General features: G+C 38.9%; 1 protein-coding gene, 2 non-coding genes and 1 pseudogene across 3 annotated transcripts; 3 read left to right on the top strand and 1 right to left on the bottom strand.

The window, feature by feature from the left end:
* Positions 1–5,906: 5,906 nt before the first annotated feature.
* TRNAM-CAU (transfer RNA methionine (anticodon CAU)) lies at positions 5,907–5,991 on the top strand. Its single transcript is given in 2 exon segments — positions 5,907–5,944; positions 5,956–5,991. It is a non-coding gene; the product is annotated as a tRNA-Met (tRNA).
* A 78-nt stretch (positions 5,992–6,069) lies between these two features.
* Positions 6,070–6,143, top strand: TRNAI-AAU (transfer RNA isoleucine (anticodon AAU)). Its single transcript has one exon. It is a non-coding gene; the product is annotated as a tRNA-Ile (tRNA).
* A 32,130-nt stretch (positions 6,144–38,273) lies between these two features.
* LOC145163424 (uncharacterized) lies at positions 38,274–38,829 on the top strand. Its single transcript, XM_079082263.1, has 2 exons — positions 38,274–38,357; positions 38,407–38,829. The coding sequence occupies exons 1-2, from the start codon at positions 38,274–38,276 to the stop codon at positions 38,827–38,829; spliced, it is 507 nt and encodes a 168-aa protein (XP_078938389.1).
* Positions 38,830–41,960: 3,131 nt separating this feature from the next.
* LOC145165507 (abscisic acid receptor PYR1 pseudogene) lies at positions 41,961–43,011 on the bottom strand (annotated as a pseudogene).
* Between the last annotated feature and the right edge of the window lie 29,078 nt (positions 43,012–72,089).

The raw sequence follows: 72,089 nt of genomic DNA, 5'->3' as shown, positions 1-72,089 counted from the left end.
GTAATGGACAAAGTTGGAAACTTTATCCGTAAAGACATCATTTAAGACCAAATCTAAGAATTGGGAGCTTTGGATTATTGTACTAAGTTGTTTTTAAAGTTTGAGTTTGGCCTTGGCACGACGCGCTTCTAAGTAAAGTTGGTCAGTGTGTAACACCTGGTTCCTGGTACGTATTTAATTCAAGTATTTTGGTATTGTACTCTGGGACTCGGCGAGTTGGAGGCCCAACTCGTCGAGTAGACTTGACATTATGCGGGGGTTTTAGTGATCTACTCGACGAGTCGGGGGACCGACTCGACGAGTAGGAGCTGTCTGGACAAAACCCTAATATTTGGGTTTGCACCCTATTTAAACAACTTATAACACCAAAAACCAGCCTCCATTAGTGAGTGTTCTTGAGCTTGTTGGTACCTTTTTGTGTGTTTTTGAAGTTGGAAAGGAGGAAGGAAGCTTGGGAGTTCAAGTAGAAGCAAGAAGATCCAGAGGTTTTGCTCCATTCTCAGCTCAATCAAGGTAAAAAACTGGAACCTTGACCATCTATCTCTTAGATTTTAATTTGGGGCTATTTCTACCCTTTTTATGAGTTTAGAGAAGCTAAAATCGGATTTTTGGGGGTGTGCTTGGAGTTGCACTCCAGATCTGGAGCTATTGGGGGTCCTTATGGCATAAAGGTGCCAACTTTGTTGCCATAAGCACCCCATGCATCTTGTAGACATCTTTTTATGGTTTTTTGAGTAAAAAACCCCATGCATGGACGTCAAGATTGGGACTTTACGTATGAAATGGACCTTAGGAGGTCAGATCTATGGTTTTGATGCATTAAGACCCATTATAATTGACTGGATAGTTTTGATCATAGAGGTACTCGACGAGTCTCTTGGGTGACTCAGCGAGTCGGGTCTCTTCTTCCCCCAATGTCTTCTGGAAGTGGTTCTGGTTGAGTGGAGGGGACACTCAACCAGTTAGGGGGTTTGTGTTGGACTGGAAGATCAAAGGACTCGACGAGTTCAAGACAATGACCCAACTACATGAAGATGGACTCGACGAGTTCAAGGAGAACTCGGCAAGTCATAGACTGAACACCTTCATATGGATGAAGATGAACTCGACGAGTTCAATGACGAACTCGGCGAGTCGGTTGAAGATAGTCCGATGTGTTGTTGAAGGCAAACTCGTCGAGCTCTTGCTAGACTCGACGAGTAGGGACGGGATTATGACATTCTGTGAATATGGGGACTCGGTGAGTTGGTGGACCAACTCGGCGAGTCGAGTCAACCAGATGTTGACTTTGACCAGATGATTGACCATTGACCAAGGTGTTGACCTTGACCTTGTCTTGGACTTGAGTTAACCCATATAAGGGTTGTGAGGATGAATTGATAAGTTAGAAAAGTTGTTGTTTAGGGACTGAGGATTCGAGGAGAGTTGGTTTTCATACCGGGATCAGTGCAGACACTACACGACTTTGAGGTGAGTCTTCTCCTCGTAGGAGTGGGTCTACGGCCACAATGCCAACCCACACGTAAGAGTGTTGGATAGATGATTGTCTTTGTGATAATTATCTAGTGTTGATATGAGATATCTTTATTGTGCCTGATATGATTATTGTGCTTTGATATGTTTACTGTGCTTGATATGTGCTAGCAGTAGTAGGGATGAAATAGTCCCCAGTTACCGGTTGAAAGATACCGAAAGGGAGGGTAGCTCCCAGTTACCGGTTGGAAGATACCGAATGGGAGGTTAGTTCCCGATTACCGGTTGAAAGATACCGAGCAGGAGCCGAGCTCCTGGCTATACCCGACAGTTACTTGTTGAAAGATACCGAAGATCATGCATTATTTGGTATGGGTATGATGGGGGAACTCACTAAGCTTTGTGCTTACGACTTTTAGTTTTGGTTTCAGGTACCTCTTCATCTAAGGGGAAGGAGTCGGCGGGGTAGCAGCGCATCACACATTCACACATGATATTCCGCATTTGAGAAACTTGGGATTGTACTCTGATATTATACTATTTGCTAAACTGGTTTTGAGACTTGTGATTTGTGACTTAATGTTTGAAAGGATTTCAATTATGTTTTCCGTTAGCTATTTTTACAAGTAATATACTTTAAAACAAAAAAAATTGGGTCTCGATTTTGGGATGTTACACGGTGTCTGTTTTCGACTAAATGACTCGACTTTTTTGTCTTTTTGCGGACACAGGGCTCCTAGAAGGAAGCGTGGTGCGCCCGTTGACGAGCATGTTAACATGTTGACTTTTGATTACGTTTGACCTCGGGTCAAACTTTAGGGTTTTGGGTCCTCGATTGAGGTTTGACTTTATTTAATGTTTAAGTGGTTTCTGAGACCAGCTTTCACATTTCTCAAGGAGTTGTGGTGTTATCAATCTTATTAGCGAGGTGAGTTTTCTCACTATACTATTTACTATAGTAAGTGTCCTAGTGTGCTAGGGTGCAATTAGACTATGGTATGTTGTTAGGTAGGTAGACTTGTAGACAGTTACATGTGATGCTGAGCTGTCTGTTTATCTATTTTATATATATGTCAACATATGTGGTGGTGGGGTGAGGCGTTCCAGCCTTGTGCGGAATGTCAAATGTGGGCGAACCAACTTTATGCTGAAGGCCAATATGTGAGTTGACGATAAGACCAACATTAAATGTTGTGAGTCTAGACACTCACAAGGGGCGAGTTGATGAAAGTAACAACTAGAGTGTTGTGAGCCCAAACACTCGATGTTGTTTAGGCGGATCGGTTCAAGCACCGAGAGTTGTTTTTGCATGCTTGTACGTTTATTGTTGTATGTGGTATTTTGAGAAATTCACTAAGCTTTGACTTACAGTTGTGTATTAAATGTTCTGGGTACTTCTAAGGATCGTGGGAATGCAAAGACGTGAATGTACACATTCACCAACAACTTTCATGTTAGAGATTCTACATTGTTATGATACTCTGATTTTTGTGTTTATGTTTTTGGAACAATGGTTTTATGAATGATTGGTTATATGAAAATGACTTTTATCTTATTTTAAAAATTAAAAAATTTACTGTTAAAATTGGGACGTTGCAAAACTGTAAGACCAATAATATTAATCAACATCATTTTGAAGTTGTCATTTTTAACATGGTTTTGATATGCAAATTTAAGAATTTAAGGTGCGATCTAGTGAACTAAGTACCAAATTGCTAGAAAACATAGCGGTTTTAAGTCATTGTGATTCATTTTTTAAGTTTGATAAATCAAAGTTTATGAAGTTAAGTGAGATGTACAAAAATGATTATATTGCTTCAAAATTTGTTTATCTTGATGGTCAACTTGATATCTATTATCATTATTTGCTACATGATGAAAATTTGTTAAACCAAAGGGAATTGCACATCTTTGTTGTTTGATGGTGAAAATTAGGAAACAACATTCTTTTCCTTTGGTATATAGATTATTAAAGTTAACTTTGGTTTTGTCCGGTACAACTAAAAAGATGTTTTTCTACAATGAAACTCTTGTATACAAATTTGCAGTGATAATTTTTTCAATGATAGTTTGATTCGCAGTGTAGAAAATTAAACACTTATGGATGTTAGAATTGAAAATGTGATGAGACGCTTTTAGAAAATAAAAGAAAGAAGATGTAAACTTTAAAATGTAATATGGATATTAGTTTATCACTTTGTCACTTTCTTATATTTATTTAAATTGCAAATTTATAATTTATAATTTTATTATATATCACGAGAAAAAGTAAATGAAACACTCGTCATTTTTTTTAAATCAATTAAAATTCATTCTTAATCGTTTTAAATTCGTCATTTACGAAAATGAGGTCTTATAGTCCTTGTTCACAAAAGATTATTAGTTTTGGAAGTACTTTAGATGATGGTTAATCAATCATAATATCTAAACAACAATTCATATAACCACACTACACTGTAACCTCTTCCTATAAATTTTCATCCAAAGACAAAAAAAAAAAAAAAAAAAAAAAAAAAAAATCAATTCAAAAATTTTGTACCGATGGAATCAAGTTTTAATCGTTCTAGTAATATCGTCATCATTATTTATACATCTAGCATCATAAGTTGTAACCTTACATATATATCTTTAAATTCATATATGGAAAACATATGCAAAGATCATAGGAAGAACATGCTCAACATTATACCCCAATGAATAAAATGTTCCAAACTTATAAGAAAACCATGTTTGATATCATAGGAAGAACATGCTCGTAATTTTGCCCTAACTTTTTCATAAAAGCAGCTTCAAAATTTACAATGAAGTTCAAACATTCAGATCCTTTTAGAGAAAAAAAAATCGAACTTTTTGTTGATTGTACAACTAAATTTAAAAATCATAAAGTTGTTCGAAAATCTGTATATGATTTGGCTTTCTATCAAAATTTATTTAGGTAATTATATTACTTTTTCAATAAAGTAATTTAGAGGTTTTTATATATTTTTTCATTTTGATCGTTTTCATAGCTAATATTCTTATCTTGTTTATTTGATAGATTACTATTAAAATATAATATAGACCAATTTTAAGTTAAGTTCAACTTAAATAAGTTGAAATTAGCCCATATTCTTATACTGTTAAATAATAAAATATACAATAAAATGATTTAGATCATAATCACATGACAAATTGACAATTACATTTCCAAAGACTTTGAACCATTTCGTTGGTTCTTGGGGTTGGCTGCAAATTATATTGCTATGCATGTAAATTGTAGCCCAGTTAAGAAGAGCCCAAGTTAGTCCATACTCCAAACATACCTTTGGGCTAACAAAAGTATAAAACTAATCACGAAATTTTTCATCATTTACACACGACCTTTGCCATCGTTCGTGTGTAACGAGACTATGGCTAACACTTGATCAATTATTAATGATGTTAATAATGATTTTAATGCGTAATTTTACACTGTCAACAAGACATACATTAATTTAATAAATATATACATATACATGACGAAACTTTTGGTTCTAATCAATCATTTTCACCATTACAAAAACAATAAAACATATTTACACAGATTTTATACCATTTTCAAATACTTCTTTTTTTCTCTTTCTTTTCACGTAGTATTCATTATTCGTCTTGTATCTTCCAAACTCCAATCCCTTCTCATCCCACAGCTTCTCATTAACCTCGGTTTCTTAATCTCCTTTCGTTTAGAGCTTCTTTCTTTACGCAAAACTTGATTTGCAATTTGATCATTCTTTATTTTCTTTGATGATCCACGAACCAACTTTGATGAACCAGGGCGACGAGGGTCTTGTTCAACCACACATCCTTCTGTAACATCATTGTATGAAATGGTTCTTGGAACGCTTTGACAACCGAGACATATAAGATTGATCATGATTCTATGGTTTTATGGACAAATCTTTTGGGGTGTTTGGGAGGGAAGATATGGAAATATGAGAAGAAGGGTGAAAAGAGATGTCTTGTTTTGTACATTTGTTGTTTCAAGAATCAAGATTGTTGTTGGTAGATGATGATGATGGATGAATATTGGAAGATGGGAAAGATGAAGAATATGAAAGGGTAAGTTCCTAACCAAATGAATTTAGATAAAATTTTGTAATTGACGACGCCATTTTTTTGTACCTAATTTTGGTTTGTGATTCTTGAATTACGTTACGCCACACAAAATTTAGTAACGTATCTCTTTACCATTGAGTATTGGAAATTATCTAATGAATGTGTACAAATGTTATAGCTTGTAGTACAAGCTTGATGAATTTCCATTTTCTATTAGGTCACTCACTCCATTATCATATCTTATTGTTGTTTCAGTATTAATGTCCTTGAATCTTGACACAAGAAAAAAAAGGGTTTAAATCCAGTTAATGAAACTATTTCAAGTTACTTCTAAATTAGAAACAACACAAAAACATAAAGGGGTGGTGGCGCAGTTGGCTAGCGCGTAGGTCTCATAGCTACTGAGTGATCCTGAGGTCGAGAGTTCGAGCCTCTCTCACCCCATTCTTTTTATATTTTATTTTTTTTCGTTTATCCCTAACTACAAAGATATGTAATATCTAAATAAGCAAAAGACAGATCGGCCCATTAGCTCAGTTGGTTAGAGCGTCGTGCTAATAACGCGAAGGTCGCAGGTTCGAAACCTGCATGGGCCAATTTTTATAAATTTGATCAGAATTAATCTTTTCTTAAACTGTTTTCACTATTTTACCCCAGGCCAATATACTACTAGTACTACCCAACTAAACTAAGAGCCCAACATTATGTTATGGGCGATATTTGTTTACTGGGGAGAGTGGATGAAGGTGTGGTAGCTGTTTTTTTAAGAAAAGAAAGATGAAGAATGAGTTTTAAGGTGAGTGGTATAGGGTCGATGGGGGTGAGCCGAGAGATAGCTGTTGGGTTAACTTTGGAAACCCATCATCGATCTTGGTTCACATTAGGTCAAGTATTACCCAACACCCCATTAAGTCTAATTAATGTCAAGTTGGCTCTTGATCTAAAACTCTTGTGTTGTTTTTTTGCTTGGTCAAGTACATTAGCGTTTTGTTGTTGATGTTTACGATTACAAAGCAAACTTACAATGTATAAAACTAATTTTACAACCCAAATGATTTACAAATATTTTTACAATCATAAACAATAAAGAACATCTAATGATCATTTTAATGGTCTATTTTTTCATTCAACCTGATGATCATTTTAATGGTCTATTTTATTAAATTATGCAAGTAACTTAATAAGACAAAAAAATTTCTAAAAAAAAATTGTTTGTAAACTATTCAAACTGTAAAATAAAATGTAACAATCGGATGATAGTTGTTGTTGTAGGCGAACTCTGCAAGGGGTAGGTAGGAATCCCAACTCCCATTGAAATCGATGACACAAGCCCTCAGCATGGCCTCGAGGGTCTGTATGGTCCGTTCACTCTAGCCGTCGGTTTGTGGATGATAAGTTGTGCTAAAGTGCAGCCGTGTGCCCAGTTCCTCGTGGAACTTCTGCCAGAAGCTGTGACAACCCGTAAAATTCTACTTGTAAAGTCAATCCAATCAATCAAAAGTCAGACTTATTTCTATTACCTTTATGTTGTGTTAAGGGTGTGTTTAAGAGTTTCTAAGCCTAGTACACTTAAGGATTGAATGTTGAGAAGTGTTAGCTTAGCATTAGAGGAATGCAATCAAACCAGAAAACCCATCAAAGGGTGTTCACGGCCGTGAACCCAAGTGTGGCCGTGAACCCCTCTCCATATACGTACCTTTCTTTCATTTATTCCTCATTTCTTCCATCCTTGGTCGTCAACCTCTCAAATTCTCTCAAGTATCATCCAACAAAGGCTCTCATTTCACCCCAAAAACGTAAGTGTCTAATCTCTTATTGTTGTTCCTTGAAAGCCCTTACCTTTCCATCTTGATTCATCATCTTTTCATCACTTTTCCTCAAGAATCTTCAAGTTTAGGGCCGTGAACCCTTCATGTGTTCATCATTTTGTTCGTGAACTCCCATTGGGCCTTGAACCATCATAATTTGGGCCGTGAACTTCAAGTGGGTTGTGAACCATTCTTCAATATTGGGTCGTGAACCTCCATAGGGCCGTGAACCCTCCTTCAACCTACTAACTTGCTTCTAGCACTCCTTTGTTGACTTATTCTTTCACCCTAGGTTGTTTCCCAATCACCTTTGTAGTTAGATTCACTAATTACATGCCAATATGTATCATTATATGTCATTTAGGACTCGTTTGTGCCTCGGGACTTCATTCGTGGAACTTATCATCCTTACTCGAATCTTTAATTGAATCACCCACATAAGGTGAGTTCATACCCCTATAATCTATCTTTTAAATGTTTTTAAATGCTTTTAGGGGGGGGGGGGGGAATACAAGTTGAACACAATGTTATTGTGATAATATTTACCTGTGATAACCACCACATTAAAGGATTCTTATGCTTTTGTAAGTGATCAAATCAATTCAAAAACTCTTTTCAAAGATGTTAGTTTGTTGTTTATAAAACTTCATTCTTAAAGTACATGCTTAACTCAATTATGTCTTTTCTACAGGCCAGTAACAGTTCAAACAAACATAATAGTAAACTATAATAGGTATAGTTTAGAGGGTTAGTACTTACTATTTCTAGAACATTTTACCTTAATTTAACTAAATGGTTTTAAGGTAGTTAGTACTTCAGTAGTTGTTTTATACAACACTACTGTACATCTTCATTTTCATTACACTCATATAGTGATATTCTCACAGCGAGTAATCTAAACTATTTTCTAATAAAGATAGTTATAAACTTGGGAAAACATACATTCTTACGAGAGAACAAACAAACAAAACAGTCGGGTCTTGGTACATTCAGTTAGAAGGGGGCCTATAATGCTAACTTTATGATTCCTTGGTGGATACATTAGGGATATATATTAATCGGATTCGACAGGCAGTAGGATGTGTGCTTTCCGCTTCATTTCTTGTTCCTTGTTTGGTTGTGGCCTTAGAGCAGATTCACACAATCTACTATCTATTCGATCTTATATATATATATATATATATATATATATATATATATATATATATATATATATATATCATGTATACACCAAGTAATCATAGGGAGTAACATGTATGGTTCAGGTCATAGCATACAAATTTAGTATATCGCTTTCTAGTACAAAAACATACTTTTTGGATAGAACATTAAGTAGGTTAAACAAGAAACTTATCTGTAAAAGGTTTGATACGCTTTATTAAACCCGTATAACTTAAAGGACCTTAAATGATTAATTCTATAATACCTTAGCTTATACATCATGGTTATATATAATTAATATCCGATAGGCAGTAGAATGTGTGCTTTCCGCCTTACTTCTTGTTCCTTGTTTGGTTGTGGGCTTCGGGTAGATTCACACATTTAACTGTCTGTTCGATATTAGATTATATATAACTAGTATAAACTAAGTGATTATAGAAGGAACTATTGTGGTTACGATTTTTACTAAAGGAAATGTATGATTTTCTTAAGGAATGTTTTCTTCAAATATAAAAGAACTATTACAGTTAACTCCGTGAGTACCAAATGAATACGTCAGGGTTATATACAATGAAGATCTAACAAACAATGGGATGTGTGACTTCCGCCTCATTTCGTGTTCCTTGTTTGGTTGTCGGCTTAGGGCAGATTCACACAATCGATTTTCTGTTTACTATGGGTTTTATATAACTTGTATCCGTTTAGTACTCATAGAAGGAATTGTAGAGTCATTTTTACTTATCATTCATCACATCAGAAAATATAGGATTTTCTGGAAAACAGGCGAACTTTTCTAAAAGAACTTATAGTATACTCTTTCAAACTAAAATACTTATGAACTCACCATCTTAAATTCTGATCTACTCTTTCAAAATAACTTGTATTCTCAGGAAACTAGTAGACAGGTACGCGCTCAGGGATTCAGAAGATGGAGCGTAGTAGCTTCATGTCTTGTTTTGTAAATTACTTTGGAGTCAATGTTTTGTGATTCTAATACATTGTAAACACTTTAATGTTAACGCAATGGTTGTTTGTTACTTTGATTACTATGATGCATGTGTTGCGATACTACATATGACGTCCTCCGCCCCCGAACGTTTCCGCCGTTCCGGTTTGGGGGTGTGAAAGATTGGTATCAGAGCATTGTTTATAGTGAACTAAGTATATGAACCTATAAAAGATATACAACTATAAATACAATAGGGCCGAAGTGCTCTGACTAAAAGTATACTTTTAAAATATAACAATATTCTTATAAAAGTATACATACCTGCATACATATATACATACTAGAACAAGTATCACAAGAAGAACAAAACATAAGTATTTAAAGGTTGGACACTGCGGTCAAACCTGGACAGTTATGTAATCATATCTGGGATCAATATAGCCTGATTAACTATATTTATTTGAGATATGACCAACATGTGTTTGGGAGTGATGTGGTGTTGCAACAGTCTTAAAATTTACCTAACTCTATACACAAAGGATTTCTAGATCATAACATAAAGTTAAAATACTATAGGAGTATTTTCTGATACTATAAGATAACAACAAGTTTAAAACCTACCAAGTTCATTACATTAAAATACTATAGGAGTATTTAATGATACTATAAGATAACAACAAGTTTTAAACCTATCAAGTTCATTACATTAAAATACTATAGGAGTATTTTAGGTACTATAAATAACTTATGTGAAAATTTCAAAGACCCTTACGGGTAGGTCTATAATTTTGGAATGTATACTCCCAAGGTTTTATATAATTGATATTTTATAGACTTAGAATTTGTGATCTATGCTCTACTTCCTGTTCCTTGTTTGGTTGTGGTTTTAGAGTAGGATCACTTATTCGAATGTCTATTTAATCTTAAAATTATATTCAACTTGTGTACACTGCACAATTATAGGAGGACCCGGTAAGGATCACCCCATAATGTTTCACTTAATCTCATAGATTCTTTAGACACTTCCATTCTCGCACGACAAACCCAGAAAGATGTAACCACTCCATCATAGCAGTCAACAGAGGAGTCAAGGAGAAACAAAAAGAGGTTCATGAGGAGTTTTTCCAAGGAGGGATCAGCCGAAGAAACCAAAACGTCTTATGTGTCACACTAATAAATAATAACCTTGAATGTGTAAGTCCCTAATCTGCTTGTGTATCAATCAGATCCGTTTGATGGTGCGCAATCCCAATCAAACGGATGATGTCAGATCAAATAGAAGAGAAGGAGAAGAAGAAGATGATGAATCTTGTATGTGTTGATAATATGAATTAAGTTCCTTACACAAGATTCACACACTCAAACTCCTTTCTCTCTCTCTTGGCCGTACACTCCCTTTTATGTTCATCAAATCCCTCCTCAACCACCTAACACCTATATATATACTTGGGGAATATGGGCCATAAATGGGTTTACGGCCGTAAATGGGTTTACGGCCGTAAATACAACTGCAAAAATATATTACACGTCCAAAAACTATTAATGCCTAGAAAAGTAAAGTATAAACCATATTTTTGACCACCAATCTCCCCTTGGTTTATAGCTTTCTTTTCTTAATTGACCCAACAAGCTCCCCCTAAAAAGTAGTTGGCTTTTCTTGTCAATCTTCATCGAGAGCTTGGCTTCAGCATTAATCTTCAAATTCTTCACAACTTCAAGATGAACTTGATGAATCTTCAATGAATGACTTCATCTTAAGCAGTTGGGCTTTTCTTCAGAATTTGACATTGAACGCACATTGGGTGAGGAGGCTTCTTGTACTGATTCTTGAAAGATAGTGCTTTCAGCTTGAGAATCTTTAGAGAGAACATCAGAGAGAAACAAATCTTCTGGATCACTTCAGCAGGTTCAAGATAGCAGCAGACTGATTGAGGAGGCTTCAATGCAATCCGTCACATAATCTTCAATTTCAGCTTCACCTTGCTTTTGGGGTTGAAAGATTGAATGTCGAAAGAATAATCTTCATTTCTTGCTCCTTCGAATGAGAATTCTTCGATGATCACGGATGGAACTTTGGCTCAGAAATCTTGATACAGTCTCCATGAATCTCATCTACACCTGAATTCACTTTTCAAGACAAAACAAAACTAAAAGAAAACTTAGCACAAAATATTTTTTTGGGTTTTTCATATTTTCTGAAAAAGAAATAAAATAGAAATATTTTTAATTAATTTTTTTTTATTTTTTTTTTGATTTTTTTTGTTTGGTTTTCAAAATTTTTAATTCTCCCCTAATATTTAAATTAGAAGAAAACTATGAACAAATTTAACAAAAATAAAAATGATATCTAACTTTAAGAGTGATTTGGGATCAAAGTTTTTAGACAGCCTTTATCTGTTTATCAGTACCTCTCCCTTCATGAATAGATCTGGTCAATCGCCGATATTGTGGTCCACTTAAACACGAGAGATTGTGACAAAATTAGGACATACTATAAGTGACAAGACAATGTGATCCTAAGTTCCTAGATAATATTCCTTAAGGACCATTCAGCTGACGACGACCAAAGATATTGTTGTCCACCTAAATTGAGCAGCGAGATCTATAGACAACCTAGTGATTGTTCAATTTTAAATGTACTAGAACATGTTTCCCGCTTCCTAACATACCCCAATAATCAGGAACTTCCAAAGTACTCCTTACTTTAGGTGAGCAGACAATTATTATGATAGAAGTCAGATTTAGAGTGCATATGCTATACACCCAGGTCGGATCTCTTCCAATCTCGCAGAGGGTGAAACATATGACTAACCAGATTCAGAGGGATTTAGAAGTAGAATGGTGCATATGCTGTGTACCAGGTCAGATGTATTTCAGTCATGCAAAGGAGACAACATATGACTAACAGACAGAAAGAATTGCATAGATAGAAGATGCATAGAAATAGAATTGCATATGTTGCAGTCTAGGTCGGATGTATTTCAATCACGCAGAGGAGGCAACATATGACTAACAGAAAGAAAGCAAGAAAATAATTTCCTACAGACCTACTTTATCAGAATTCCTCAGTCGCCCCATCAATACCGGAATTAAGGACAAAGTCTGTACATCGAGGAAGAGTTAAACCACGGTTCTAGATACAGATTATTTTAGTGTGACCGGTAGATTATCATGTATATCTCCCTGCTCAACCTATCTGGGCGTCGTATTGTCAGGCTAAATGGATCTATCTAGGTCAAGATTTTTCAAGTCTCTAGATTCCTTAAGTTCATTAATGCCTAGTCAAGTCCATTTTAATCTTTCGTGCCTACCAGCGCATCGAACACAGAGCCTAGACAATTCAGATTCAGTCCCTTACACAGATTCAAATTGCATGTTATCACACGATTATATCACTTCCCATCACATCACCTGCAAACACATTCCATAACCAACATATTTTTGGATTTTCTGATTTTCTAATGTTTTTGGATTTTTTTTTCAAAATTTTCTAATTTTTGTTTTGTTTTTATTTTTCCCCCTAAATTTGTGCATAGGAGAGAAACGAAAGTAAATGCACAAATTTAAACTATCCTAAAACAAAAATTAGTCTTTAAAGCGAATCAGCTGAAGAAAAACTCAGGAGTATCGAGAAGAAAACTCAAACCGTAAGTCGCCGATTGAAATTGCATCCAGAAGGTCTGAGAGCAGCACGCATAATCTCAGAACAGATCCGAAAATTCTTCACATCGTTAGACACTAACCCCATGAGTGATCCCTTCCTTTCTTCCCTTCCCGCAAAGGACACATACTCTCAAATAATGTTCTGAGTGTTGTACAGTTGAGAGATGCCTCCTATCATGTGCCTGGAACAGCCACTACCAACAAACCGAAGTCTGATGATATGCCTCCATAGCTGCTCCAGCACAGAGCGGGATCAGTTGGTCTTTGGAACCCAGTCCATTTTGAAACTGGGTCGACCTTTGTCATCTTTGCAAGTAACATTCTCCCACGACATGTCCTGTTTATCACAAACAGAAGATGAAGAAATATTAGAATCATTTGTTGATTTGGGAGAGTGAGCTTTCGGAACCCATTTGTAGTTGGGTTTGACCCATTTCTTTTTCGATCCGATGGGTGGCTCAGTACTTGCTTTTGATCTTGATGTCGGCCGTTGAGATGACTTTGACCTAACCGGTCTTTGTTTCACTGGAGCATCTCTTGGATTGGGGCTTCTTGGCCGACATTCCCTTCTTGCCCTTGGGATTCAGATTCTTGGCCTTGTGGGTTTGATTCTTGGCCTTCTGCGCGTTCCAGTCACCATTGTCTGAACGTGACCTTGAGGGGTTTCTTTTGGAGTATCTCCCTCTTGGCGCGTTCTGCCAGCCTTGTGCATAGTAGGGAACATATGCGCGATTAGGACAATTTCTGGCAATGTGTCCAGGTGCTCCACAGTGAAAACATGTCTTTTTCTTTACTGTGAAGTTGTTTCTTCCTGCCCCTGGTGGCGTGTCCTTGCCTTGTCTCTTATTTTTCCCACAAGCACAATTACAACAGGCACTCTGTTTCACTAGAATTGGTGGCCTGTATTTCTCAACAGCAGGTTGATCAGAAGCAGCTGAGTTCGAAGCAACAAATTCAGAGTTCAAGGAGATGTTGGTTTGTTCAATGGTGTTCTCCTTGTTCTCATCCTCTGCTACTTTACCTGCACATGAAGTAGATGTGCTAGAAACAGGAACATCAGTATTTTCAAACAAATCATCAAATATGTCAAAAAAATTTAACTCAACATGATCCGGAGCAGAAGCATCACAAGATGTATCATTGATTCTAACATCGGAAACAAAAGAGTTATCATTTGAAACAGAAACAGCAGGTTCAGAAACATTTTTGTTATCAGAAACAGATCCTTCAACTTCGTGCTTTGACTGATCTAAGGATTGATCTGCAGGGGAAGTAGAAACGTTGGTACTTTCAACATTAATAAATCCTCCTGAAACAAAACCAGATGGCTTTCCATAAACCATGAATGGTTCGTTGGCAATCTTCTCTTTCGTCAAAGGGTGATACTGATATGTATGATTAAAAGGAGGAGGTACATTATCGTATCCTAAACCCTTTTGCTGGTTTCGTTTGAACTGCAGGCAATGGTCAATCATGTTGGCAACTACCTCGCTTGATACATCAAACCTTTTAAAATCAAAATTTGCAGTTTCAAATTGCCCTTTTAATGTATCAAGCTCAGTAATTAACTCAGCATTCTGTCTCTTGATATAATCATAATTTTCACATTTGTTACTGTAGTCTTCCTAAAGTCTCCTAAAGTCCTTTATTTTTGTTTCTAACTGGGCCTTTAGGGGTTTTTGTCCTTTTCTAAGTTGATATCCTTCATATCTTAGGTCCTCAACTTCTCTTTTTAATAAATCAATTTGTTCCCGAAGAAATTTAATCGTAGTTTCACAAGCTGGAGTACATGAAACTTCATTTACCGGAATGGATTCGGAACTCATTTTTATTTTATTTTATTTTATTTTATTTTATTGTTATTTTTATTTTTATTTTTATTTTTTAAAAAATTCTTTGACTAAAAACTCAAAAGTCAACCTTAAAATCAAACCGAAAATCTAAATTTGAAAATCTAAAAGTTAAATGAGAAAGTCAAAATTTAAAGTCAAAGGTCAAATTTTAAAAGTCAAAGTCAAAATTTTAAGTAAAAAGTCAAAAATAAAAGTCAAAATTTTAAAACTAAAATTTTTGGTTGAAAATGTAATTTAAAAATGAAAGAAATTGATTTTTGGGGTTAAAAGAGTCAAATTTCGAAAGTTGGAACCGAGAATGACTTGTTTTGAATTAGATTTCGAAGGAGTGAAACAAAGTGTCCGCTAGTCAAGTTGGTAAAGTGCTCTGATACCAATTGTAAGTCCCCAAACTGCTTGTGTATCAATCAGAGGTCTCGGGTTCGATCCCCGGCACCCTCAATTTCGCTTCACCTTTTTTAAATAAGATGTTGTGCGAACTTCGGATCCTATGCGAGGCAGAGAAGCGATGCGAGGCCGGAAACCGAGGCGTACACGTGCGAGCCGTAAACTCCGAGGGCCGTAATCTCGGACCGCAAACTCCGGGGCCGTAAACTTTGGCCGCAAACTCTGAGGCCGTAAACTTCGGAAACCCTAGCTGCTGGTCGTACACGCCGCCACTCCCTCGCTGGTTACGACCAAAAACAACGTTTTTTGCCCCTTTTTGCTCCAAAACTCGATCAAAAACCTGTTTTTATGAAAAACGCGAAGAACAAACCCCCCTTATTTTGCCAAGATCTATCCAAAAACGCAAAAATCCTTCAAAAATAAGATCAAATGAGCTCTAGATCTGACAAAATTGACTGATACAATCCTTGCTTTGATACCAATTGTAAGTCCCTAATCTGCTTGTGTATCAATCAGATCCGTTTGATGGTACGGAATCCCAATCAAACGGATGATGTCAGATCAAATAGAAGAGAAGGAGAAGAAGAAGATGATGAATCTTGTATGTATTGATAATATGAATTAAGTTCCTTACACAAGATTCACACACTTACACACACTAAAACTCCTTTCTCTCTCTCTTGGCCGTACACTCCCTTTTCTGTTCATCAAATCCCTCATCAACCATCTAACACCTATATATATATATATATATATATATATATATATATATATATATATATATATATATATATATATATATATATATATATATATATATATATATATATATACTTGGGGAATATGGGCCATAAATGGGTTTATGGCCGTAAATGGGTTTACAACCGTAAATACAACTGCAAAAATATATTACACGACCAAAAACTATTAATGCCTAGAAAAGTAAAGTATAAACCATATTTTTGACCCAACAGAATGACTTAGTGAGCTAGTGAATACACTGCTCACATCATGTGTTAGGATTATTTCTTCTTCGTGCAACCGGTAACAGTTAGTCAATTCACAGAAATTCATTCGAGGATAGCCACTTCTGATTCATAAAGTTTATTTTATATAGACTCCCATTATGAATTGTTTTTCAGAACCCTATGAAAGTCAGAACCAGATACACTCAGAACTAGGATAACTTAGTTATTCAGCATTCGGCTTATAACCACTACTATAGACATATGTATGTTTCATGTTTGTATCCATTCTAGCAAAAGAAGCCTCACGGTAGACCTGTAAGGCATGTAGTCAATACCACAACAGAGAATCCACCACTGCCTCCACCACCACAATTCGACCCTGCTGCTTTCCAAGCAGCGGTAACAGCCGCAGTACCAGCTACTATAACTCATATCCGCGCAAGTGGTACTAGTGGATCTGGTAGCGGAACCCACCTAACTAACCCCGGAGTTACCCATGGACACCCACGGGAGTGTTCATACAAGGACTTCATGAACTGCAAATCCAAATCCTTTAATGGAAATGGGGGAGTCATTTCTCTGATGCGATGCTTCGAGAAAACAGATTCGGTCTTCGAAATCTGTCTGTGCCCAGAAGGGAGCAAAGTGAAGTTTGCTGCCTGCACCTTCTCCGACAGAGCCCTAACATGGTGTAATGGCCATGTTAAGTCACTGACCCTATCAGTGGCTAACTCTATAGGTTGGCAGAACCTAAAAGAGATGATGTTGGAAGAGTACTGCCCTAGGGGCGAAGTTCAAAAGCTGGAACAAGAGTTATGGGAGCATACCATGGTCGGCTCAGACATAGTGACCTACACTGACAGGTTTAGCGACCTAGCAGCACTGTGCCCCGGGATGGTTACCCCGAAGAGTAAGAAGATAGAAAAGTACATCTGGGGTTTATCTACCCCGATTCAAGGGGATGTACTATCTTCTAACCCGACTACCTTCGATAGCGCCAAACGCCTGGCCCAGCGACTCATTGACCATGGAGTCTGCCATGGCGTGGTGGTCCCCATTCCCGAGCCATCAAAGGGAGGGGACTATAAACGGAAGTCGGGGAACAAGAGGAAGGAGCGAACGACACAGGAGCCCCCACAAGAGCAACAAATGGTTACTGTACACGCTGACACAACACCTGCCACTCCAGCATCTGTCAGTCGATATGTAGGAACTCTCCCGAAGTGTGGTAAGTGTATACACCACCACACTGGAGTATGCCGGGAAATGCAGTGCATGAACTGCCGCAGGAAGGGGCACACTGCCCGTTTCTGCAGGCCGCCGGCACAACCGATCTCCCAAGTCCCCGGAGTTGAAGTAAACTAGGCCTACTATGGCTGTTGTGAGACTGGGCACTACAAGAGGGACGGCCCGATAACGAAGAACTCGGGCGCGGATGGACGAATTCTGATGATCACCACAGGAGAAGCTGCCCCGGAACCGCCAGTGAGCAGCGGTACGTCTCCTAAATAAAAATTTCTTTAAAAATTTAAGTTTATATTAATATTAATATTAAAACTTGGGGAAATTTAAAAGTAATTATAAATTATTAACTCGTCTGAACAAGTCACGACATTCATAAGAGAACTAAAGATCCGTACAGGTGAGCTATGATGGCTTAGTATGTACATCAGGGTTGTGCATAGCTAAGATTTTGCAGCTAAGAGTGAGTGATTCTGCCTCATTTCCTATTCCTTGTTTGGTTGTGTATTTAGGGCAGAGTCACTCAGTCGACCGTCTTATTCATCTTAATTATACATAACTTATATATGTCAGGCGATCATAGAGGTACCGAGGAGGATCATAATACAGAGTATCGAGACTAGTTATCAAAACACTTTCACTGTAAGTACTCGCTTATCGTGGTACAATACGTGACAGTGGTAATATCAAGGAGAAAACTGAAAGCACTAGAAAGGCTACACGGAATACATTGTAGAGCACACTCGAGATACATCATCGTATAACAAACTTTTCTTTCAAATTGGCCTAACATTTGTTTCTGTAAAGAGTCTGTTGTCATCATTCGTCATGGATTGGCGTGGTCCTCACCATTCCAAGTTCATGTGTTTCGAAAATCCATCGCCTTAACCGACAAACTAACGAAACCTTCGTCACTCGTAACGACAACCCGACCCAGACCTCAAAATTGTCTCTTGTCTTCTAAACCCCGAAGTACTCATGCGAGGAGTACCTTTCCCTCCGAAACCTCGCCGCCGTATACTCAACAAACCTTCCCGAACTACCACTCGTCCAACAGATCAAGTTCAAGCACAGAGGCTAAGGACGAATACAGCCCACCTATCACTGTCAAGTGTATACACGAGGGTGGTATATAATTATGATTGTGTGGATTTAGTATGTGTGTTTCCGCCCTATCTCCTGTTCCTTGTTTGGTTGTGGACCTGGGGCAGAGTCGCACATCCGACTGTCTTACTAATCTTAATTATATACGAATTGTATACACGAGGTGATGATAGATGGACCAGGTATGAATCCTATCATGAGCGTCAGGGAAAAGTTGCCCAGATCTACGAGTGGATATTCTATCATTCACAAGAGCACGACCCCAAGAGTACTGCTAAGAAAGCTAATTTCGGGATGAAATTCCATCTAACGTGTAACGCCGTAAATTCTCAAACAAATTTTTCATTAAAAAAATCATATAATTCTCATAACACATTTCACAAAAATCTCGTTTATTTAATTTAAAAATCGCGACTCCATATTTGTTTGATTAAAACCCAGAATCCTCAAAACATAACTCTGTCCCTGGTGTGTACAATCAAACCGGTTCCTTCCCGTGATCTTGAGAAAAAACCTAAAACACATAACACACAACACGGTAAGCATAAAGCTTAGTGAGTTTCCCAAAATACCACACACACAGCTCAGTAGCCACTCGAGGCTATATCACTGTAAGACCCTCTGGTCAATGTGTCTCAGTGGGACCCTCCGGTCCCATAACTCGGGTGCACCCTCCGGTCCTAACTCTGTAAGCTCAACATAATATACACCATAAATCTCAAAGACATAATTCAGGATATCACAACACTCAATATAAGCACATAAGATACACATAAGATACTCTGATCACACATAGATCACTACTCATAGTATAGTGAGAAGACTCACCTCGAAGCAATCAAGTAGTTACCCTCGAACTTGAATCTCGAACTAGCCACCGCCTAACACATAATGTAAATATCTCTAATCAATACTCGAATTCTCAACTCTAAGTAAACCAAAGGTTACTCTTTCTTTCTCTACTCGGGAAGCGGGTAAAAGACCATTTTACCCCTCCATGGTCTCCATTACTCACGATTGACTCAACCCTAAAGTCAACAGAAGTTGAACTCGAGTCAACACTCCTTGTTTGACCCGACTCGTCGAGTGCACTCATGCAGCTCGTCGATTCCACTCACATCCTCAGAAGTCTCATGAAGGTCCAGCTCAGCTCTTCGAGTTGACCCCCAACTCGCCGAGTTATCTCATGATCAAGCTCATTGGGACAAACCCTCATCGACTTGTCGAGTCATCCCATAGACTCGGTGAGTTCCTTCGATCTGATTTCCCATTCAGACGTCCAAAGTCAGATCTATCAATCCAAACCCTAGATCTAGCCTCCTAGGGTCCAAAAGTTACGTAAAGCTCTGATCTTTATGTCCATGCATGGTATATGTTGCTCTAAATGCCCAAAACAATTCCAACAAGGTGCTTTCACACTATAACTCTTGTATGGCTGGGTAAAGCTTGTAACTTTGGGACTCTCTGGACCTCACAAGGTCCAGATCTGAAGTCTAGACCTCAAAAGGGACCTTATGCATTCAAAGTCCCAACAATAGGTGGTAGAAAGGTGAGCACTTTTTACCTTTCTCACAAGCTTTTGGACAAGATAACCTCAGATCTACTGGCCTCCTTCACGTTCCTTACTTGAATGCTCCCCTTCACTTCAAAAGTAATGCACCAAACACTCAAATGCAAGCTCAAACTCTCTCTTTAAGCTCTACGGCAGCTTAGGGTTTCTCTCAGGGTGGAAGAATGGTTAGTGAGCCGCAATTGAGACTATAAATGTCCTTAAATAGGTCCCAAACTCGAGAATTTAGGGTTTCACCACTCAGCGTCTACTCGGCGAGTCGACTCTCAGACTCGTCGAGTAGACCACTAATCCCACGTGGTCAACTCGGCCCTACTCGACGAGTTAGAATCACAACTCGTCGAGTCACTCAATTAATCTCAAAATAAACACATAATTAATATACCTGGGATTCCGGATGTTACAATTCTCCCCCACTTGAATTAGATTTCACCCTCAAAATCGCTCCTGAACAACACGTAGACTGAACCCAATAACCCGACATGTACCACCGAAAGGATCTCATACCCTACAACTATCTTCCTCCATGGACACCTGGATCCAACAGGAACTCCTATACCCGAAAAGGACAGACTCCTCTGTCGCTACGATACCCCTTCTGACTCTTCAGAATCTGGAAACTCTAGTGGCCTGTCTTACTACCAAACCGCCCTCTCAAGATTTCACCATGTTATCCGCTCCTCGAATAACAGACCCCGATAACTCACTGCCCCTATGATTCTCTCGTTGCGACTGATAGAAACAAGTCAATGCCCAAAAATTGGCTACCGATCACTCATACCAGACATATTAAACACTTCCGATCATATTCCAAGGAATGAAAGAATCACATCACACCAGTGTCCCATCCAGTGCACTGCAATCAAAACCCATCTGAACAATGAGTTCTCAACACCCTGTCCTCAGACACAAGAAAATATCAAGTTTGCTCAGAAGTATTCTCCGACATCTAACAATCGTAAACCCCATCTCCTTTTTCAAATACACCTTTCAACATTGAGCACTAGGTCATCGCCCGACCCAACAGTCGAACCTCCAAAGGTTACCCACTGCATACCCCCAAAACGTCTCATCGGATTCCTTCTCACAACAGCTATCTCGGCCCATTGTGACACACAAGTCACGAATTTCGCTTTATCCCCAGCGAATACTACAATCCCAACTGAAGATCTTCTCCTCTCCGACCTCTGTCGTCTACTACTCATTAGTCCTATGCGTCTCGCAGTACCTCCCTTACCAACGAACTGACCCAATCAGGTCTAAGACATCAGATGACAAATAGTACCCCTCAAAATGGAATCCATCTCTGAATCCAGAATCTCATTTCACCTACTCAATACACCACTAGAGCCAAACTCAAATTCGAGTGTCTGGTCCGACCCAGAATTGGAACCACTCGTCCCAATGAATCACTCAACTCAAGACCCACGACCCGCAACTCACGCGTACATCACTTCTCCAATTCCTCCTGATTGTGATAACCACACCTTGACTCAGAATATAACAATTCCTGGTCATTAAGAAGACCCCAGTTTCGCCCCTAGTCTCGCCCCTGGTCTGACCACCAGGTTCCCAAAAACTTAAATAATAAGGCTACCCAAGCCTAAAAACTCTTCTGCGTCATGCTCTGACTAGCGAATAGTACGGCTCCCCGTAGTATCATAACCTTCCCTTTCACTATCTCGTGAAGGCTACGGCTCCCCGCAGACCTACGACACTTTCTCACTGACCCATGAATACTACGGCTCCCCGCAGTATCACAACACTCTCTCGCTGACTGGTGAATACTACGGCTCCCCGCAGTATCATAACACTCTCTCGCTGACTGGTGAATACTATGGATCCCCGCAGTATCACAACACTCTCTCGCTGACTGGTGAATACTACGGCTCCCCGCAGTATCACAACACTCTCTCGCTGACTGGCCATGGGCTCACTCCATGGTTTTCCCCTGATACTCCCAAGTGATCACTCCCACTCGGATCCACTCACTCTCTCATCACCCCGTCATCTCGTCCTCGAGTCATCACCCCACTGAGTTCACGATTGAATACTTCACGGTCCAACATAGATATGTACACACACTTACCCAGGTTAATCATCACCACTTCTGATGACAACTGTCGTGACCAAACACTTTTTCTCGCTGTAATTCACATTCCTGGATACTCCCGCTCGATGACACTTAGCTGAAGGGCTCCCAATGGAACCATAGTCACTTGGTACTCCACCTGCCATCCCATAACTCAAATCTCAAAATAATCTGAAACTTAGATCATCATACTCGGATACCTCGGCACACAATCACAGAACTTCACGATGTCTTGCTCCAACCACTGATCTCCTACTCACGACGTCATACTCAGATACCGTAATGCACCCTCCTAGAAGCTTACAACTGACCTTCCTCTCGCACAACTCGTGACTTCGGAATATTCCAACTCTCAATTTGAAACACGGAGGAATCGTCAATGACTCAGGACACGTTGACGACAATCCGAAACTCCCTCCTCTATTGCTCAAAACTCATGCAAGAATACTCATAACGACCCCGAAGTTGGTTGACCAATCAACTTCTGCCCTTTCCAAATTGCATTCATCAACCCATACATTGAACTAGAAATTCTCAACCGCCGAAACTATGCTTACGAGCCAACCACCTCAAATTCACCATCACAACCTCGAAGAATTTCTAACCACCACAGGGTCTCTGACCATCGGCCACCTGCCATGGAGACACTCATCCTTCCCTGAACACGTACAACATGCATTATATCACTATGCACTATCGCCTCGTCCACCAATACCCAAGACTTCACAATTCTGAGTTGCAGGTCTTTACATCCAGTTCTCTAACTGCTCTTTGAACAGATCTCTGATCCTCTCAATAAAATACCTGGTTCTCCCTCACTCAGGGTTCGAACCGTCACCATTTGACACACCTGCAATCCATTCCACAGATTGTTTCACCAAGTACATCACACTTACTCTTGGAAAGTACTACACAACGCTCGATGATATTCCCGATAAAGACCAGCAATTCCCAATATCCCGAATCTCAGATAAAATCCTTGGAAACTTCACAACGTGTCATCCAAAATATCATACTTGACATCACTTGTCCCATAGCCGTCATGACTCTCAGTCTAAAGATAATGTACTATCACACTCCTCATCTTCGACTCTCCAACCAACGTCCCATCATGAGAATTATCATGAGAGCAGAGACCTCACTCCCACACTCGATATCCATTATAGACAAAGAGAGCCACCGCCCTGATATACTCCTCTTGATTACTCGACACTGGTGCTAACATATGCTCTACTATACTCAAATAAGGTACATCCTTGCTCTCGTCCATCTCAGTCCGTACTGATGACTCTCTCATGCAATAATATTACCTTACGACAACATACTGCCCCGATACTCTGGTGAAAAGATCACAACCAATGCTACCCCACAGGGTTTACCTCCAAGCTCAGAAATCGGAAACTCAATATCTCTTCTACTTCTCACAAGAAACGAAAATAACGCAACTTGGTCATAGAAAGTGACATCTTCACTTTCGGCCGATTGCTCGACTCAGGCCGCAATCATCCATAAAGCACCATCTCTACTCATCCCCGAGTCTTGCGACTCTATCTGGCATCTCACCAGTAAAATCTCTCGGAAGCTAACTCAATTTCCCCCAAGGTACGCTCTATTGAGACTCGCTCAACATGGCCCTAAAGCCCCACACTCCATCACATCTGATCCCAGTCTAAATCAATCGCAACTGGATAACTGGTATAACCAGAAGCACTAACCGCCACAAATCATGGTACTCAAACCATGTGATCATCTCGACCTGCCACGAATAGTAGTACCCGAACCCTGTTATCTTCTCTCAATCTGCTACGGATCATGGTACCCGAACCATGTTATCTATTCTCAATCTGCTATAGATCATGGTACCCGAACCATGTTATCTCCTCTCGATCTGCTACGGATCATGGTACCCGAACCATGTTATCTCCTCTTAATCTGCTACTTAGAACCCCTGGAATTCTCCCTGTTTCAAGTATGGGTCCTCTGCTTTCAGTAGTACGGGCCCATACTACCTGCCACATCTACCGATACTTTCCACACAGATCGTCCCATATTTCCTAAGTAGCTGCTCAACTTTCCCGATTACCAATCTTGTTACACACGCTCGCCCTCTGGTGCATACTCTTCCCCAAACAACGTACTCATAAGACTCAAATTACTCACTAGGCTCCCCTAGGTTCTCACACTTCTCTGCCATCAGCTGCTGAAGAACTCCTTATGATGCCAGCCATCTACCTCCTAAATATCGTCATATTCACTTAGTATCTGGCTCCCATTATCAAGAGTTCTACAGAGCACAAAGCAAGCATCATTCGGGCATCAAATAACCCCCACCGGCACTAACACACCACTCGAGCACACAACTCTACTTGCTCTACTCACAACTCAAAAGGCATCACTGAACTCAGGCTATATCACCACTCATGGAATCTAATTACTCTTCTCAGTAGACTCCTCAAATGCTCGTCTAGGTATCTCTCCTAGATTATCTATCGACTCAGAACTCCCTCTCTAAATGATTCCTGCTAGATACTCTTACTCAGCACATACTCAAGGAACATAACATATGTAAACAATCCCTAGGCTAAGCCATCACAAATCAGGCATCTCTAGCCCTAAACATGAAGTACCTAGCCTATCCTCTAGCATGCATAAATAATATCTCATAAAGTAAACAATATAGGTATTTTGGGAAATCACCGTTCGGGCTCTGGCTGATTGTACACACTGCTCCTTCTTGTTTTTCTCTTAGAAACTCTTACTCATTTTAGAAAAATCTTCTCTTTGAAAACTCTTCTCAAATCCTCAGTTTGAGTCCAGATTTACCCAAAGGTGCATCCGAATCCCTCAAACCAAGGCTCTGATACCAACTTGTAACGCCGTAAATTTTCAAACAAAATTTTCATTAAAAAAATCATATAATTCTCATAACACATTTCACAAAAATCTCGTTTATTTAATTTACAAATCGCGACTCCATATTTGTTTGATTAAAACCCAGAATCCTCAAAACATAACTCTATCCCTGGTGTGTACAATCAAACCGGTGCCTTCCCGTGATCCTGAGAAAAACCTGAAACACATAACACACAACACAGTAAGCACGAAGCTTAGTGAGTTCCCCAAAATACCACACATACAACTCAGTAGCCACTCGAGGCTATATCACTGTAAGACTCTCCGATCAATGTGTCTCAATGGGACCCTCCGGTCCCATAACTCGGGTGGACCCTCCGGTCCTAACTCTGTAAGCTCAACATAATATACAACATAAATCTCAAATACATAATGCAGGATATCACAACACTCAATATAAGCACATAAGATACACATAAGATACTCTGATCACACATAGATCACTACTCATAGTATAGTGAGAAGACTCACCTCGAAGCAAGCAAGCAGTTACCCTCGAACTTGAATCTCGAACTAGCCACCGCCTAACACATAGTGTAAATATCTCTAATCAATACTCGAATTCTCAACTCTAAGTAAACCAAAGGTTACTCTTTCTTTCTCTACTCGGGAAGCAGGTAAAAGACCATTTTACCCCTCCATGGTCTCCATTACTCACGATTGACTCAACCCTAAAGTCAACAGAAGTTGAACTCGAGTCAACACTCCTTGTTTGAACCGACTCGTCGAGTGCACTCATGCAGCTTGTCGATTCCACTCACATCCTCAGAAGTCTCGTGAAGGTCCAACTTAGCTCTTCGAGTTGACCCCCAACTTGCCGAGTTATCTCATGATCAAGCTCATTGGGACAAAGCCTCACCGACTCGTCGAGTCAGCCCATGGACTCGACGAGTTCCTTCGATCTGATTTCCCATTTAGACGTCTAAAGTCAGATTTATCAATCCAAACCCTAGATCTAGCCTCCTAGGGTCCAAAAGTCACGTAAAGCTCTGATCTTTATGTCCATGCATGACATATGTTGCTCTAAATGCCCAAAACAATTCCAACAATGTGCTTTCACACTATAACTCTTGTATGGCTAGGTAAAGCTTGTAACTTTGGGACTCTCTGGACCTCACAAGGTCCAGATCTGAAGTCTAGACCTCAAAAGGGACCTTATGCATTCAAAGTCCCAACAATAAGTGGTAAAAAGCCCTAACTACCACAACATGGGATCTAGTCACCATAAGGAGAAAGGTGAGCACTTTTTACCTTTCTCAGAAGCTTCTGGACAAGATAACCTCAGATCTACTGGCCTCCTTCACATTACTTTCTTGAATCCTCCCCTTCACTTCAAAAGTAATGCACCAAACACTCAAATGTAAGCTCAAACTATCTCTTTAAGCTCTATGGCCGCTTAGGGTTTCTCTCAGTGTGGAAGAATGGTTAGTGAGCTGTAATTGAGACTATAAATGTCCTTAAATAGGTCCCAAACTCGGGAATTTAGGGTTTCACCACTCAGCGTCTACTCGGCGAGTCGACTCTCGGACTCGTCGAGTAGACCACTAATCACACGTGGTCAACTCGGCCCTACTCGACGAGTTAGACTCACAACTCGTCGAGTCACTTAATTAATCTCAAAATAAACACATAATTAATATACATGGGATTCCGTATGTTACATAACGGGGGGATGATGTGACAACCCGTAAAATTCTAACTTGTAAAGTCAATCCAATCAATCAAAAGTCAGACTTGTTTCTATTACCTTTATGTTGTGTTAAGGGTCTGTTTAAGAGTTTCTAAGCCTATTAAACTTAAGGATTGGATGTTGAGAAGTGTTAGCTTAGGATTAGAGGAATGCAATCGAACCAGAAAACCGATCAAAGGGTGTTCACGGCCGTGAACCCAAGTGTGGCCGTGAACCCCTCTCTATATATGTACCTTTCTTTCATTTATTCATCATTTATTCCATCCTTGGCCGTAAACCTCTCAAATTCTCTCAAGCATCATCCAACAAAGGCTCTCATTTCACCCTAAAAACGTAAGTGTCTCATCTCTTCTTGTTGTTCCTTGAAATCCCTTACCTTTCCATCTTCATTCATCATCTTTTCATTACTTTTCCTCAAGAATCTTCAAGTTTGGGGCCGTGAACCCTTATTGTGTTCATCATTTGGGCTGTGAACTCCCATTGGTTCGTGAACCATCATCATTTGGGCCGTGAACTTCAAGTGGGACGTGAACCATTCTTCAATAGTGGGTCGTGAACCATTCTTCAATATCTGTGAAAGGTTTGATATGCTTTATTAAACCCGTATAACTTAAAGGACCTTAAATGGTTAATTCTATAATACCTTAGCTTATACATCATATTTATATATAATTAATATTCGATAGGCAGTGGAATGTGTGCTTTCCGTCTTACTTCCTGTTCCTTGTTTGGTTGTGGGCTTAGGGCAGATTCACACATTTAACTGTCTGTTCGATATTAGATTATATATAACTAGTATAAACTAAGTGATTATAGAAGGAACTATTGTGGTTACCATTTTTACTAAAGGAAATGTATGATTTTCTTAAGGAATGTTTTCTTCAAATATAAAAGAACTATTACAGTTAACTCCATGAGTACCAAATGAATACGCCAGGGTTATATACAATGAAGATCTAACAAACAATGGGATGTGTGACTTCCGCCTCATTTCATGTTCCTTGTTTGGTTGTGGGCTTAGGGCAGATTCACACAATCGATTGTCTGTTTACTCTGGGTTTTTTATAACTTTTATCCATTTAGTACTCATAGAAGGAATTGTAGAGTCATTTTTACTTATCATTCATCACATCAGAAAATATAGGATTTTCTGGAGGAACAAGCGAACTTTTCTAAAAGAACTTATAGTATACTCTTTACAACAAAAATACTTATGAACTCACCAGCTTAAATGTTGATCTACTCTTTCAAAATAACTTGTATTCTTAGGAAACTAGTAGACAGGTACGCGCTCAGGGATTCAGAAGATGGAGCATAGTAGTTTCATGTCTTGTTTTGTAAATTACTTTGGAGTCAATCTTTTGTGAATCTAATACATTGTAAACACTTTAATATTAATGCAATGGTTGTTTGTTGCTTTTATTACTATGATGCATGTGTTGCGATACTACATATGACGTCCTCCGCCCCCGAACGTTTCCGTCGTTCCGGTTTGGGGATGTGACAGAAGCGGGAGGTAAACCTAACATCACGGTCAGAAACAATAAAGACCGGAACTCCGTGGCGAGCAACTATCTCGCGGACATACATGTCGACCATCTTCTCGACCGTTGAGCTCTCCTGTATGGCCAGGAAAGGGGCACTCTTGGTCAATCGATCTACGATGACTCATATAGCATCAAATCCCTTCGCCATCCTCGGTAACTTGGTAATGAAGTCCATCGTGATCTGTTCCCATACATGGGAATCTCTAGATGATGTAGCTTGCCATGCGGCCTCTGATGCTCGGTCTTGACCATCCTACAGGTCAAGCACCTCTCGACGTACCAAGAAATTTCTCGCTTCATACACGACCACCAATAGCTCAAACTCAAATCCCGGTACATCTTAGAGGCCCCCGGGTGAATAGAGAAGTGATACTTATGAGCCTCCTCCATAACCATCTGTCTGACCCCACCAGACATCGGAAGCCACACTCGACCGCATTAGGTCAATAATCCCTGACTATCCTGAAACCGGGTGTTCTCACCCCTAATCCTCTCCAGCTTCCAATTCTCCTGACACATACCCTCTGCCTGGGCTTCCCTGATCAATCCCACAAGTGGAGAATCCACTGATATCCTCATACATACTGCCGGAGTGGAAGATCCAGCTGACTTGCGACTCAGAGCGTCCGCAACCACGTTCGCTTTACCTGGGTGGTAAAGGATCTCACAGTCGTAGTCCTTGACTACATCCAACCACCTTCGCTGCCTCATGTTTAGGTTCGGCTGATCCATGATGTGTCTCAAACTCTTATGGTCCGTATAGATAGTACATCGGACCCCATAGAGGTAATGCCTCCATATCTTGAGAGCGAATACCACCGTTCCCAACTCCAGATCATGAGTAGGGTATCTCGCTTCGTGCGGCTTCAGCTGCCGAGATGCGTAGGCTATCACCCGTCCTCTCTGCATGAGGACGCTCCCAGACCTGTGATGGATGCATCACAATAAACCACAAAATCCTCCTCTCCCTCGGGGAGGGTCAAGACTGGAGCCTCGCACAACCGCTGTCTGAGGGTCTCAAACGCCCTCTGCTCAGGGCCCCACCGTAAATCCACCTCCTTCCTCGTCAGACGAGTGAGGGGTACTGCAATCTTGGAGAAATCCTGTATAAATCTCATGTAGTACCCTGCCAATCCCAAAAAGCTCCTTATGTCTGAAGGAGATTTCGGAACCTCCCACTGCATAACCGCCTCGATTTTGGTCGGATTGACCAAAATCCCTTCCTGGTTAACGAGATGCCCCAGGAACTGGACCTCTCGTAACCAAAACTCACACTTCGAGAACTTGGCATATAGCCTTTCTAGCCTCAAAACTCCCAATAATTCCCGTAGATGCTCCACATGCTGCTCTCGGGTCTTGGAGTATACCAAGATATCGTCTATGAATACGATGACCGAGCGATCGAGAATCGGTCTGCAGACCCGATTCATCAGGTCCATAAATACTGCAGGCATGTTGGTGAGCCCGAACGGCATCACCACAAACTCGTAATGTCCATAACGAGTCCGGAACACAGTCTTCTCCACGTCATCCTCTCTGACCCTGACCTGATGATACCCAGACCTCAAGTCTATCTTGGAAAACCAAGATGCACCCTGCAACTGATCAAATAAATCATCTGTCCTCAGGAGCGGATAACGGTTCTTCACCGTCAATTTGTTCAACTCCCGGTAGCCGATGCACATCCGGTGTGAACCATCCTTCTTCCTGACGAAGTGTATCGGCGCTCCCCACGGGGAACTGCTCAGACGAATGAACTGCTTTCCTAGCAGTTCCTGCACCTGTGATGACAGCTCCTACATCTTTGGTGGTGCCAACCGGTACGGCACCTTGGCGATAGGGGCCACACCTGGCACTAGGTCGATCCTAAACTCGACCTGCCTCTCCGGAGGCAATCCGGGTAACTCCTCCAGGAACACATAAGCAAACTCCCTGACCACCGGAACCTCTGAAACTAAAACCTGATATCTGGCCCGTGTATCTACCACATACGCTAGATAACTTGCACACCCGTGCTGAATGTACTGCTGAGCCCTGGCAGCTGAACAAAACCCTGATCCCAATCTGGTACCCTCGCCATAGACAATCAGTTCTCCTCCACTTGGGGTTCGGACCACCACTCGTTGACCCTCGCAATCGATCATAGCTCCAAAGCGTCTAAGCCAGTCCATGCCCACAATCACACATACATCCCCCATGGGAATCGGGATCAGGTCTATCTGAAAAGATACTCCGAAAATATCCAATATGCAACCCCGATAGACCGAAGAAGCGGAAGCCCCATGTTCGTTGGCGATGGAGACTCGCAACGGACACTCTAACTCTCCCACTAGCAACCCGAACTCCCTACTGAAAGTCTGAGAAACAAACGACCGACTCGCCCCCGAGTCAAATAATACCAAAGCAGGTAAGGAGCTCACTAAAAACGTACCTAATCACAGGTACAAACATATAATCATAAAACAGATATAATCAGTAAGATAAGGGATAGAAACATATCAGAAACCACATCCGGTGCTGCTCTGGCCTCCTCGGCTGTAAGCTGGAAGGCGCGTCCCTGAGCCCTCGGGGGTGTTACTCGACCCTGACGCCCGTCAGTGATCCTCAATGTAGCTGGTGCGGGAACTTGCGCCGACTTTGCGGCGAGCAACGGGCAGTTAGCCTTCATATGGCCAATCTGCTCAGAGTGGTAACATAACCTCACACTCGGAACTGGGGGGTTGGCGATAATCCTTCGCATAATGCCCCTCCTTGCCACACTTATGGCACCCGCTACCTGATCGACAAGCTCCAAAATGACCCTTTCTGCACTTTCCATAAGTGCAGCCGCGCTGACCTCTGGTCCTAGTATCAGCGGTCTTGGACCGCTTCGGCGTCGGTTGTGACTACGCCGGGGCCTGCCGCTGCTCCCTAAACTGCAGCTCAATCTCCAACTCACGCCGCCTAGTGGCCTCCTGTAGATCCAGAAGCGTATCACAACGTTGGGTCGCCACAAACTGTCAAATATCAGTCTTGAGCATGCTTAAATAACGTGTTATCTGAGCCTGCTCAGAAGCAAACTCCGGGCAGAACATCGCCCTCTCAGTAAACTTGCGGGTGATCTCCGCCACTGTCTCACCATCCTGTCTCAAGTCCTGAAACTCCTGAGCTAGCCGCTCCCACTCCACCCGTAGGATGTAGCGAGCGCGGAACATATCCCTGAACTGCTCCCAAGTAACTGCAGCTCTCTAGTCATCCGAATAAGACCCAATCATCAGTCTCCACCAGTCATTTACCCTGGACCTCAGCAGGTTCAGGGCACATCTGACCTTCTGGTCAGTAGGACATGAGCACGTGAAGAAACAGCCCTCCACGTCAGACAGCCACCTCATGGCTCTAATCGGATCCTGAGTACCATCAAATGTCGGGGGCTTCGTGTTATCGAAGTCCCTGTACTGAAATGCTCGGCCAGCTCCTCCCCCAGCCGCTGTTACAACCGTTGTAGCTGCTGCGGCAGCCGTCTCAGCTAGGGCTGCATATCTGTCGTCAAAATACTCCATCATGGCGGTCTTCATAGACCCAAACATCTCAAGAATCTGACCCCGGAGAATCCCGACCACCTCCTCGTGTATGATCTCCCTGATACGATCCTCTGTCAACACTGGCCCACCCTGGCCGATAATCTCGAGCTCTGTCGGAGCACCTTGATCGCCCTGCCCTGATCCCAATCCGGATCCGGTCACAAAACGCCTGGTAACCACCATACTGAAAATACACCAGGAAGATATCAGATAATCCGCATAAATAATTGGGAATCAACTCCCAACTAAACCCTAGGGATTGTGACTTCTTTGCTATGCGTATGGATCCTGTGCTTTTAGTAGTACGAGCCCATACTACCTTCCACACCTACCCATATTTGTCTCAAGTATCATCACAACGCCCTAACATCATACATATGCATGGTGATCGCTCAATCCTCACTCCTAGAGGAAAGCTAACTATCTCAGAACTGGTCTACTAGCCTCGCGCAACTCAACCACCAATGAAACTTCCACCAACCCTGCAACACTAGTGTATGCTAGTCATACATAAAGCTGGACCCTATAGACTTTCGAATACCTGATCCTACCCTAAGACCTTCATCAAACAAGAATAGGAAATAAGGCCAAACCAAACATTCTCAGGCAATAAGATCTTAATTATGTACGGCCGTGATGCATACACTAAGCAACTACAGTAATGATGTCAATTTCATATAAGGAAAACCCTAGGCTATCAGGTATCATACAATCAGGCAATTCTATCATGCAATTCCTGAAGATCCCTAGCCTAGTACTAGCATGTTGTTCTAACATATCACATAATCAACTAACTGCATGGTATTTTAGGGTCTACTTTCTGGCTCCGGCTGATCGTACCCTCTGCATCCTCATTTTGAAAACCATTTAAAAAAAAAATCATTTCGAAAATATTTTCCTTAGTTTGAGACTGGATTCACACAAGTGTTCCTCCAATTCACTCAAACCAAGGCTCTGATACCAACTTGTAACATCCATAAAAATCATGCCAAATTTAAACTGGTAAAACATTTAGAAACCAACAGTTATTACAAATTTGTTTTCAAAATAGTTCTATATCAGAGTATCCCAGAAACATAGTCATAAAATATGAGGAGCGGTGCAATCATGCCTTTGCCTTCCCGTGATCATTTGAGGTACCTAAAACAAAAACTGAAACTGTAAGCCCGAAGCTTAGTGAGTTCCCCCAATATGTCGGTACATAACAAATAGTACACATAATAACAACATGTAATGGGTCCACAACTCTACAGATTGGATTACCCCCAGTGCCCACAGTGTGAGTCTGGCTTGCCTTCCAGGCCCACATCTCACATCTGGCTTGCCTCCTTCGGTCCTAAGACTGAAACATAACTGATCAGCCCTCAGTACGATCCTGGCATACCACTCGGTCCTCAACTCGTATCTGGTATGCTAGTGAGTCCTCAGTATGAGTCTGGTATGCCTTCCCGACCCTTAGCTCATATCTGGCATACTCCAGGGTTTGTTGGTCACTGGACGAGGCAGTGCAACCTCAACCCTACCCATACAACATGTCTACATATACAGCTAACTGCAGATACAGATAATCAAACAGTAACAAAGGTAGTCCTACAGATCTACCAAACTGGTATAGCAAACTAGCATGTATAACTATCTCATACTCAACACGTAATCAACTACTGGGATATCAAATCCAATGGGCTGGCCTTGGTGCCTTAGACCCCTTAGTATAGTGAGGATAACTCACCTCGCAATGTCGCTCTCAACTGATGAATCAAACTCCCGAAACGCTGTCTCACCAAAATCCCAACTATCCAAAATAACGAATATTAAGTTAGTAAATGGGAATACTAATCTTGACTAAGAATCCACATAGTCCGTTTCTAATTTGGGCCATGACCCAATATGAAATTCACTATCCAAAAGTCCATATACATAAGCCCATTAATGGCCCAATTTTCCAAATTGGGCCCAACTCCCTAATTGGGCCTCATTCTAAAATCCATTACCAAAACTGGCCCAAAACATCATTGTTAAGAAAGTCCAGTAAGGCCCATGTCAACCTGGCCCAAGAGTGGCCCAATCCCCGAAGCCCAAAATGTCAAAAGCCCAACAGAGGGCGTACGTGGGGCGTACTCCTCTGGTACGCTGGGCGTACTTCCATTTGCATTGACCACCATCGGGGTGGTTGACTCAGTACGCTGGGCGTACAGAAACTACACGAGGCGTACGTGAGGTTTTGCCAAAACCCTAATAAGTGCTTAATGGCTTAAACACTTAAGCCTAAACTTCAGATCCATTGACCAAATATGCCTAAGAATCATAAAGTCTCGAACTTTAACACTTTGGACGTCCAGAAATTTCTTAACACATGGTCATAATCCATTAAGACCTTCCTACTCCATGCATGAGACACATTTAGCTATTGGGACCTCATTTTTATCACTTAGGGCCTCTTCAAGGGTCTGAAAGGACAGCCCATCTCGTCCAAATCACATCATTCACGAACTTGGGACTTTTGGGACAAGAAATGGTTCCTTAAAGCTAGAATGGAAAGATCTATATCATACAAGCATAAAGTTTGAAGCTTTTTACCTTCTGGAGCTTCTAGGGCACCAAACAACTTCAGATCTACAAGCTTGTTCTCCTTCTCCAACTCCTTGATGAAACACCTCCTTCTCCAACTACTCAAAACACACTCTACAAGCTCGCACACATAGGGAAATGATTAGGGTTTAGGGAAAACGGCTCTAAACTGTGGACGCTGAGGTAAGGGAGGATTATGAGCTCATAAGGATATTTATATAACACCCAAACCCCAAATATTAGGGTTTCCTCCTGATGTGAGTATGCTCAGCGTAGACAAGTGTACGCCCGGCGTACTAAGGCACGTCTAGTACGCTTAGCGTACCTTATGTACGCTTAGCGTACTAGCCTTGTTCTCAAAGTTGCAACTTTAGCCCTTAGGCTTCTCATGGGTCGATGTTTCTAACCTCAGGGACTACAAATGACCAAATAATAATAGAAGAGGGGATTCAGAAATACTTGCAAAATCTCGGGATGTTACATATGATCTGTCATCTGGGATCAATGCATGCGGTTTATCACACCGCAAGACGGTTAAGTCAGGGGTGGCCATCGTTACTCCGTTACATCGTTTGTACGATAGTACTAGATTTGACCACATCGTTAATACAATGGTACTAGGTTGGTCTACATCGCTATTTCATCAAAAGGAAAATGAGAGGGAAAAAGCAACCATAGACACTAAGTCAGGCCTTTTAGATTATGATTGTGGTGGAAAAGGATGCAACATATATGAAATCATGTATGTTCTTATTTAATATCATGCCTACCAATATTATATTTGATTTGGGAGAAAAAAAATCTTTTTATTGTATATGATTTTGTTGAAAAAATGGGATTGCCACTTCACGGGTTAGGATCTGCACTATTAATAGATTGTAAATGACGAATTAATGCATGTGAGGAATATAATGAATTAATCTATTGTCGATTTAAACATAAATAACTTTTATATGCATTTATTATCAATAAAGCTAAATGGATTCAACGCGGTGTTATGTATGGACTAGTTGGGAACCAACCAAGCTAACATTCTTAATTTGCAGGAAGTGGATGGTGAGGATGGTAAGGATCAATCGGAAGAGGCACCAATTAGCTATTAGGGGTGTTTTGATTGATGGAGTGTGGCTTGATGACCCGGGGAAGGTTAAGAACGAATTCTAGTTCTATTACAAGATTCTATTCTCTAGAAAGAGAGGGAGGCACCCTTCTACTGATGCAACTCATTTTCGTTCGCTTTTGGAGGCTTGGGCTTAGTTCCTTCAGGCTCCTTTCTCTCGTGATGAGATTAAAAGGGGAATGTGGGACTGTAGTTCGGATAAGGCAAATTTTCTTTTGGTTTCTTAAAAAGTTATTGGGATCTCATTTATGATGTTGTGGTGGCGTTCGTTCTTCATTTTTATAGTCACACGCCGATTCCGAAGGGATGTAACGCCTTTTTCTTTACGGTCACCCATAAATTTCGTGAACCGAAGACTATTAGAGATTTTAGACCTATTAGTCTAATTGGTCGCCAATATAATATTATTGGTAAATTATTAACTAATAATATAACACTCCAAAATCATAAAAATTTAAAACTTTTCAAAAACAACCATTAAGCATCATTGTTTACAAAAGACCATTGTTTCAAAAGTAAAAGTCATGTCAGAGTGTCCCAAAAGTCAATATCATGAAAAATAGGAGGATGTGCACGGTCAGGCTTTCGCTTTCCCATTATCCTCAAAAGTACCCAAAACAATAAACTAAAACTGTAAGGCAAAGCTTAGTGAGTTCCTCCAAAGTACCAACACACCACATAACAAACAAAGCATGCAAATGTGAGCCTTCCGCCTGACTGGACTGGCTCACAGGGCCTACAACCTATCTGGACCGCTCTACGAGCCTTCGGCATGACTATACCGCATCGCAGGGCCTACAACCTATCCGAACATCTCTCTGGGCCTTCGGCATGATTGGACCGCCTCGCAGGGCCTACAACCTATCCGGACCTCCCCGGGTGTCTTGGCCTTCAGCACAAAGCAGGACCGCCTCAACCCAACCATAATATGTCGACATATGTAACATATAAACATAAACACAAAACCAACAAATACAAGTAATCATGCAGATCTATAATCAACCATATACTAGCATAATACTATCCTATAACCAGGATACATAACCTAGTATGCCGGCATTGGTGCCTTCGACCCATGGGTACAATGAGGAAAATTCACCTCTCAGTCTGAAAATATATCTGCCAGAACACAACTCCGAATGACAGCTCAATTGGTCACCTGAACACCAAATAATGACCGATCTCAAATACCACTCAAACGACCTAAACTACCCTTAGGTCAAACTTGGTCAAAGTCAAAGTTAACTACAACAGGTCTCCACATCGCGACCATCATTGGCCATGTCGTGTCCACCAAAAGAAAAAACAGTCGAGTCCCAGCCCAGCGGCCACGCCGTAGGGATCTTGGCTGTGCCGTGGGTACTGGGTTCCCAAACAGCTGAATGGGTTAAGTCCATTTGCTTGATCTTAAGGGCTCCAAAGCCCCGATCTGGTATATTCTCAGGTCCAGGTGGATAAAGTTTCCAACTTTATCCTTCTACACTCTCTAAGGGATAGGGATCCCATTCTAGACCTTAAAAGGGGAAAGAACAAAACTTGGCTTAACCCATTAAGCACTTTCTCTTGAAGACTACAAGATCGCTTAATCTAGAACGTTTCTAGCATCACATAACAACATAAAAATCCTTACTTTCTACACATGCATTTCCAATGCATGTCTTGGACTCTATTAGGTCAAAATGAGGGTTTTTGGCCAAATCTACCATGCAAGATGCTAAAACTCAATGTTAATCCAGTTCCAAAGCATCTAACGTCCAAAATGACCTGGAGATTCATAAAGTTTGCAACTTTATGGGATCTCACCACCCAAAAGTCAAAGACATGAAGTTTAAGGCATAGAAACCTAGATCTATGCACCATAAACCAAAAAGCTTGGAACTTGGGGACTTACAAGAGTCCAGAAGATGCACAATGAGATGGTGGGAATAGTTGCTTGCTGAATCCAAGCATAGAAGCCACATCCTTCTTCTTCAATTCCCAAAAATCAGCACAAAAAGCTTAGAGAGCAAGAATGGAGGCTAGGGTTTTCTTGGAGGCTGAGAGAGTGTGATGGAGGCTGAGGGTGAGCAAACCTAGCCATCACATTCCATTAAATACGGTGCAAACCTTGGAGATAAGGGTTTCTCATTAAACACCTGCCACGTCGTGGCCATAGACTGCCACGCCGTGGCGGCCATTTAAAACCCATGATACAAGGACCATAGCCACGTCGTGGGATTCCTTCAACACGAAGTGGTGTTGCCCAAAATCCAAAATATAATAAATTAAAGTACCTCTAAGAAACCGGATGTTACAAATAAGTTGGCGGAGGTTATTGGTGTTGTTGTTAGTTTGGAGTAGTATGCCTTTGTTAAAGGTAGACAAATTTCAGATAGTCTGTTTCTTCTGTATGAGGTGGTAGCTTGGAGTAAGACTTAGAAAAATCCACTTATGAATTTTAAGGTGGATTTTAAGAAGGCTTATGATTCTTTTTCATGGGAGTATCTTTCGAAAATTATGTAGATTGGTAAGATTTGGTTCGATATTAGATTATGGAGCTTTTGAGATCAACTAGGGCTTCAGTTCTAGTTAACGGGTCTCCTACTGGGAAAATTTCATATTCAGAGAGGTGTGAGGCAAGGGGATCCCTTATCTCTTTTTTTTTTGTTTATTGTGTCTATGAAGGGTTTTCATGTTGCTCTACATAACGGTCACCCTGTGAATGTTTATAAAGGCATTTCTATTAGTGGAATCGAGATATCTCATCTGTTTTATGCTGATGATGATGTTGTCTCATTGTCTTCGTGGGATCCTGAGAATGCTAATTCTATCATCCATATTTTCCAGTATTTCTACCTTGCTTTGGGTCTTAAAGTCAATTTCCATAAAATTAAATTGATTGGAGTGGGGGTTCCTCATTCTCAGGTGGAGGTGGTTTCTCATAGATTGGGTTGTGCTCTAGATTGTATCCCCTTTATTCATTTAGGTGTGCCTGTTGGTCAACATATGTATCTGGTTATGGCATGGTATCCTATTCTATATCGTTTCGGAGCAGATTATCGGGTTGAAAGGCAAAATGCCTTTCATTTGATGATCGACTTACTCTGATTAAGTCGGTTCTAGGGAGTCAGGGTAGCTATTTGATGTTGATTTTCATGCCTCCAATCTTTGTGCTCAATTCGCTAGAGGCTTTTCGAGCTAGGTTTTTTTTTCGGTGCATATTTGGATGAGAGACACATGTATTAGGTTTGATGGGATAAAGTTTTAATGGACAGAAAAGAGGGCAATCTTGGAGTCGGGGGCCTATTTTCCTTCAAAAGGGCTATGTTTTTTCAGTGGCACTAGAGATTCTTTCATAATCCAAACATGATTTGGGTTAGGGTTATTAAAGATCTTTATGGTTCTAATGGGGGTTGCAGTTCTTTGCACCGACAAGAGGTTGGACGGGCCCTTGGAGATATCTAAGAGGTGAAATATAACGTTGCGTCAATAAAGACCCAAATTTTAATAGAAAAGACACAGTTAGGACCAAAATCGAAAAAGTGAATGTTAAAGTCTCAAATATAAAAAGACACTTGAAAATTTGAGGACCATTCTTGTAATTTACTCTTTATATTATTTAAAAACTCAATCGTTAACTCTACCGTGCATGAAGTGGATCCATCACATCCCGGCCCATGAATCCAATGTCTAATATTGGGTTCCAAATGCTTACTGGTTGCTCTATCGCTTTCCAAATGTTTTCTACCAGTTTTTTACTCGTTTGTTTTCAAAACTATTTTTTTTTTTAAATTTTAAATCAGTTTTATATATATATATATATATATATATATATATATATATATATATATATATATATATATATATATATATTCTAAATAACAGAAATATATATTGTTGCAACTAACAACCAACATTATTAATAATTCATCCCGACGAGCCCCAACCACACCTTCACTCCCAACCCCGCTAAAATATATATAAAAATCTACTTTTAATATTTTAATAAAATGATTGAAGCAAAGCTATGAGCCTAGGATTGTATTCGACTCTAATGATAATATGAGGACAACTTTTCAATTAAAATAAAACATTTTGTCGAAAAAGATAATCACATTTAATGCGATATTTTTTAAAATAAACATATTTAGTATATCATAAAGATGAGAAAGTGATATATGCTTTAGGGACCAATATTTCGAAAAGGTGTTGGGACCCCATTCTAAAGCTAAAGTGGGAATTAGAGCTCCTTTCATCCAATAAAATTTCACTCAAAGATATTCAAATCGAACATTGAAACCCTCCATATACCCAAGGAATTAGGGTTATAAATGGAACTTTTTTGGTTTCGAATTAAACAGGTTAATTTAAGAATTTTACGATCAAACTAAGTTCCTAAATACGAAACGCTTGTAATTTAATTGTCTCATTCTCTAATGATATTAATCTTCGAATATTACAAAAAAAAAAAAAAAAAAAGAAGAAGTTTTGTTTGGTTGTACCTTCTAATATTACAAAAAAAATCATATTATTTTGTAACTTAACTATAAAAATACAACTATAAATAATCAGACGGGCCCATAGCACCAAGTTGAAATGATGAAGGCAAAATGACGTTAATCAGTAACATCTTATATAAATACTTGCTTCTATACTAGGGTTATCCACAAAACCATCATACTTTGGGACCATGTTATGATAATACTAACATTTGTTTCACCCTATTTTTTTCAAACCTATAATACTTCATACTTGCTAGCTCCTATAGCTTCGTTGACAATTTTACATTTGTGAGCATTTCACTCATAAAGATCATTCTTATGTTTTAAATATAAAAGTGACAATTAATTATCATACTTTTTATAAATATAATATAAAAGGTAACTATTTCACTTAAGAAATTGATTTATCTATATAAAATATAACACAATTGTAGTTATCGTACAAGTTAGTGAAGCATCATTTTATGTGATGGATCAATTTCTAAAGTAAAAGAAACACCTCTCGTATACTATTAAAATTACAATAAAACCTCTCATATACTATTAGAATTACAATAAATCACTAGCCGACAATTTTGACCATTTTATCATTGTGAAAATTGCATTCATAATCGTTTTTGTGGTGTTTTAAAACTAAAGTTGACTTTTATCATATATATATATATATATATATATATATATATATATATATATATATATATATATATATATATATATATATATATATATAATCATGGACATACTTTGGACCATTTTTAAAATTAGGACAATCACAAAGGGTAAAAATAGAAATTAGGCTCATAGGATGCATCTTTTATAAAATTTGGTGGCATAATGACCAGAAAGACAACATTGCACAACTAACTATTAAGCTTTGACTCCTGCAAACCCTATTTTAACCACTCAAAATTAAATTAAAAGAGCTAAAGAATATTGTAATTGGTCATGGTTGTCATATGGGTCATGCTCATACTCCATGTCACACTCATCCCCACCTATTATTATTCCCCACTCACACAATTATGTTTAATAACATAGTGATTTGTCGCCATGGTTGTATGAATTACAAAAAGGCCCTTGTAATGCGCACAATATTACAAGTTGGTATGGAAATTGTTACTGTTGTACAAGCCAAAAGCAAATACAAAAAGGGTTGTAGTGTTGTACCATATTATATTACACAATATATTAAGATAGAAATTGTAACCGCAAAGGTAAAAGATCCCATCATGAAAAAAGGCATCTAGGAAGAAGATGAAGGACTCAAACTGAAAATATAGCTGACATCACTTGTCGCTTTCCTCATCTTTCCTGTAGCGGCTCACTTTTTAGTTTTTCCAAATTCAGAAAAGTGGTGAACGAATTCAAGGGCAATTTATGTAATTTACTATTTTTGGGAAACAAATTAAGTATGTAGGGGTGTCTTGGTAACTTTATTCTTCCAAATGTCAGTTATTGTAGTTACTTTCAGTTCTACTTACTCAAAATAGTTGGTTACAAAACTAACAATAAACAAATGGAATAAAATTTTATCATTTATAATATAATGCTTATATCTTACAAAAATAACTACTTTAATTGTCCAAAAATGCAACCATTTACCCAATTTATGATCCAAATATCCTGTAATAATTGAAGCAATGTATTTCCAATATGATATCTAAAAATTGCCATAATTATTTGGTGAAATTTTGCTGTCATATGTCAATTAACACATCTCTAATGTATTAGACAATATTAAACATTCACAAAGTATTTCCTTTATGGACATTGACCAAAACACCCCTAATATACAATTGAGACAGTCGCAACCCATCATTACAGACAAAGGGTGCTTTTTGTAAATTCCATACAGACATCAACAAAAAGGAAAAACTCACAAATATTCGAATTCAATGAAAAAGGAAGGGGCAAAGTGTAGGTGGATTTTTTTTTTTTCTATTTATTTCCCGGGTCGGGTCGGGTTGAGTGGGGTCGTGGATTGGGATCAATTAACTGACAGCAGCAGGATCACCTGCGAGTCTTGATGGTGGCGTCGCCGTCATGCGCCATGGCTTCGGTGACAGACGCTAATTTTTGCAGATTTAACTTCACCACCGTGTCAGCAAAAAGCCGTGTGTCCTCCTCCGTGTTCCCCTCCGGCACATCCACCACATACGATTCCAAGACAACCGTGATCGGCCGTGCATCCACCGCGCTAATTATCTCATGCACCGTTGTCACAGCGTGGTAATTCCTCAATCTGTGTTCACCGCCGATGATCGTGAACCCCATCACGTGTTTCTCATCATCCAACAAGTCTAGCCGCTCCGTGCTGGTTGCTGCCGGCAATCCTGATATGACGTTGACGTCACGCGTGCACCCCACCGTCATTGTGAAGCCTTCACTAACGGTGCAGCTCTTGATAAAGTGCTTGTAAGTCTGCGGTTTGTCAAAGCGACGGACAACAGACCAGACGACGGCGGCCGGCGCGTGGATGTGTTGGGCGAGTAGGGAGGAACATTGGGATGAGGTGAGATGGTAGGTGTGGAAGTCGATTACAAAAGGTTTCAACTGGTTGAACTCATCCTCGGTCAAACCTGGTGGGGCCGACAGGTGGTGGGTCGTCGTTGTGGTGATCGTTTGGGGCGGTGGCGGTGGCGGTGGCGGTGGCGGTTTGTCCTCTTCCGGCGTGGCGGAGGATTCGCCTTTCTCCATTGACACTAATCCAGCTTGAGAGAGAAATAAAAATGGATATTGGAGGAGAGAGAAAGAGGGGGTTGTGGGGGGATAGATAAGGACTAAGATTTGTTTTAAGTTTATAAGAGATGGACTTCTAGGTGATATGAGGGTATAATAGGAAATCACTTTGTCGCTTTATTTTTTTAAACTAAAAATGTCGAGTATTCCGTGAGTGACACAGGGGTATACAATGATAATAGAAATATAGGGTAAAATAGGGAAGTTTTATATTTAACTCTAAAACTGTTTATTGTACGTCTATTTAAGTGGAATATAATTTGATAATTTATGTGAATAAGATAATACGTACCTGTACAATGTAATTTTGATCTTGTGGTTTGCATAAAATATTAGTTTTGGTTTTAGTATTGGAATATAATTATGTATGGATGGGAAATATGATTATGAATGGTTCTTATTTCACTCTTTAGTATTTCTTTTAGTCCTTGGAACTTAATTTTGTCTGTTTATTCTGTTAAATATGTGTGTTTATTCTGTTAAATGTGTGAAAAAACAATTTTTTCCTCACCAAATCAGCAAAAAACATACTACATTGACCATTTCAATAAAAACACCAAACTATAAAAAGAAAAAAACATACTAAATAGACAATTTTTCTAAGATCTCTCTTTATGTAGAATCCTACTATTTCCTATTACATGAAAATTGCATCAATGAACGAGTTTTCAAGTACATGTACAAAATTACTATGCCAATAGGCTTAAACTAATACAACTAAATGATACAACACTATATGTACACTAATAATAGCAACATAAAACTCTAGTTATGGATGAAGTGACTAACTAGGACTTAAATGTTATTTCATTGATAATACACATCCAGACTACAAAGATACACATAAGCTTAAGATTTACAAAGTACACATAAGCTTAAGATTTACAAATAACCTGGATGTAATTTACACAACAAATTAAGCTTATATAGCCATCATTACATATCACCACATGTAGAACCCCAAGCGTTTTCAGATCTCGACGATGGTTGAGGATGATGATCCTTCTTCTCCGACGTCAATGTAAGATTTGAGAAAGGGGGCCGACGACATAGATTTGAGAAAGGGGCGACGTAGATCTGCTTCTTTTCCGTTTGAGCTTCTTTTCGTTGTCAGATCTGCTTCAGATTTGTTCATCGAGAGATTCTGGTTTGGTTAGGATGTGTGTTTATCAGCTTTCGTGTGTGTGTGATCATCTGATTTCGTGTGTGCGTGTGTGTGTTCATCTGATTTCGTGTGTGTTTCATCTGATTTTTTGTGTGTGTGTGTGTGTGTACGTTCATTTGATTTCGTGCGTGTGTGTTCATCATATTTCATGTGTGTACATCTGATCTGATTTTGTTTGTGTGTTCATCTGATTTCGTGTGTGTATGTGTGTGTCATCTGATCTGATTTTATGTGTGTGTGTGTGTTCATCAGATATGATTTCGTGTGTGTGTTCATCAAATATGATTTCGTGTGTGTGTATTTATCAGATAGGGGCGAACTCAAGAACAAACTCATATATTGTGTATTGGTTTTGTTTATGAGATGATTTTTTTGGCGGAGTTGAAGTGGCAAAAAAAGTTTAGGTGGAGATGGAGGTGGTAGAAGGTGGTCGAACGTGTTAGTGGCGGAAGATGTTCTCGAGTGTTTTGTAATCTATGAATATGTTCTTGGGTATTTATCAAACACAAGGGGGGGGGGAAGAGATTTTAGTTGTTGTAAAGAAAATAAAAACTAAATTAAAAAGACAAATTCGTCATTTTGAATGTTTTAGAATAACTTTGGACGAAATTCACTACAAATGAAACCTTTTGGACCACTGCTGCAAATCTAAAATATTTTGGACAAACATTTAATTTTTGATATATCATAGGGATCAAACTTGCAATTTTGTCTTTTTCATATATTGCCCTTATTTAATTACTGTTGAAATTTGTTGTTTTAATTTCTATTTTTTTTTTCATTTATGTTGACACTTAATGATAGATTCTAGGGCCGTTGTTTTTATTCAAAACTAGACAACTATGAATTTGTTTATTGCCATTTTACCTGTTACGACATTCAATTCCTAATCTATTAAATATGAAAAACTGAGAATAATTTATGTTTGACCAAAATATAGAGATTTGTTTACCAAAATATTATAGGTGAAAAATATATTTACAAATCTATTGTGGTTTGAAGATTATTTATCCAAAAAGAAGTACTTTAATTTTAAATGTTATTACCTATATTAAAGAAATAAGTAAAAATGGTCGGGTCCACCAGTCCTGTTTATCTTATCATTCTCCTTAGTCGGATCATTGAGTAGTTTGGTTGTTAAATTGGATGAATCATGGGATTGAAGGTCCATAATGCTACCTCCAAAGAAACCATCCCCGAAGTAGCAATGTCATATGCCTTGATACTTTACATCTACGACTTCAACTAGTAACCTCAAGTAAACTCCGATTCATTATATAAGAAATCCTTTAATAGATACCCCCTACTATTTTGTGTGACCCATCACCACTATATTTATTAATATGAAACTTGTAGACATTGACTTAGGTGATGTTTGTTTTTTGTCTGCAGATCTGCGTGGTCTTTTCTGTCTGCGCCGCGCAGGCCACGCGCAGACATTAGCCTTCGCAGACTATTTGTTTTTCTGAAGACTACAGACCTAAAAATGTCTGTGCGCCCTCTTCTTGGCGCAGATGTGGATCATAGTCTTTTAACATCTTCAGACATCTTCTAGCCTAAAAAAACACATATATCTTTATTTTTTATAAGTTTTTTTTTTTAAATTTATATTTTTTCCAACTTTATTAATGATAAACAATTTGAAAAAAAAAATTACAAAACTTAAAAAAAACGTTCGACGATACAAACATGATATTTTTGACAAATTTATAAATAAATATTTATTACAATGACAGCCGTTGAAGTTGTTTATATAAATATGAAAAAAATCATAATATATATTCTTATATTTTTTTGCCAAATTTTGTAAAACATTATTAATACAGTATCGTCAATTTCTCGAGAAAATATTTATGATACATTTTTAATGGATTTAATTGAAAATTTCGTTAATTCATACCATTTTTATTTTTATTTTTATTTTTTATACAATAATACATAAAAGTTGATCTAGATTTGTTAATTATTTATAACAAAGTTATAAAAATATTTAAAAACCACTTTGAAGTTAAAAAAATCAGTTTATTTAGATTTCAGTTTATTTTAGTAGCCCGCAGATGTTAAAAAAACAAACAGTCTTCTTTTTTCAGACTGCAGACGTTTGGTCCACCTCTTCTACTGCAGAGGTCTACAGATATGGTCCGCAGACTGCAGACATATTGCCTCAGAAAAAACAAACAACAGCTTAATATCCTTTATTTGACCCATCATGATGTAATGTTCCTTGTGCAAGGCTTTTTATATGATGATTGATATCATCTTCTTTTTTACAAACTTATAATGGAAAAAATTGACAGTTTACTAAGCCATAATACTAGACTATTAGGTAATTAGGTGTAAGACTCATTTAATACATGGGTTAATTAAAAAAATTAAATATAAAAGTATAAATATTTAAGAACTTTGGATTTATAAGAAAATAAGAAAAATGATGAATTATTGAAATTGATTTTTTTATATTTTAAATTTAAATAAATAAACAAAATAAACTAATGAGCTTTAATTTGAGAATTTTGAAATAAGAAGGTAAGTCCATTAATGAAATTGATATTCATTTATTACTACATTTATTGTAATTATTACATTAAAGTATTATGTGTAATTTATTAAAATAGAAAAACCTATAAAATGACATGTGAAAAAAATTAATTCAAAATAACCACATAATGACATTTGGCAAATTGAATGAGAGTATGACATGTGGCAAATAAACCTTCATTTATTAGAGTAGATACATTTTTTTTGTGTTATACACACATGTTGTTCAAACCAATGAGAAAAAGGTTGAAACCAAAAACTCTTAAGTACCTTTTTTTTATGGCTAAAACTCTTAAGTACTTCTTCAATATGTTATTGTTCCTGCCTTGAAAACTATTCAAACAAATTTAAAAATATTTGTTAAATGTGACATGAGCATTTGGAACATTCTTATGAATATTTTTGTTCAATGGAGCACTTAAAACTCAACGGAGCACTTAGGACTCATGGAGCATGTAACAAAGGAACAAGTCATCTGAGAAGTGAATGGATCATCTAACAAAGGAAATGATCAAGTGACAAAGGAATGAAACTTCTAAAAGGGGGTATGGAACACTTGGAAGATGTATGGAGCACCTGGGAGTGGAATGGAACATCTTGGTGCATGGATGCACCATCTATGATCAAGGTGCGCCACTGGCATAGATGCGCCACTTTGGTGACAAGATGCGCCATTAGGAAGGATGGTGCGCCATTGGGGAACAAGGTGTGCCACTTGTGAAGGATGATGCATGACTTAGAAGAAGGATGTGCCACTTAGAATCCTGATGTGCCATTTGTGAGGAGTGTGCGCCATTCTTGGAGGATATGCGCCAACCCTTACTCAAGATGTACCATCATCATCCTAGATATGCCATCTTGGTGCAAGGTGCGCCATTTGGTTCCCTGGTGAACCATGGTATTCCTTGATGAGCCACGTGTACTATGAAGTCCCCTATGATGCTTAAGATTATTCAAGGATACTCAGAAGTTGAATACGCTCAAGGAATACACCATGATGGATGATGTGCCACTAGTGTTCATAATGCACAACTTGTGCATCATGATGCTCTACTATGGCTCATGGTGCTCCATCATGTGCGTTATTGATGCTCATGTGTTGTTTGTCATGGATGAATGTTCCAGAAGCTGCTGCATGGCAGATTATGATTGGTTGATACCATTCATGTGCCTATAGGCCAATGGGCTTGGCCCATTAGGGTTTTGGGTCTGATCCCTTCAGTATAAATAGGGATGCATGTTAGTCATTTAAAATGTATTTTATTCTAGAGTGATAGGTGAATCTATGTTGAAGTGTACTTGTAACCTCTGTTTGAGAGCTCATAAATAAAGAATACTCCTATCCTGCTCGTGGACGTAGGTCACTTTGACCGAACCACATAAATAATGTGTCTTGTGTGCTTTTGGTTTTGGTTTTTTCTTCTACTTTACTTCCTAACAAGTGGTATCATACTTGCGGTTTTTGTTCCTATGATTGAATATATCTACTCATAAGTTTGATTTGGAGAAGTTCAATGGTTCAAATGACTTCACTTTGTAGAAGGTGAAGATGAAGGCTCTTCTGGTTCAACAAGGATATGCAACAACAATAGAAGGAGCGGCAAAATTGCCAAAGGACATGGCAACTAAAAAGAAGGTGGACATCCTGACGAAGGCATATAGTGCCATTATGTTGAGTTTGACAGATGAAGTATTGAGGGAGGTCGTCTGCTTCTGGGCTCTGGGATAAACTTTATGACAAGTACCAGAACAACTCTATGACAAACATGTTGTATCAGAAGCAACATTTGTACACTCTCAGAATGTCTGAAAGTACCCAAGTGAAAGATCATATGGATAACTTCAATCACATCATCTTGGATCTGCAAGGTGTTGATGTGAAGGTTGAAGATGAAGACCAGACACTCATTCTCTTATGTTTTATTCCGAACTCATATGAGAATTCTGTTGATACCATGCTCTATGGTAGGACACCGATCACTATGAATGATGTGAAGGACTCTTTAATGTCTAAGGAAATAAAAATAAAAGTTTATGTTGGAGAAGAAGTTTACAGTTTCGGTTTGTTTGCAAGGAGAGAAAGGAAGGACAGAAGAGAGGAAAGGAGGAAACAGAGGGAGATCACATTCAAAATCGATGTCTAAAGGTTCATAAAATGCTAAATGTTATTGTTGGATTAGGTGTCTAAGCCCATAACTATAATTGGTATGTACTTGACCCGAGAGTAGCATGATCCATTTGGGTTGTCTTCACCAGGATAATTTGATAGGATGGATTTTTGAGAAAAATGTTATTTATGATTTATTAATATATTATAAGTTCTAATATATTAATATGAAATCATATGATTTAATTAGTATTGGTCAAGAATTATTTTGGAATTAATTTAGTGATCAAAAGAGACTAATTAAGTTAATGGGAACTAATTGTGTAAATAAGTTATATATATATGTTTTGGGCTTATGATACATGATGGACTAAGTTTATGGAAGAATCCATAAAGAGTTAGCCCACTTGAATCATGGATCATGGATAATAAACCCAAGAATATGGATTAGGGTTTACCCATGACTCTTGGATTCCTAACATATATATAGAGCACCCCATATCTAAAATCACACCCTAATGTTCTATGAGTTCATATGAGGCGATTTGTATGCAAGGATATTCTCTCTCAAAAGTCTTCCTTTGTTCATGGTGTTTGTGAACCATTTGAGGTTCAACACTTGAGGCACTAAGTTCTTAAAAGGCCAATGTCTACAAGCTACAAAAAAAGAGGTAATCTTCTAACTTACTTTTATGATTTATATGTCAAATTGTATGCTAGTTGTAGGCTTAATGCTTTGGAAACAATATTGCATGTATAATTAGAGAAAACATAGATCTAAGGCATTTAGGGTTGTATGTGCACCATAGAATGTTGTAGTATACTAAAATCCAACAGTGGTATCAAAGCCATGGGTTGTTTTCTATTATATTTGATGCTTGCTTAATTTTCAAAGTTGGAAAAATCGATTTTCTGCATTCTGCCTGATAAACTCGCCGAGTCCATGAACAGACTCGACGAGTCCACTCAGTAAAGCATGAACTCGGTGAGTCCAGTTCATGAACTCGTCGAGTAGGTGCTCCAGGGTGCAGAATTTCAAGTTTTGGCCACAAATTGGATTAGGATCATTACTCCAAACTGTTTTTTGAACCATGAAATCTGTTTATCTATAAGGTAATGATCATGCTTGTCCAATTTAAAGATAATTGTCACAATTTCAAGATTTGTATTAGTTTATATGATTAGGCTAATTTCTTGAAGATTGATTATATGAATTATCTTGTTCTTATGAGTTTAGTTAGATCATGAATAAATTATTTGATAATTTTTGTTAGTTAAAAATATGATCTAATTGCCTTAACGAAATCTATAACTTGTCCTTAAGTTATGGAAAATGAAGAGTCTTTCTTTTAAAAGGTTATTAAAACTCATAGGTTATGGAAAATGAAAGGTCTCATTTTTAAAATTCATTTTAAATGGTTTTAAAGTCTTCCATAACTTGTCCTCAAGTTATGGAACATGAAAAGTTTTTCATAAAACCCACATTAAACTCATAAGTTATGGAAACAAAAAGTTTTGACAAGTTTCAAAACTTGCTCTCAAGTTTTGGAATTTGTAAAGTCTCACTTTTGAATACTTTAATTCCAAACCCTGGAGTTTTAAAAGTTAAAATTCAACCCTTATATTGTTATAATATTAAAAGTTTAATAATTATATATAATATTAAAATTCAACCCTTATACTATTATATATATATATATATATATATATATATATATATATATATATATATATATATATATATATGTATAAGACAAGTCAGTCTTACCGTTAGTAGGCCTCATTCACGAAGCCGGTCTCTATAAGGGGGTATAATGTTACTGCCTATAAAATGGAAGTTTAATGGGTGTCCACTCTCACCCACCGATTCCTTTACTGGTGGAGGGTCGTTAGCCGAACGGGTAGGATAGGACATTAATTCTCCCTCATTAAAAGTATAATGATAAATATAAAGTAACTAAACTTTTATTAAATACCCAATCTTAGTTACTTTAGGAAAAATGTGAAAATGGTGCTAATCCATGAAATTACACTTTGCACCTTGTTAAGTCGTTAGTGGAGCGTGTGTGGTTAACCGACACACTAATCTGGGACTGACAATGTGTGGCAAAGGGTAACTTGATGTTAATCATAGATCAATGGAGCGTGTGTGGTTAACCGGCACATTGATTAGGTGATTTGTAACATTGGGTGTACCAAGCTAATTTGCATGGTTATTCACACCTTGTTTGTGATCCTCGGCATCCCAGTCACAAACTTGAAGGGCACAATCGAGATTTAAACATGCCATTGAAAAGGTCAATGAATCTCAAAGGATCTAGGAATTTCAAATCCAATTAAAACTTAATAATCTTTTTTGTTTTTCATGATGGAAATTGGTAAATCGTCATTTACCTACCTTCAAATATTCTACAATTGGATTATGACATCCTTTTTCGCAATTGTAGAATATTGTGTTGGGTCCTAGCCTTAATATTTCGTTTTGGGTGTTATATTAAGGACTTAAATCAACTAACTTGAATTTCTCCCTCATAGATATCTAGTTCTTACAACTATGGTCTTCCTTATCTTTTTGGAAAAAGCTTTCTAATGAAGATGATATCCCACATGGCGATCAAGGTGAAAGATTAATCCCTTTCTCGTGCATTAATGGGACTGGAAATCATATTTCACTTCCTCCACCTCCTCCTATTATTCTCCCTAACCCACAAGTTCAAAGACTTGAAAAGTTTAAGGTCACTCAAGCCCTATTGGCAAGCAAATACAAAGATGGAAGTCTGTATGTGCCAACATCTTGGAGATGAAGTTACATTTTGATAGGCTGAGAGAGTGGGGTGTCGAAGTCTCAAAGAAGTTGGTTTTTGACTTGGTTCTTCAATCACTTCTTGAGTCATATAGCGGGCTCATTAAGGACTACTATATGACAGAACACGACATGACCCTTATCGATCTTACCTATTTGCTTGTTGCTGCTGAATCAGCAATGATTTAGAGACTGGTAAAGCAAATTTGATTGGAAGATCTACTTCCCAAACTTCCATGGACATTGACAATGGCAACATTGGAAGTCCAGAAAAGCTTTCTCTTCCTAGTGGAAAGGGATTGGCCATGGTTAAGTCAATTGACCAAATGATAAAGAGAAAGGCTAAGCCTGAGATAGTCCAATATACTATTCCCAAAAGGTCTATATGTTCTTATTGCCAAGAGAAGGGACATTGGTTGCGAAGCTGCTCTATTTACCTGAAAGATTATAAGGATGGTAAAGTCAAAAAGTTTGACTCTACTTCAGGTAAGTCCACTATCTAACTCGATTAAGTTCCTATTTGGAGATTCTTAATACATGATGTAATGTAGTTACATTTTGATGTTTTGGAGAATCAAAGAAAAGAAAGGAAACTTAAAGGAAGAATAAGCTGATTCTGATCACGAAGAGATGGATTTCGATTGCATGGTTCGGTGATCAGAACTTTGAGTTGTTGCTTAAGAGTTGTGATAGATTGCTTAGGAATAGATAACAACATAGTTTTCATTTGTAATTGCATTGTAAGGAAAAGTTTTTCCGCAGTTTTATAAATAAATAAAAGTTTTTATTTTGTCTTATTTTAAGTTTCCTTACAATGACATTTGTGAAAATTGTTGTTTATATGTTTCCATTGATAGCAATATTGGAAAATAGATTTGATTCTTTCGTTTGTGGTAGTGTCAAAATTTAACAAATAAGGAAAGATTCTCATCACCCAAGTTTCAGTTGGATAGAAACTTGGAATCATGCAAGTTGTATTGTGTGATGTATGAGAATTTTCATATTTGGGAAATAAGACTAATTCCTTGTGCACATGTATATGTGAGTCAAGTGAAGGACTAGGGGATCGGGTACACTAGGTGTGCGTTGGTCAGGTCCACCACAAAGAGCGATAAGAGTATTCGTTATAATTTACTAAAGTTTAGTAAATGTGGTTATGCTTACAAGTTTAAGTGTAATTCTGAGTCATTGGAAAAGTTTCAATGTTTGGCAGAATGAATGAGAAGAATCAAATTAGGCAGAAAGATAAAAGTTTCTCCAATATGAAAAGATGGGAGAGTACTTTAATATCGTGTTTAATGATCATCTTAATGATTATGGAAAACCATATCACAATAGATCCTCTAAGGATATCTTAGTTCATTTGTATGGCTAAGAAGAGGAATCGTGAATTGTTGAAATGGTTAAGTCAAGAAGATGAGTCACACTTATTTCCAAAAACAAGTCTTGGAGTCATACTCCAAGATTGTGCCATGAGTGGCATAATATTAAGAAAGGTTTATAACACTTATCAAATGTAGAGTAAAATGTTTTGTAACATCCTGTTTCGGATCGTCCGAGATTAGGGTTTGTGGGTTGCAACCCGGGCATGAGGAAGTCTCGGGGTTGCGACGGGTTGCTAGAAGTGTATAGCATCTTGACACCTTTCCGAGGATATGAGGTTCGTTGAAAACGAAGTTATATCGAGGAAGCAATGGAAGTTTGAAGTTTTGGCAGGATAAGTCCCTTATTTGAGAAAGGTGGCAGCTGTACGCTGGGCGTACGGATGTGTACGCTTAGCGTACTCATGTGCGTGACTTTTAAGCGGAGCCACCTAGTACGCTGGGCGTACTAGGCACAGAAGGAAAACCCTAATTGAGAGGAGTGTCCCTATATAAAGAATAAGATGGCCTCATTCCTGGCCACCATCCTCAGTTAATAAACCCTCTCAAACCCTAATCCTCGTTATTGAGCTTATGTGTGACCATTATGAGCTTATAAATGTTCTTGTGGGATTTTGGAGTGAAGAAGGAGCATGGAAGAGAATAGAGTTGGAGTCCAAGCTTTGGATCTGAGCTTTTCTGTGGTTGGAGCATCATTTGAAGGTATAAAGCTCAAAGCTTTCCCATCCTTTTGGTTTGTGGATGATATGGTCCATTTTAAGGTTTTTGGTCCCAAAGCTTGAGGCTTTATGAGTTGTTGCACTCAAGAGCTTAATATCTGTCCTTTTAAGTGTTTCTAGTGGAGAGGATCCATAAAAATGAGGTCTTGAAAGTGAGAATCAACCCATGCATGAGATATGAGCATTTTGAGTTAATTGAGTAAGAGTTTTGAGTGTTGGTGACCTTATCAGCCATGCAAAGGCTTAAAGTCACTGACTTTATAGAGTAAGAGCCATTATGGAGTCCAGATCTGAGATTTGAGTTAATGTCTTAACGGGTTAAGACCAAATGAGTAGAAGGAGTAAATCTGGGAAGTACGCTGAGCGTAATTGCAGTACGCTGAGCGTAATTGCAGTACGCCCCGCCTACTGCCCCGGTGTCCCCGATGGCCAATATGGATTTGTGAGTACGCTGAGCGTACTAAGGGAGGTACGCCCCGCATAACCTCACTGTGGACTTTTGGGCTAAGTCTTATGTTGGGCCTGGTGTTTGGACTTGTTGCAATAGACTTTTGGACCAGAGGTTTATATATAAGTGCTTTGGGCCCTTGAGTTGGGCTTGCCTTTTAAATTGAGAGTTGGGCCTCGGGAAAGCCCATTTATTATTGGGCCTTGGTGGGCCCAATGGGTTTTAGGTTGTTGATGGTCTGGTCAGTGGACTTCCTTTAGACCTAATGGATAAGAGTCTGGACTTAGTTCCTAATTGGGATAATTGTGATTTTGGCACAGAGTTAGTGGCCGGTGCATAGCAACATCGTTTATAGGGGCTGTTCATCATCCGAGGTGAGTCTTCTCACTATACATACCTTGAGTGGTAATTTGTGTGACCGGAGGGTCTTATGTGCTTATATTGAGTATTGTGATATCATGCATTATGTCTTTGTGATTTATGTTGTGTGTTATGCTGAGCTTTATTGAGTTAGGACAAGAGGGTCCACCCGAGTTGTGGGACCGGAGGGTCCCACTGAGACACATTGACCGGAGGGTCTTATCTGAGTTATATCCATGAGAGGATAATGAGACATGTGTGGTATTTTGGGGAACTCACTAAGCTTCGTGCTTACAGTGTTATGTGATATGTGTTTCAGGTTCTTTTCAGGATCGCGGGAAGGCGCCGACTTGATTGTATACACCAGAGAAAGAGTTATGTTTTGAGGATCCTGGATTATTAATTAAATAATTATGGAGTTGTGTTTTGTAAATTAAATAAATGGGATGTTTGTGAAATGTGTTATGATAATTATGTGAAATTAAAATGAAAAATTTGTTTGAAAATTTACGGTGTTACAAGTTGGTATCAGAGCCTTGGTTTGAGGGATTCAGATGCACTCCGGGTGTGTTTGGACTCAAACTGAGGATTTGAGAAATTTTTTCAAAAGAGATGATTTTTTCTAAAATGAGAAAGAGTTTAAGAGAAAACGAGTTGGACCCGTGTGTATAATCAGCCTGAGCCCGAACGGTGATTTCCCAAAATACCCTTACTTTTGTGTTATGAGATATTTATGAGATACTTTATCAGATATTATGCATGCTATAGGGTAGGCTAGGTATTTCATATTTTAGGACTAGAGTGGCTTGATTTGTGATGCCTTAGCCTAGGAGTTGCTGCTATTTGGGATGTGCTTTTGAGTATGAGTTGAGTAAGAGTATTTAGCAGGAATTACCTAGAGAGAGTTCTGAGTTGAGTGATAATCTTGGAGAGATATCTAGATGAGCATTGGAGGAGCCTACTGAGGGAGTAGTTAGATACCTGTGAGAGGTAGAGTTGCTTGAGTGCGGTGATACCTTTTGAGTATGAGTAGAGCAAGTGGAGTTGTAACCTAGAGTGGTTTTACGTGTTGGTGGAGATTATTCGATGCCCGAATGCTGCTTACTTTGTGCTTTGTGGAACTCTTCATGATGGGAGTCAGCTACTAAGTGAATATGACGATATTCAGGAGGTAGATGGCTGGCATCATAAGGAGTTCTTCAGCAACTGATGGAAGAGGAGAGCAAGAACCTAGGAAGAGCCTAGGAAGTGATTTGAGTTAGATGAGTACACTGATGGATGAGGGTATTCGCTGGAGGGCGAACATGTGTAACGGGATTGGTGATCGAGAAGGTTGAGCAGCTACTTAGGAAATCTGGGACGATCCGTGTGGAAAGTATGGGTAGATGTGGCAGGTAGTATGGGCCCGTACTACTGAAAGCAGAGGACCCATACTCGAAACAGGGAGAATATCAGAGGTTCTAAGTAGCAGATTGAGAAGAGAGAACATGGTTCGAGTACCATGATTCGTAGCAGATTGAGAAGAGAGAACATGGTTCGAGTACCATGATTCGTAGCAGATAAAGAAGAGATAACGTGGTTCGAGTACCATGGTTCGTGGCGGTTAGTTCTTCTGGTTTTACCAGTTATCACGTTGTGATTGATTAGACTGAGATCAGATATGATAGAGTGTGGGGCCAGAGGGCCATATCGAGCGAGTTTTAATGGAGCATACCTTGAGAGGAAAATTGAGTTAGTTTCCGAGAGATTTTACTGGTGAGATGCCAGTTGGAGTCGCAAGACTCAAGGGACAAGCATAGATGATGCTTATTGGAGGATCGCGGTCTGAGTTGAACAATCGGCCGGTAGATGAGACGTCACCTTCTGTGACAAGAGTTGTGCTGTCCCCGTTTCCTGGGAGGAGCAAAAGGGATAACGAGTTTCCGGTTGTAGAGTTTGGAGGTAAACCCCATGGGGTAGCATATGGTGGTGACCTTTTCACCAGAGTTTTTGGGCAGTATGTCTGCTCTGAGGTATTTCTTGTATCATGGAGTCATTAGTAGGGACTGAGACAGAAGAGACCAGGGAAGGTGCCTTTATGAGTGGGGCATGCTTTTAGCAGCAGTTCCAGGAGATTAAGAGGAGTGTACTGGAGCGGTGGCCCTCGTTGTCTACATTGTGTATCGACTGTGAGAGTGTGGTGTCTTGCTTTATGATGATTACCGCGATGGGAGGCTGGTCGAGGAATCAGAGACGAGGTGTGTGATAGTGCATTACTTTCAGATTGAGAGTCAGGACTAATTCGGGACAGTTGGGGTATCCGGTGGCGTGTCAGTCTGAGACTTCGAGATAACTAGAGGCAGTCACGTCGGGAGAATTCTGAGATATTCGTCTGAGTTACGGGATACTTGGAGTTATATGGTCATTATCCGGAAGATCTTCGAGTGTTGTGTGGTACATTCTATGAGACAGAATTGGTACATCTGGCGAGCCAGTCTGTGGGGTAGACTGGGGTATGTCAATTGGTGATGGTTCGAACCCTGAGTGGGGGAGAACTGGGTATTTTATTGAGAGGATCAGAGGTTTGTTCGAGAGTGGTTAGAGAACTGGCTATTGATATATGTGGTACGTACACCTGAGACTTGGGTTATATGTGGATGAGGTAAGGTGCAGAGTGAGATAATGCATGTTGTATGAGTTCAGAAGAAGATAAGGTTTGGATTGTCGCCAAGGTGTTCTCAATCATTGGTGATTCCTCCTTGCCTCAAATTGGGAAATGAGATATTTCGAGGATTTCGAGTTGTGCGAGTGGAAGATCAGCGGTCGAGGTAAGATATTATGAGGTTCTGAGAGGGTATGTTGCGGTATCCGAGTATGGTGCCGTGAGTGGAAGATCTGTGGATGAGACAAGACATCGTGAGGTTCTGTGATGGCGAACCGGGGTATCTGAGTATCACGCCCTAGACTTTTGGGATTATTTGAGACTTGAGTTTGTGAGATGGAAAGTGGAGTACCGAGTGGCTATTGTTCCACTGGGAACCCTTCAGCTAATTGTCATCAAACGGGATTATCCAAGTATGTGAATTGCAGCAAGAGAAAGTGCTTGTCATGACGGCTGTCGTCAGGAGTAGTGATGCTTAACATGGGTGGGTGAGTGTACCTACCTATGTTGGAATGTGGAGTAATTGATAATGGACTCAGTGTAGTGACGACTTGAGAATGAGAATATGGGGTAATAAGAGAGTAAACAGATCTGGTGGGAGTAATCACTTAGGACTGTCAAGGGAGAACATGGGGAGAGCCCAGAGAGAGTATCGTGTGACTGCGGGGATCCACAGCATACGTGAGTTAGAGAGAGAGTATCGTGTGACTGCGGGGAGCCGCAGCATACGTGAGTAAGAGAGAGAGAGTATCGTGTGAATACGGGGAGCCGTATCATACGTGAGTTAGAGAGAGAGTATCGTGTAACTGCGGGGAGCCGTAGCATTCATGAGTCAGCAAGAGAGAGAAAGAGTATTGTAAGACTACGGGGAGCCGTAGCATTAGTGAGCCAGCAAGGGAGAGAGAGAGAGAGAGAGAGAGAGAGAGAGAGAGAGAGAGAGAGAGAGAGAGAGAGAGAGAGAGAGAGAGAGAGAGAGAGAGAGAGAGAGAGAGAGAGAGAGAGAGAAAGAGAGAGAGAGAAAGAATATCACAAGACTTCGGGGGGGGGGGGGGTAGCATTTTCGAGGCAATGAGAGAGTGCCATAGGACTACGGGGAGCCGTAGCACTTGTTAGTAAGTGAGAGAAAGTGTTGTATAACTGCGGGGAGCCGCAACCTTATTAGTCAGGATATAACGCAGAGCGACTCTTAGGCATGGGTAGCCTTACCAGAAGAGTCTGTGAGAACCTGGGGGCCGAACCAAGGGCGAGAATGGGAACTCGGCAGTGGTCGAAAACCGTTGTGTTTTGAGTTAAAGAGGGGTTGTCGTGAATCGGACGGATCGAGGTGTAATGCATGCATATAATCGTGGAACATGAGTCATGAGTTGAGTGCTAGATTGGGACGAGTGGTTCCAATTCTGTGTCGGAACAGACTCTGGTGGGTGAGTTTGGTTCTATCTGTGTGGAGGACGAGCAGTTTGAGACTTCGGGTGGATCTCATTCTGAGAGAGATATGTTTCCGTCTGATGTTTTAGATTTGAGTGAGCTAGATCATTGGTTTGGGAAGGACCACGAGACACGCAGAACTAGTAAGTAGTAGACGACCGAGGTCGGGAGTGAGGTGACTCCAGGAGGGGATTGTAGCGTTCGCTTGAGGAAAGGCAAACTTCGTGACTTCGTGTGTCACATGAAGGGCTGAGATAGCTAGTGTGAAAGGGAGTTATAAAGAATGACTGGTTGGACGAGAAATGATTAGCCTTGAAGGTCCAACCGTCGGGTCTGGAGTTGACCTGGTATTCAGTGTCGGAAGGAATATTTGAGAGGAACTGGGGCTTATGATTATGGGAGTTTGAGGATCATTCCTTCAGAAGAGTTCTGATAGCTTCTCAGGTTGTGGGTCCTTGGTGGGATATGACCTTTCCGTTCCTTTTGAGTTACGACCGGGGTCGATTAGAGAATGAGAGTTGGTAGAGTGTTCTTAGAGTCTGTTATTCGATGAGCAGTTAACAAGATGATATTTTGCGAGGGTGGTCTAGCAGGGAGACAAACCACTAGAGTTTTCAAGTTCTGGAGAGTCATATTGAGTATCGCAGCGGCAGATGGGTCTGTCCTTCTTCGGGTCGGGAGTCCCTGTTCGGATCAGGTGTCTTTGGAAGTGATTGTAGTATGATATGAGGTCCTTCGGTGGTGCTTCTCGGGTTTTTGGGCTCGATCTATGTGTTGGTAAGGAGCGATTTCGAGGGCGAAATCTAATTCAAGTGGGGGAGAATTGTAACATCCTGTTTCGGATCGTCCGAGATTAGGTTTTGTGGGCTGCAACCTGGGCATGAGGAAGTCTCGGGGTTGTGACGAGTTGCTAGAAGCGTAGAGCATCTTGATACCTTTCCGAGGATATGAGGTTCGTTGAAAACGGAGTTATATCGAGGAAGCAATGGAAGTTTGAAGTTTTGGCAGGATAAGTCCCTTATTTGAGAAAGGTGGCAGCTGAGTACGTTGGGCGTACGGGTGTGTACGCTTAGCGTACTCATGTTCGTGACTTTTAAGCGGAGCCACCTAGTACGCTGGGCATACCAGAGGGTACGTTGGGCGTACTAGTCACAGAAGGAAAACCCTAATTGAGAGGACTGTCCCGATATAAAGAATAAGATGGCCTCATTCCTGGGCACCATCCTCAGTCAATAAACCCTCTCAAACCCTAATCCTCGTTCTTGAGCTTGTGTGTGTGTGGGATTTTGGAGTGAAGAAGGAGCATGGAAGAGAATAGAGTTGGAGTCCGAGCTTTGGATCCGAGCTTTTCTGTGGTTGGAGCATCATTTGAAGGTATAAAGCTCAAAGCTTTCCCATCCCTTTGTTTTATGCATGATATGGTCCATTTTAGGGTTTTTGGTCCCAAAGCTTGAGGTTTTATGAGTTGTTGCACTCTAGAGCTTAATATCTGTCCTTTTAAGTGTTTCTAGTGGAGAGAGGATCCATAAAAATGAGGTCTTGAACGTGAGAATCAACCCATGCATGAGACATGAGCATTTTGAGTTAAGAGAATAAGAGTTTTGAGTGTTGGTAACCTTATCAGCCATGCAAAGGCTTAAAGTCACTGACTTTATGGAGTAAGAGCCATTATGGAGTCCAGATCTGGGATTTGAGTTAATGTCTTAACGGGCTAAGACCAAATGAGTAGAAGGAGTAAATCTGGGAAGTACGCTGAGCGTAATTCCAGTACGCCCCGCGTACTGCCCCAGTGTCCCCGATGGCCAATATGGATTCTTGAGTACGCTGAGCGTACCAAAGGGAGGTACGCCCCGCGTAACCTCACTGTGGACTTTTGGGCTAAGTCTTATGTTGGGCCTTGAGTTTTGGGCCTGGAGTTTGGACTTGTTGCAATAGAGTTTCGAACCAGAGGTTTATATATAAGTGCTTTGGGCCCTTGAGTTGGGCTTGCCTTTTAGATTGAGAGTTGGGCCTCGGGAAAGCCCATTTATTATTAGGCCTTGGTGGGCCCAATGGGTTTTAGGTTGTTGATGGTCTGGTTAGTGGACTTCCTTTAGACCTAACGAATGAGAGTCTGGACTTAGTTCCTAATTGGGATAATTGTGGGTTTGGCACAGAGTTAGTGGCCGGTGGGTAGCAGTAGCGTTTATAGGGGTTGTTCATCATCCGAGGTGAGTCTTCTCACTATACATACCTTGAGTGGTAATTTGTGTGACCGGAGGGTCTTATGTGCTTATATTGAGTATTGTGATATCATGCATTATGTTTTTGTGATTTATGTTGTGTGTTATGCTGAGCGTTATTGAGTTAGGACCGGAGGGTCCACCCGAGTTGTGGGACCGGAAGGTCCCACTGAGACACATTGACCGGAGGGTCTTATCTGAGTTATAGCCATGAGAGGCTAATGAGATATGTTTGGTATTTTGGGGAACTCACCAAGATTCGTGCTTACAGTGTTATGTGATATGTGTTTCAGGTTCTTTTCAGGATCGCGGGAAGGCGCCTGCTTGATTGTACACACCAGAGAAAGAGTTATGTTTTGAGGATCCTGGATTATTAATTAAATAATTATGGAGTTGTGTTTTGTAAATTAAATAAATGGGATTTTTGTGAAATGTGCTATGAGAATTATATGAAATTAAAATGAAAAATTTGTTTGAACATTTCCGGTGTTACATGTTTTCTACTCTTGTACATTTGAAATTGGTAAGTTGTGATGTTTTGGATAAAACAAAGACCAACTAAGACCAATTGTGTGAAATGTTTGTCTTGATAAGAATCCACACTAACTCTTGAATATTTGTTTGTCAAGGAATGGTTCTTGACAATAAAGTCTTATATGTCAAGAGGTCAGTGGGAGTCTTAAGGATCTTGACAAGTTTCAAGAACTAATCAAGAATAAAACCTATTGTTTATCGCTAACACACGACTTGAGGTTTGTAACCTAGCGTGTTGACATATTCTCATTTCTGTTCCCATTCCAGTTGAAGTTGACTATGCATGTGAGTTCTATGAGTTCTCAATTGTTTGCATAACAGCTTGGAAGCAATGGTAGGCCCTTGTGCTGCCAGGTGGTAAGAAATTAAGATTGAACAAGTTCATTCCACATGAGTTTGGATTTGTCACTAACCTTGTCTTGTGATTATGGTTATGACAGATTCACATGGATAGGAACACATACACCATAAAAATCTAAGTGTCATAAGGTTTCTCTCCAATTCATGAAAATGATTATGAGGAAACGCTTTCACTAAGAAGATTTTAAAGAGTTAGTAATTGTGATATTTGCATTCTAAAATTCGATTATGATTACGGCATCCCTCTTCATAGTTCGAATTGTGAGAAATGGCAAAGGTCTAAACATTTGAGACTTATTGCTGTAAGTTCTAAAGTTGTTTAGACATACATGTGAGCTATCTAAGGAAAGGTGTATGAGTTGTAGAAGCATAGATAAAGTATTATTGAAGCATCTCGTACCAGAAATCTGAACTTTGGTAAGGAAGTCAATAAGTATTGATTTCTTGAAGTCCAGCTGATTTCTGGGTACATGCCAAAGCTAGTGGGAGCATAAGTGTTATGCTAGTAAGATAATAATTATTATGCTAGTGGGATCATAATTATTATGGTAAGTGTTGCAAGTTAGCAATGTTAATTATAGAAAACAAAAGGTTTCAATTCGTAAAGTTGCAGGGTTTGAAAAGTTGTTTTGCTATAATTAAGGGAGAGGAATTCATACTTCATTTCAAATCTAAAAAGTTTAGATTGAGATTTTAATCAAATTTAGTCAAAAACATATATGGATGTTATGTTAAAATGATTCAACATAAGGAAATTCTATATGTGGAAATATTATAGCAATAGACTGGTCACGTATTTATGTAAGACATTATGTATCGTATCCCATATGCTTCAGGTATAGGATCGATTACATATGCTATAATATTAATCTGTTCTAATTTTCCAAATGCCTAGGGCATTAAGAGGGAAAAGGGACTAGAACATGATTTGACTAAAGTGGTTAAGCAATTGTCGAGGACAATCTGAGGTTTACCAAAGATTGGTTGCTCATGGACAGTTGCAAGCATAGTAAAAATTTTGGAAGGACCATATAGACATATTCTGAAAAGAGGTGGTTCTTGTTCAGAAGTGATAGTCAAAATGGAAATATGGAAATGTTTCCATAAGTGGAAGTTATTCTTTAAATCTGTGTAAGATTAGAAAAATTAATGCAAGAAGGATGTTCAAAGGAATGTACTTTGAATGTGAGACTTCGTTTCCATGGAATTGCTCTCCATTGGAATACTTTGTAATGTCTGTTGCCAAGTCTGTGTGACTTTTGTGCATAGTCATTACAAGAGGATCATTGCATATAAGTTTAGAATCTAACATATTTCAGTAAATGGCAAGAATTTGGTATTCTTACATTTATCATAAGCATTTGGAATTGTGAAATGAGCATCATTAAAATGTTGACAATTGATCTATTTCACAAAGAAAGGACGATAGGCAAACATAGTGTGCATGCGTGAAGCATGGGATAACTATTTTTTTAATTCAAGTACTAAGTTGATTATTCAAAACATTATACAATGAATAATGAGTAATCAATCTGGCGATTAGATAAAAGGTGTTTTATTTACACTCCAAAGCTTTGGGGCCATATAGGATTAGTATTATTCTTGTGTTTCACTTTGCATGTTTTGACTTCCCGAATAACTAGGTTATTCAAACCATCCACAGTCGATCATACTTTGGAAGTAGGTATTGAGGCAAGACTGTCATGAATGGGTTTGTATGATTGTCTAAGGTGTTAGACATAGCACAAGTTTGCTGTAGTATTCATGAGTACTCATGTACTAAGATTTGAGTATTGGATTCAACCCACACTCATTTGTATCACTTCATGGATTTTATCATGAGTGATCATGAGACGATAATATCTTATATTCTTGAAACCAAGACATTTGAGTTGTAATTTACAAGTCGGTTGCACATTGACATATGTAAACGCACCAGTAACTTGGTGTTATAAAACATATCGTTGTGTGTGATTTGATGAATAAGTACAAGCGAGCATTTGAGTCGAAGTTTATCCATTCCTTTTACCCTTAGAAGGATAAAAACGATATATGTGGGCCCCTCGATGATTTGGTGATGACAACCCTAAGTACTTGGCCAAGCCTGGACTGATTTGATTTGTTCAAATAGTCGTTCGTCACAAATCGGAAATCGGGAAACAACACATGAACAGAGAGAATGATTATAATCCATGTCTCAGTTCATACGATATCTAGAATGGAGGAATATATGATCCCTTATCTAATGGACGCATCATTGACTAGGCCAGAGTTCGACGACGGCTTTTAAGAGCTACGATTGCTAGTCGGGATTTTGGAGTCGTACTTGCAATAATAGTTATTAGACTTATCCAAGGGGGAGAATGTTGGATTAGGTGTCTAAGCCCATAACTATAATTGGTATGTACTTGACCCGAGAGTAGCATGGTCCATTTGGGTTGCCTTCACCAGGATAATTTGATAGGATGGATTTTTGAGAAAAATGTTATTTATGATTTATTAATATATTATAAGTTCTAATATATTAATATGAAATCATATGATTTAATTAGTATTGGTCAAGAATTAATTTGGAACTAATTTAGTGATCAAAAGAGACTAATTAAATTAATGGGAACTAATTGTGTAAATTAGTTATATATATGTTTTTTGGGCTTATGATACATGATGGACTAAGTTTATGGAAGAATCCATAAAGAGTTAGCCCACTTGAATCATGGATCATGGATAATAAGCCCAAGAGTATGGATTAGGGTTTACCCATGACTCTTGGATTCCTAACATATATATAGAGCACCCCATAGCTATAATCACACCCTAATATTCTATGAGTTCATATGAGGCGATTTGTATGCAAGGATATTCTCTCTCAAAAGTCTTCCTTTGTTCATGGTGTTTGTGAACCATTTAAGGTGCAACACTTGAGGCACTAAGTTCTTAAAAGGCCAATGTCTACAAGCTACAAAAAAGAGGTAATCTTCTAACTTACTTTTATGTTTTATATGTCAAATCGTATGCTAGTTGTAGGCTTAATGCTTTGGAAACAATATTGCATGTATAATTAGAGAAAACATAGATCCAAGGCATTTAGGGTTGTATGTGCACCATAGGATGTTGTAGTATGCTAAAACCCAACAGTTATAAGTACAAGGAGAATGGGCACTTCAACCAAAATTGTCCACAACTTAAGAATAGGAAGTTCAAGACTGAATCAAGCAAAAATAACATTGTTGTTGTGGTTTAGGAAAGTTATGATGAAGGAGATGATGGTGATGTACTGAATGTAAGTACATCCAGTTATGCAGATACTTGGGTCTTGGACTCTGGAGCATCCTATCACATGACGTATAATCATGACTCGCTCCTTCAAGGAGTGGAATGACACAGTCAAGATGGGTGATGATTGGGTGAGCAATATCAAGGGTAGTGGCACTATGCAGATCAAGATGCACGATGGTATGGCCAGAAAGTCAGATTGCTGGTACGTTTTGGAAACTCAAAAGAATCTAATTTTTCTTGCCACTTTGGGTACGAATGGGATGAGATATGTGTTGGATTAATGTCTAAGTCCATAACTATAATTGGTAAGACTTGACCCGACCCGGCATGGTCCATTTGGGTTGCATGGCATCATGCATTTGGATAGACTATAATGAGAGAAATAACACTTAAGGTTGGTTAATATATTATAAGTTCTAATATATTAATAAGGTTATTTAATTAGTATTGATCAAGAATTAATTTGGAATTAATTAAGTGATCAAAAGGAGACTAATTAAATATATGGGTTGATTGTGTAAATCATTCATTCTTATATATGTGGGCTTGTGATCCAAGATTCCTTATGTTGGACTAAGTCCATGGGGTGACCCATGGATACTCCATGGAGGTTAAAATCCATGGAGCATAAGGAATGGGTAAAGATATGAGTTACATGGTGTAACCCTAATAGCCACCATATAAAAGAATCCCATGGCTCAAGAAATCGGGCACTAATGTGTGAATATGAGGGCTAAACGATTTCAAGGAGTGTTCCATTTCTCTCAAGTCATTCCATGTGCATTTGGTGTTGTGTGAACCATTTGAGGTGTCACACTTGGGGCACTAGGCACTCAAGCTTCATGGAGACAAGCTACATCAAACAAAGGTATGTATTCTATCCATTTGATTACCCAAGTATCAAGTATTGTATGCTAGATAGGGTAATACCTTGGAAAGTTCATAATTGCATGTATAATAGAGAAAACATAGATCCAAGGTATTTAGGGTTGCATGTACACTTAGGAGTGTTAGAATGCTCAAAACCCATCAGTGGTATCAGAGCCAAGGCTTGTTTTCTTGTTATACTTGCAAAATTAGCTGAAAAATCGAATTTTGGAACCCCTGACAGCATATATTCGACTGTTTTGGCTAGAAATGGACTAGGAACATTACCCTTAGATGTTTTTGGGCTTATAAACTTGTTTTTGATGTGGTAATGTTCATGCTAATCCAATTTCAAAGATAATTGTCAATAGATTCATGTTTTGTATTAGTTTAAAAGTTATGCTAATTACTTGAAAAAAATTTGATGTGAATTATCTTTGTTCATATGAGTTTATTAGATTAATAGAAAAGTTAATTGATTATGTGTTTTCAATCCATTTTAATCTAAGAGTTGATTCTAAAATGTGTTTTTGTAACTTGTCCTCAAGTTATATGAAAAGTCACATTTAAGTTTCTTAAAACTCATAAAAAGTTGGCAATGGTTACAAAAATGAAGAGTCTTGTCCTCATTAAATGGTTTTATGACTCCATAACTTGTCCTCAAGTTATGGAGGTTCAAGAGTCACTTCATTAAATGATAAAATGTGTAACCTTAATTAGTTCCATAAGTTACAAAAATAAAGAAAAGTTACATTCTTTTATTAGTTTAAAGTCTTCCATAACTTGTCCTCAAGTTATGGAACTTGAAGAGTTTTTTTTAATTAAAACTACTTTAAACACATAAGTTATGGAATTAATTAGTTTTGAATATTTTCAAAACTTTCCCTCAAGTTTTGGAATTTGTAAAGTTTTCCCTATGAATACTTTAATTCCAAGTTAGCCCTTAGAATTTTAAAAGTTAAAATTCAACACTTATACTTTATAGTATTATAAGTTAATAATAAATATATGTATAAGAGCAAGTCAGTCTTACCGTTAGTAGACCTCATTCACGAAGCCGGTCTATAAGGGGGTATAAGGTTACCGCCTATAAAATGGCAGTTTAATGGGTGTCCACTCTCACCCACCGCTTCCTTGACTGGTGGAGGGTCGTTAGCCGAACGGGTAGGACAAGGACTATAATTCTCCCTTCATTAAAAGTATTAATGATAAATACTAAGTAACTAAACACTTATAAATTCCCAATCTTAGTTACTTAGGAAAATGTGAATAAGGTGCTAATCCATGAAATTACACTTTGCACTTTGTTTAAACCGTTAGTGGAGCGTGTGTGGTTAACCGGCACACTAACCTGGATTTAACAAAGTAGGCAAAGGGTAACTTAATATTTATCATAGTATCGATGGAGCTCGTGTGGTTAACCGGCACATCGATTGAGGGGTAAATATTAAGGGTACCAAGTATATTTGCATGGTTACTTCACACCTTGTTTTGTGATCCTCGGCATCCCAGTCACAAAACCTGAAGGGCACACTCGAGATTGAAACATGCCATTGAAAAGTTCAATGAATCTCAAAAGATCTAGGAGTTTCAAATCCAATTAAAAACCTAATTACATTATTTCGTTTTTCATGGTGGAAATTGGTAAATCGTCATTTACCTACCTTCAACTATTTTATAACTCGGATTATGGAATCCCTCTTCCAGTTATAAATAGGTTGTTGGATCCTAGCCTTAATATTTCATATTGGGTGTTATATTAAGGACTTTAGATCAACTATCTTGAATATCTCCCAAAAGATGTCTAGTTCAGACATCTATGATCTTCCCAAATCTCTTGGACCTTTACTTCCTCCACCTCCTCCAATTATTCTCCCTAACCCACAAGTTCAAGGTCACTCAAGCCCTTATGGCAAGCAAGGTCTATGTGTGATCACATCTTAGAGATGAAGTCACATATTGACAAGCTGGGAGAGTTGGGTGTCAAAGTCTTAAGAAAGTTGGATGTTCAATCACTTTCTAAGTCACATAGTGGGTTCCTTTGGGACTACTATGAAACAGACTATGACATGAACCTTAATGATCATATCTATTTGCTTGGTGCTGCTGAATCACCAATGATTTGGAACGATAGTAAAGCAAATTTGATTAGAAGATCAACTTCCCAAAAACTTTATGGACAGTGACAATGGTGACACTGGAAATCCAGAAAAAGCATTCTCTTCCCAATGGAAAGGGATTGGCCATAGTCAACCCGGTTGACCAAATGGTAAAGAGAAAGGCTAAGTCTGAGATAGTCCCATTACCAAAGGATCCATATGTTTATTTTGCCAAAGGAAGGGGCGTTGATTGCAAAGCTGCCAAATTTACCTAAGGATGTTAAAGTCAATAAGTTTGACTCTACATCAGGTAGAGCCCATTATCTAACTCTGTTAAGTTCTATTCTGAGATCCTCATTACATGATGTGACTGGGTCACATGTTGATGTTTTAAGAATCAAAGAATAGAGAGAAATCTTAAAGGAAGTATATGTTGATTCTGATCGCGAAGGTGGATTTCGATCGCATCAGAATTTTGAGCAAGGAATAGATAACAACAATTTTTCATGTGGATTGTAAGGATAAGTTTTTCCGCAAAGTTTTAAAATAAAAGAAAATTGTTTAATTTTATTTATTTGAAGTATCCTTACAATGACATTTGTGGAAAATTGTTGCTTATATGATTCCAATGACAGCAATATTGGAAAATGGATTTGATTCTTTCATTTGTGGTAGTGTTTAAATTTACCAAATCAGGAAAGTTCCTCATCGCCCAAGTTTCAATTGGACCGAAACTTGGAATCATGCAAGTTGAATAGTATGATGAATGAGAACTTTCAAGCATTGGAAAATCAAGACTAATTACTTGTTCACATGGATGTGTGAGTCAAGTGAAGGACTAAAGGGATCGAGTACACATTCTTGTGCACTGGTCATGTCCACCACAAAGCTCGTTAAGACTATTTGATTTACTAAAGTTTAGTAAATATGGTTATACTTACAAGTTTAAGTATAATTCTGAAACATTGGAAAAGTCTCAATGTATGGCAGAACGAATGAGAAGAATCAAATTAGGCAGAAAGATAAAAGTTTAATCTCAAATCTGAAAAGATGGGAGAGTACTTTAGTATCATGTTTTGTGATCATATTAATGATTTAAGAACCACATCACAATTGGTCTTCTAAGGACATCTTAGTGCATTCTTATGACTAAGAAGAGGAGTCATGAATTGTTGAAATGGTTAAATCAAGAAGATGAGTCATACTTCGTTCCAAAAACAATTCTTAGAGTCATACTCCAAGATTGTAACTTGAGTGACATATCTTAAAGAAAGGTTTAAAACACTTGTCAAATGTAAGAGTAAAAGTGTCCTACTCTTGTACATTTGAAATTGGTAAGTTGTGATGTTTTGGATAAAACAAAGACCAACTAAGGCCAATTGTATGAAGTGTTTGTCCTGATAAAGAATACGCACTATCTCTAGAATATTTGGCAAGATAGTCTTATATGTCAAGAGGATAGTGGGAGTCTTAAAGATCCTAAAAAGAATTTCAAGAACTAATCAAGAATAAAACCTGAGGTTCTTCACTAGCACACGACTTGAGGTTTATAACCTATCGTGTTGACATATTCTGTGCCCATTCCAGTTAAAGTTGGTTTTGCATAGGAGTTCTGAAAGTTCTCAAATTGGTTGCATAACAACTTGGAAGCAATGGCAGGCCCTGTACTGCCAGGTGGCAAGAAGTTAAGATTGCATAACTTCAGTCCATATGAGTTTGGATTTGTCATTATCCTTGTCTTGTGACTATGGTTTTGACGATTCACATGGATAAGAACACATACACCATAAAATCTAAGGGTCATAAGGTTTCTCTCCGATTCATGAAAATGATGGTGAGGAAACACTTCCACCAAGTAGATTTGAAGCAGATGGCAAAAGGTCTAAACAATTGAGACTATGATTACGGCATCCCTTTTCATAGTTCTGAAATTGTTTAGACACACATGCATGCTATCTAAGGAAAGGTGTATGATTTTGATAAAGTTTTATCAAAGCATCTCGTATCAGAAATCTGAACTTTGGTAAGAAAGTCAATAAAGTATTGATTTCTAGAAGTCCAGCTGATTTCTGAGTACATGTCAAAGCTAGTGGGAGCATAAGTGTTGTGCTAATAATCATCATGTTAGTGGGATCATGATAATTATTGTTAGTGTTGCAAGTTAGCAATGTTAATTATAGAAAACAAAAGTTTCAATTCGTGAGGCTGCAAGGATTGAAAAAGTTGTTTTGCTATAATTAAGGGAGAGGATATACTTCATTTCAGTTCTAAAGGCTTAGATTGAGACCTTAATCATCTTTAGTCAAGAATATATATATGAATTTCATGTTGGATTGGTTCAACTTAAGGAAATTCTATATATTGCGTTCTCAAAATTCGATTATGATTACGTCATCCCTCTTCATAGTCAAATTTTGAAAACATGGCAAATAAAAATATTGTAGCAAAAGAGTAGTCTAGAATCATGTCTTTATGTGAGACATCATGAATCGTGTACCATTTGCTTTGGGTACAGGATCGATTGCATGTGCTATTATATTTGTCATTTCTAAATTTTTCCAAATGCCCAGAGGCATTAAGAAGGGAAAAGGTCTAGAATTGGATATGACTAAAATGATTAAGCAATTGTTGAGGACAATCTGAGGTTTACCAAAGATTGGTTGCTCAGGGACAGTTGGAAGTATAGTGCTAATTTTGGAAGGACCATATTGACATATTCTGAAAAGAGGCATCTCTTATTCAGAAGTGATAGTCAAAATGAGAATATGGAGTTGTCTCCATAGGTGGAAGTTATCTGTGTAAGATTAGAAAACTTAATGCAAGAAGCATGTCCAAAGCAATGTACTTTGAATATGAGACTTAGTTTCCATGGAGTTGATCTCCATTGGAATACCTTATAATGACTGTTGACAAGTCTTTGTGACTTTGTACATATTCATTACAGGAGGGTCAGTGCATATAAGTTTAAAATCTAAACAGATTTCGATAAATGATAGGAATTTAAAATTCTCACATTTTTCGATAAGGATTTGGGAGTGTGAAATTAGAATCATTGAAATTATGTTCAATTGGTTTATTTCACAAAGTAAGGATCATAGACAAATATAGAGTGAATACTTGGTGTATGGCAAAGCTATTGTTTAAGAAAAACATAGTGTACATGCTTGGAGCATGGGACAACTAGTGTTTTTAATTCAAGTATAAAGTTGATAAAACCGAAACAATGAATAATGAGTAATCAGTATGGTGATAAATAAAAGTGTTTATTTATATTCATAGGGTTTGATACCATATTTTTTTATTCTTGTGTTTCACTTTGCATATTTTGACTTCCAGAATAACTAATTCGCTCTTCATGAATGATTAAGTTATTCAAACCATCCACAGTCGGTCATATGTTGGAAGTAGATATGAATCAAGACTGTCATGGGTTGGTTTGTAGAGGTCCAAGTTGGTGGACAAAGTGGTGCTACAACACTCATGAGTGCTCATAAGTTATGAGTATTGGATTCAACCCGCGCTCATTTGAATCACTTCATGGATTTTATCACGAGTGATCATGAGACGATAATATCTTTTATTCTTCAAACCTAGAGATATGAGTTGTTACTATGAGTTGGTTGTACATTGATTGCACGAAAACGCATTCGGTAACTCGATGTTATAAAACGTGCCTTTGTGTATGATTCAACAAGTAGTAGAACAAGCCATATGAGTCGAAGTTTATCCATTCCTTTTACCTTCGGGATAAAAGCGATATATGTGGGCCCCTCGATGATTTAAAGATGATACATGTGAGTGATTGGCCAAGCCAGGACTGATTTGATTTGTTCAATCAGTCAGTCATCATGAATCGGAAATCGGGAAACAACAAATGGACAGAGAGAATGATTGATAATCCATGTCTCAGTCCATATGATATCTAGAATGGAGGAATATATGATCCCTTATCTAATGGACAAGTCATTGACAAAGGTCAGAGTTCATCGACAAGGTCAGAGTTCGACAGAAGCTTTTGAGAGCTACGATTGCTGATCGGTTCCTGAAGTCATACGCAATAATAGTTTTAGACTTATCCAAGTGGGAGACTGTTGGATTAATGTCTAAGTCCATAACTATAATTGGTAAGACTTGACCCGACCCGGCATGGTCCATTTGGGTTGCATGGCATCATGCAT

Source organism: Lactuca virosa, chromosome 3 (genome assembly GCF_052849685.1).
Source record: "Lactuca virosa cultivar CGN04683 chromosome 3, Lactuca_virosa_CGN04683_v6, whole genome shotgun sequence".
NCBI classification, from domain to species: Eukaryota; Viridiplantae; Streptophyta; class Magnoliopsida; order Asterales; family Asteraceae; genus Lactuca; species Lactuca virosa.
This window is presented reverse-complemented; position numbering and strand designations above follow the sequence as displayed.

Bases quoted from the DNA above. Each gene is read 5' to 3' on its own strand.
- LOC145163424 (XM_079082263.1), top strand. From the start codon at position 38,274: ATGGAGCTTTTGAGATCAACTAGGGCTTCAGTTCTAGTTAACGGGTCT. The intron at 38,358-38,406 runs GCAAGGGGATCC...GTGTCTATGAAG, and splicing joins CATATTCAGAGAGGTGTGAG to GGTTTTCATGTTGCTCTACA.